This window comes from Carettochelys insculpta, chromosome 13 (genome assembly GCF_033958435.1).
Source record: "Carettochelys insculpta isolate YL-2023 chromosome 13, ASM3395843v1, whole genome shotgun sequence".
Taxonomy (NCBI): Eukaryota; Metazoa; Chordata; order Testudines; family Carettochelyidae; genus Carettochelys; species Carettochelys insculpta.
This window is the reverse complement of record NC_134149.1, coordinates 4137453-4209341: the sequence shown is the minus strand read 5'-3', so window position 1 is coordinate 4209341 and position 71889 is coordinate 4137453. Positions and strand designations below refer to the sequence as shown.

Here is a 71889-nt window from a genome sequence, read left to right as displayed (position 1 = left end):
TGCACTACAGATGCTGCAGAAGGAGGGGTCATAATCTGCCACATATCGGGGACAATCCAATTTTACCTGCCCATTTACCAAGAGAGTGGAGAGCCTCCCTGAGGCTTGTTAGGAGTAGTAGCTCTCAACACAACAAAGCTCTCTGTGGCATAGTCATGCCAGGGAGCAGCTAGTACCAGCTTATTTTCTGGGCCGATATCTGGTGCTACTTTGTCTTAGGACTCAAGTTGCTGCCGCCGAAGCAGGGTTTGCACATGCAAACACCTTCGAGATATATACAGTTGCACGGATGCCCAAGCCTGTTGCCTCTGAGGCTCTGAAGTCCACGCTGCTTCCGTTCTGGTCAACAGGAAAGGGACTACATGGCCTTTGAGAAGGCCCATGCTGCCACCAGCCTCTTTAGTACCTTATTGTTGTTGTCCCTGTACCTGCTTGTTAGCACCTGGTAGAGAGCGTATCCATACCACAAAATCCAACTTGTCTGTGTCCCTCTGTTCTCATGACAACACACAAGAAAACAGAACTAGTCCACTGGTGCATCTAGAGGGTTCTTTCATTGCCGTTTCTGAAGCTGGCCCATGACGGCTTCTACAGAGAGCACAATGTCCTCGTTGTCATTGTACTCCTGGTTTGTATGGCATCTCTTTCCACCTGTGACTGGGCTCCAGAAAGCTGTGCATGCGTTCAGTGTCACCACTAATGGCGACAGCTAATGGCAATGCTCCACCATTACTGACTTGGACTGGCTCCACTTCCATTACTGCTGGCCTGAGCTGTTCAGCTCTCCCAAATCAAACGCCATGTGAAAATAGACTGGAGTTTGTGGCTCACACTGCTCTGTTTGCTGTGAGCAAGGCAGGCTTGTGCAGCTATTCTGCAGCCCTATGGACTGCATGGGACAGTCCGTGGACTGTGCTAATTATGCGTACAGCCGACCCCGTAGGAATTTTTTCCTAAAATCCCCCTCTATAGCAGGCCTGCGGATGGGAGCAGGAGAAAGAGCACAAAGGTAGAAGTTGCCCCAGTGCTTAGCCTTTCAAGGGTGCTTGGACCTACTTTGGCAGCAGTGGCGGCCGACACTCTGGACCCCTTTGAAGTTCCTGGTGGTGATAAGCGTGATGCCTCTTGGCCCCACCCCCTTGGCTCCGCCCCTTCTGGGTTGTGGAGCTGCTGCCCCCTTTCACTTTTCCACGGGGCTTGCGTTGGCTGTCAGCCCCACTGTCTATAGACAAGGTGTATACCCACTTTCTCCTCTGTTTTCATGTCGCTCATAACCCTGTGCCAAAACCAAGTGCATTCTCTCCCCGACCCTACAGTATGACTCCCTGTGGACGTCAATGGGGGGGACGAGGGGATCTTAAGATTGTTAGCTCATCTGGCCTCTCCAGAGAGCCCCTTCCTAGCCCTGGTGTAAAGGTATATTTAGGGACTGATTTGCCTCTTAGCTACTTGGATACCATGTGCCTTGGCACAGAAAGTCAAAAACAAGGAAGCGTCTAGTCTGGAGTCACTGTGGTCAAAACACTTATCTCATTAATAGCTGCTTAGAAACCTGACCTCCAGCACCACCATGTCCTGCTGGTAAATAATGGGGGACTCTGTCAAAGGTTTGGGGCGTTTGGCTTGCAGAAAACGTTGACCGCATTCTGTAAAAACCTTTCCCTACATCATTTAAAAGGAAAAGTATCCACCGCCTTCTAATTTAAAATCAATGTTAATGATAATTGACATTTTTATGGGCCTTATTAGTCAACTAGATCGGAAGTATTGTCTAAATTGATTTTACCAACTGCAGCCTTCATCCTGCAGTAGAGCTCCCTGCAGGTACAAGCCTGCCTGTGTAGCTCTGATTGTAGGACAGGGGCCTATAAAATAGGAGCAGTCACTTCATCTGCCACTGAAATGCAGCTGCCCATTGGCTGCTGTTTCAGAGAGCCCAGCAGCACCAATTAACTGCATCAGATTTGCCAAAGACTTTTGGAGTTTGTAAATTAAAAAGCGTACTGGAGCCTCCAAAGCCGTACATGAAAAAAGACATTTTCACCCCTCAGTTTAAAAACAGCCCAATTAATTTCTTTTTTTAATAAACCATCTTCTCATGCTGCGTGGCTTCATCTGGCCAGTACTTGGGCAGATAATTGTTCTTTGAATTTGGTAGCTGAATCAAAAAACCACAAAAAAAAAAAAACCCAACCAAGCATGCAATGTTTCGGACCAAAACGGAAAGTTTTATTCTTGCTAGAATGAATATAAAACTGGTTTGGGGTGAAATAAAATGGTTTGAATGGGGATTTAAATTGATACTTTGAAGTAAAATGTTTGGAAATAACAAAACAATATTGGGGAGGGGGGATTTCAGAGGGGGAAATGGAGATGAAACCCTCTGCTGAGTTTGACGCGAATTTGCAAATAATTTTGGTGCCTGAAGCAATGCCAAGCCTGTTGGGGGAGGAAGTTGAGTTGAGTGAGAAGCCCCTGGAAATGAGGGGTTGATTAGGCTAAATAGTGTCAAGGCCTGAAGTGTAACAGGGCTTGCACCTTCTCCAAAGGCAAAACCCCTCTTGACTCTAGTGAGGCAGGATCGGGCTTTAATTGTGAGACTCTTATCGCAAAAGGAATTCAAAGTCAACTGTCACTAGGAGGTTTGAACTTAACACATCCCCATGCTTCCCTGTGAGGCACAGCTTGGTCCATTAAAATGTCCCTTTTTGATTTCCCATTGGAAATGCACTTGGGGGTACAATAATATTAACCAGACTCCCTCATGGAATGTCTGAGAGGCCTGGAGGGTGGGGAAAAGGCAACAATTGTTCTGCCATTGGTTCTTTCCGCCTTTTTCCCAAGCATTCCACAAAAGCTTGCAATCCCGGCTCCAAGCGTGAGGCTGACGCCTGGATCATGGGGACATTTTCCCAGCACAGCCCGACTGTTATGTGAAAGGAGTTGATTTTCTCATGAGAGGGACATGAACACTTGGAAGGGGAGTGAGCAAATGTTTTACGTATTTGAAAAGCCCTTGCCTGATTTTTGCTTGATGTTGCATTTTCTTGAAGAAATACACCCAGAAAAGAGCAGGATTGTGATTAGCAAGATAATGAACACCAGCTGCTTTTAATCAATTCCTTCCTTCTCTCCCAAGCCTTCCTAACTTCTAATATTAATGGAAACAGATATGAATCCTGGAAAGGGCTATTCTGGAAAATGATTGGCTATTTACTAGGTGAAAAGTGAAAATGCACAGACATTTCAGAGGGTATAGCATTTGACAGGTGCAATTTTTCTTTTAAATGTGTTGCATGCCTGTTTTATGAACCTAAATGGATATTGGCACATGAGATCAGCATTTTGCACAGGGAAATTTTAAGAATAGGCTGTGAACTCAGACATGAATTTGGAACGCTGAGCGAGTCCATTCAAGAGTGAGCAGTTGTTTATTGCAACAGTGCAACTCCAACGTTGCAAACATGGTTTATGCCATGTAAGAAAATGTAGCTTGTCAGTAGGAAAGGTTTGTCTGTTTGCCCAGACCAGTCTAGGACAGTAACTCCTTGTTCTGTTTCACACAGCGTAGAAAGGAAGATTGCTATGGTATGTCTTAATACTGCCCCTGCATTCTGCTTTCCACTTCAAAGACTTTGGCTTACGCTGGAAACCAAAAATTTTGAATTGTTCTCTTCTGTCAATGCAAGACCACTTCTCAGACCAGACACTAATTTTTACCCATACAGCAATCAGTTTGATTGGAAACTTTTCTCTCAAGTAGGAATCCATCACCTCTCATTGATTTCAACGAACAATTTACCCCTTTCAAAGCAATAAGCATTTATTGACATTCCAAAGATATTTTCCTGCTTTGGGCTCAAAGCATTGTATGCTCCAGTCTAGCTTGATTGCTTGAAAAACAGCTGTATGTAGTTAAAGCTGATTGGGATCTTTTCTTGGGTGTTCAGGACCGAGGTCAGGCTTGCTTTTATTAGTTTTGCACACAGAAGAAATCAAACACCGTCCTTTTCTCTCATTTTAATTGTAAAATATTGTGGTGTAGCTAAGTCAATGAGTCACAAAATTGGCCTTTAAAAATCGGTTTGTCTCCATTGTTGTTGTTCGTATGCTAGTTTTGTTTGTCCTAGGGCAGTGCCCCACAATAACCAGCAAGGTTGGTATTCCATTGTGTCAGGAGCTGTACTTGCAGTGAGCCTCAAAAGAGCTTCTAATTGCAATAGACGAGATAGATGCATAGGAGAAGAGGTCAGCTGGCTTTGGAGTGGTTTTTTTCTTTTTTTTTTTTTTTTTTATTTTCAGTACTAATTTTAAGGTACATTGGATTATGTCAACAACGTATCGGAGAACAGACAAACCTTGTGGCAGAAGTCTTGTTTTAAAAAAGTTGTCAGACTGCCACTAAGGTACAACCGATTTTTTTTTCTTTAAAATGTTGTAAGAAAGAACAATGTGTTAGAAGACAGGTATAAAAATGATTCTGTGAGACTCCTGTACCAAATACACATATAATACAGGAGTGTCAGAGAACGCTCCTAGAGATAGATGATTCATGCTTGAGGGGAAGGCTAGCCTTGTAAATCATGCACCAACCTGAGAGTCATGGGCACTGGCATTTGGTCTGTCACCTACTTCTGCACAATATTGGCCAAGTTATTTAACTTCTCTTTTCCCTTCTCAAGAAATAGGGACTGCTCATTCCCTTCAACACTGGGGGTTCCAGTGGCTTTGTTTACCCTAGAAAATTAGTTTGGTTTAACTACATTGGTCAAGAGAGACAAGTCCATCACCGTGAGCAGTGTGGCTAAGCTGACCTAAACCCTGTGTCGATGGCAAAATTCTTCTACTGACCTGGCCACCACAGCTGGGGGGTGGTTTACCTATGCCAACAGGTATATCTGTTGGCGTAGGTATCTCTGGGAAGGTCTCCCATTGGTGGAGGCAGGGTCTATGTGGTGCAGCTGTGATGCAGTAGCATTTTAAGTGTGGACAAGCCCTGAAAATTAATTCAGTGTGTTGAGCTGTTGCTATAGACATGGTAAGAATTACTGTTACCCTATATAGCCATTCTAGCTGGTTATATGAAAATCTCTATTGCTCATATTGGCTGTCATGCCAGTTTAGTTCATAGATGCATCACAGTACATAAACTTGCTGATTGGAGCACAGCTGTGTCTCCACAGAAAATGTGATCGAATATTGAATCAGTTGCAATGCTAGGCCAATGTACAGTTCCTCTTGTTTGGAGCAGTAGAAAATACTGGGGCATTTGAGGCTGGCTTTCCAAAGGAGCAGACACAGTGTTAAGATATCTTCTTTGTTTAATTTGTAACTCAGGTAAATAAAACACATGTCCTTGGGCAGAGATGGTCAGAAATGGCACCTAAGGCATTCCCTCTTTCAGGCTGCCAGCCAAAAAACCCAATACAGGGTTCTCTGAGAGCAACTCTGCTCCAAAAATGGATTGCAAATGAAAAGAGGTGGGCAGAAAGCAGTCTCCCGCCAAAAAGTCCACCTCACAAAATAACAACGCTATGGCACTTCTTTGGAGACTGCGCTCATCGCAAGCTAAGCTAAAGAACTTGTAAGCTATGTCTAACTGCACTGTCCATAGTGGTATGCTGTTCCATATGGCCCAGAGTAGCTGAGTATTTTTTAAGGTCTAAATTTGTGGGTCAAATCCAAACTCTAGAGGAAACATTTTTTAAAAAATAATTATAATAAGTAAATACAAATATTTTGGGGTTTGTTCAAAAGTGTCTGGCAGTTCAGATTTGACCCCCGGTCCACCTATTTACTATGCCTGCCTGTCCAATCTAATGGTTGCATACAATTCAGGGGGTAGGCAGGAACAAATTCTGGTTTATAAAGTGGAAGAACAGCTCCCTGAGGTTTCTTTTCCATGTGCTGTCTCCCAGAGAACATTCTTTAAAAGCCCAAAGGGCTCCTTTTACGCTCTGTGAAATAAATAGTGTACACACAGTGTGTTGCTTTAGCTGGGTAGATAAAAAGTGTTTCATTTGGCTAAGATGATGTATTGATTTATAAAGGGGATAGAGCATCCCACATCAGTGAAGCACGTTGCCTTGATTTCTGATGTGCTCTCTCTTTTAGCCCTTCAGAGCTGACTTTTTCTTTTGAGCGGGTGAGGTTGGAAAATAGAGTGTATTCAAAACCTTTGAACTGTCGTTCTGGGGAAAGGTGCTGGAGACTGAATTTCTCACGCCAAAGAGCAGGTCTGGCATGAGCACCAAGGGAGCAGGTGAAAGCAGCGTGGGTGACACCACTGGGCCTTTGTCATAGATCAGGGTCACTGTGACTGTTCTGTCTCCCAGCTGGTGGCCCTTTAGCTCAAGCAGTACAGTCTCATGCCTTTAGATCCTGCAGGCCTGGGGTCTCTCCCCACCGATGACCCACATGAGGGGCTGTCCAATAAGCTTCTGACATCAGCCCTGTAGTGTGCCCCAGCCAGGACTCCCAGTAGGCTGAGTGCTTGGGCAGCTGCCCGGGAGAGGTTCAGGAATGGCCCAGCTGATTTGCAGAGCGCCCACGCCTGAGAGCATCTGGGTCTCCTAGTGGGCCACGTCCACACATGCATCAGTGCACATACCAAAATTTATTCCAGCCGTGGATGGAAAAAAAAATTAGCAGGAACGCTGGCCCCAACCCTGCAAGGCACTGGATGTGGGGGTGAGTCTAACACCATGTATTTATTATTCCGCACTTGGCCTCCTTGGCGGCTGAGAAGTCAAACGTGGTATGAATGAAAGCCATCAAACAGGTATTGTATAAAAATTATCCCCCACCCCCGCACTGGCTTGCACTGAAACTGGTGAAGCCCAGGAGATATGGTGCTCCCAGGCCTGTCATCCAGGATCTTGACTAGCCGTCACCAGAGTGTTCAAGCCCATATGGAGCAGTTAGTGGGGCTCCACTCTTCCTGGGGGAAGTCTCAGACCATCTGTTTAACTTCACTGTCTACAAAATGACTTGAATGAAACCCTGCGTGTGTCCCAGAGCTTTCCTTGTACGAAGGTGATCTGGCCTGCAGAGCTCCGTCCTTGTGATATTTTATTTTTTTTCTCCCTAGGATGAGGTGGCAGCAGCAACAGCGTAGGGTCTCAGTGGTGGGCAGGCCCTCATGTGCCTGCAGGGCCTTCAGCAGGAGCTCTGTGCCAGTAAGGAACCACATTAAAAATAACACTACAACCAAAATCAAGCTCTTACTAAGCTGAGGCCCCTCTTCCAGTGTTGGGCACTGAGCTGAGCCTTTTGGACTTGCCAGTTGCAACATGCTACTTTTTGCCTCCCCACAGGGAAAAAAAAAAACCCTTCTTACCTAATCCCCTGTTATGGCGGCTTCAGGGTGAATCAGTACCGGGGGCGGGGGGGGGCGTTCTCTCTGAATCAGAGGTGGAAAAAGCATCCAAAATTTACTTGAATAAAGAGCACAGCTGCTTTGGAGGAAAAGTAATTAAGTACAAGTCACTGGCATTCCTATGGAAAACTACTTGAGTAAAAGTACTTACCCATCACATCTTGATTGTACTTAAGTATCCAGAAGGGAAAGTAGCTGCACTTTTACTCAAGTAACTTTTTGGGTACTTTTTCCACCTGTGCAGTCTGAAGTTGGATGGGAGACACTGTTGTGATGTTGCTGATTGGTTAATACAGCCGTACTCAGGCACTAAACCTGATGCTAACAGACAGCGCTCCGTTGTTTGCCCATTCTCTTTAACACTGGCACAAGCATCTGGTGCCTCCCAGAGGAAAGTACAACCTGGAGTGGGCTGTGGTGTAGCCAGAACTCTTGCTGATGGGGGCGAACCCCAGGATTTCGCAGCGTGATCCATTATTGTGTTTTCCCACTAGGGGGCTTGTTCTGAAATACGTGTAGCACTCAGGGCGAGGCCCTGCATTGTGCATTCTGGGGTGCGGCTGCAAATAGGGCTGCTGCACAACCAGGGAAGCCCCATACAGGGACCACAGAAAGCCCTGGACAGAAGAAGGGGGAGAGAAATGAAAACCGTTTCCCCTGTCATGAGTTTTGAGTGGGATAGTGTCTGTTGTGCTAGTGGGCTCAGCCCTTCGGGTCCCTAGACAGCTGGGGAGCAGGTGCGTGGCAGGACCAGCAGGCTCGATCTCCCCAGGAGCAGGGTGCCGTGTACGGTGGTGTCTATTGGCACCCAGTGGCTGCCCTGCAAGAGGCACCCCCTTCCCTTCCCGAAGCAAAAGGAATGGAGCAGGGCGGAGGGTTGAAAAGACTGTGTTGGAGGTGGGGACGACAGGCCGGGTGGAAGCTCACCTGGGGGTGTCATGTCTGTTCCCTGGCCCGTGGAAGCAGAGCTGGGAAGAAATAGCGAACAGAATTCCCTTTCTCGCTGGTAGCCTTTGGCTGGGTTGGCAGGAAGGATGTTCCTCAGGGCCAAGGTCAGCCATTGAGGTAGGAGCTGGAGCATATTTCAGCCTCTGTTTCTGCATTTCTCGGTCTCCCAGATAGACCCGCTGGAGCTCTTCCACATCTCTGCCCTGGAATGCACCGCCCCTGCCATTTGGACACCAGTGAGGCTTCCTTCCTGTCTTCTACCCTGCTGGCTATTATTACTTTTGGCTTCGGCAGGGTTTGAATGGAATCCAAGCTTGGGAGCTCAGAATGTGGGCAAGACACAGATGCCTCCCTGGATCACCTGGTTGTGGTTAGGGCTCTCCCGTCCCCATCTGGCACAGCGCACTTAGAATGATGTGAAAGCTGAGCCATGCGGGGAGCTTTTCTCTCGGCCCTCAGCTTCCAGCCTGGAATGAAATCCAGATTACCGCGGCCTGGTGCATGTAATACGATCTGAGACGGCATTTGGGCATATGTCAATTTCAACTCCAATGGGCTGAAATGACTCAGGTCAGACTTTCTCTTTGTAGCTCTGGCCCAGGCTGCTTCCCAGCACAGCTTGTACCACAGATGAAGACAAGTTTCAATTCCCTAGGGAGATTTTGCAGCCAAAAAAAGATACTCTATAGTCATATACGTAACTCTGGGTCATGAGAATCGCTGTTTGGAATCATGTCACAATTCATGCTAGGCAAACTAAAATTAGGAGAGTGTCTTGAGAAAGACAGGGTGAGGAAATGGTCATTAACTGCCTGGTATGTGCAATTTGTATTTCTCATTGCACAAGAGCCTCATGAAGCCTGATGTGAAATGGGACAGGGATCAAGGAGCAAATCTAGGGGAAACTGCTAAGACCATGTCTCCATTGCCTGGAAGACCAGCCTGCTCAGGGTTGATCTTCTGGGGTTTGATTTCACATGCCTGGTAGGCACACCCAAAATCGATCTATCAGGGATCGGTAGTCGACTCCTTTACTCCTCAATATCATGAAGAATAAGGGAGGTTGATGGGAGAAACTTCCCTGTCGACCTTCATCAATGAGGATGAGTCAATTTCAGATGAGATGATTCTAGCTAGTGTAGGCCCATAGAGAGCAAACTATTTAAAGCTTCCTTTGGAGCACTGGCAGAAGAAACATTGCCGTGATTTAGCCACAATGTTTAGAGTTAAAATGCCCCTGCTGGCAAGGCCGATGTAGTTAAAGCAGAGTGAGGAACTGCTCTGTCCTGATCACTATTTTAGCTGGTACACCTGACGCATAGGACAGCAGCAAAACAAACGGACAGTTATATTGCCTGCTCACTCTAGGTGACAACAGCAGCTTCACTGCACTGTGCACAGCAAGGCCCAGACCCAGCGCTCACCTAAAAACTTGTCTTCCCAACCTCTGCAATGGTTGTGATAGGCTGAACCTGTTCTTTTTCGTGAGGGTGGGGTGGGGGGGGGTGACGAACTGCTCCAGTCTCAGAGCACCCTCTTCTGGATAATCTAGGGAGTGACCATTAGCTTCCTGGCCAGCTGTTCTGCCCTCTCCTTGTGTGGTAAGAGTTCTGTGCCTGACACTGAATAGAGGGGATGAACAGGGCAGGAAAAGCATCCCAGTGGACCAATGTGGCTCCAATCTCTGACCCTGTGGACTAATCTGAGATCAAGGTCAAAGCATTATCCTCACTGGAACCTCCATCTTCCACGATACCAAATATATTTCCCTCTTGCTGTCATTTCTTAATTTGAAACTGTCTAGCAATGTCTGAGACAGTGGAGCAAAGGTCATTGACGCTGACTGGTTCCTCAATTGTTTTTGAAAATAAGTTCTTAAACAGGGCTGGAAAGACGATTCCAGGCGCCTCATACAAACAAAAGAAATCACTTTTTTGTGCCAAATAGGGTTTTTCTCTGTTTAGTTGAGGGATTGGTTTGGTATCATGCAGACGATAAGGTTATAGCAAGTAGCTTTCCCCTCAGGAAGCAGTGAGCAATAGGCTCACTTTAAACACAACAACCAGAAGACAAAGATTTTTAAAATATGAACAGCTCCATAAGTACCAAGAGAGCTTAGCCTGGGGCCCAGCCCTGCAGTGAAAACCGTGTTTAAACAATACTGAGTAGGAGATACACATTTGAAAATCAGCAGACCTGGACACTTTGCACCCAAGAGTCTTGGAAGAACTGACCAAGATGTTCTTTGCCCCTCTGACACTAATTTTAGATCTTAAAATAGCAGGGAAATGTCAAAAGACTAGAGGAGTGCTAAGGTTGCTCCTGTACAGAAGAAGAACAAACAAGCTGAGCTGTGTAACAACAGCCAGTTTACCTGATAAAAATCCTGAGCAAAGAATGGAAATACTGATATAGGATTCAATTAATAAAGAATTAAAGGATAGGAATATAACTAAAGCTGCTCACCAGGGTTTTATGGAAGTCAAGTCTTGTCAAATGAGCCTGATTTATTTTTGATGTTTGAATGATAAAGCTGACTGCATAGGTGTAAAGTAGACTGCTCTAAGTTATTTGTCTTCGTACCGCATGATGTTCTGATTTAGAAATTAGCACTGTTACCATATCAATAGAGCACATGTTATATGATTTGGGAGCTGCCAGTCAGACATCTTAAAAAAAGATGACATTCACTGGGGAATCATCATCTAAAGGATGTATTTCTAGAGGGGTTCTACAGGGGTTGATAATATGCTCAATGTTACTTCATGTTTTTAATAAGTGAGCTGAAAATCAATAGAAAATTTTCAAATGAGTAAAGATGGACAAAGAAGGTGAGCACAGGGCATTCATGAACCGCTTGGTAAGCTGGGACTATTCACACACACTGTGTTTTAACACAGGCAAATAGCAATGCCAAAGAGGAAGGATTGGTAGTCATACTTACAAAACAGGGGACTGGAAGTCAGTGACTTTGAAAAGGATTTAGGGGTCATACCAGACAAACAACTAAACATGAGGTTTGCAACCCATAGGGGAAGTTTGCACCACATTAGTCACCCAGTTGTATTTCCTGGCTTGCCTTCTATTATTGCCAGCTGTAATGCAAGAAACCTACAGACTGAATCCTGTAAGATATTAGCTGGATCCCAGGTTAGCATAAATGTGGTTAAGTGCACCATAACTCTTGGCACAGATCTGCGATTACAGTTTGATTCTGGGAACTAAGGAGAGCTTGCTCCATGGTAGGTCTTAACGTGTTCTACAGGTTGAACTTCTCTGATCTGGCTCCTCAGGACCTGACTGGTGACAAACCAGAGAATTTTCTGGCCCACAGGAAGTCAATATTGTCTAGGAGCATTCCCAGAACTTCCACTGCTTGCTGGGCTCTTAGAAGACATTTGGGGTAAGTTACAGCTAAATAACAGGACAGAACACTGAGAGCCAGGACTGGTGGCTGGAAACAAACTTTATGGGACCATGGGAAACTTGGCCACACCCATGATAAGTGGTCATCTGGCTAACCACCTTATAGACTAACAGATATTTTGGAGCATAAGCTTTTGTGGAAATAGACCCGCTTCATCAGATGCATGAATGCGGGGGAGGGGTGTGGTTTCACAGGGGTATGTGAAGAATGGGGGTCCCAGGAAAAGGGAGGGCCAGAGCTGACTAGGTCTATTCAGCAAAGTGAAAATGGCCCATTATCAGTAGTAGGTATCAAAAGAGGTAAAAACAAGTCAGGTCAGACCGGGGGATATGAGCCATTGTCAGAGTCTAATGGGGAGATCTTCATACCCAGGGCAGAGAAGCTGCCTTTGTAAGCTGCGAGCCACTCCCAGTCTCTGTTCAATCCTTGGTTAATGGAGTCAAATTTGCAAATAAATTGAGGCTCAGAGATTTCTCCCTCCATTTGATTTTTGAAATTTCTTTGTTTCAGGACTGTGACCCTTAAATCTGCTACTGAGTGTCCAGGGAGATTGAAGTGTTCCCCCACAGGCTTCTGTACATTACTGTTGCTGATGTCTGATTTATGTCCACTTATTCTTTTACGGAGAGACTGTCCAGTTTGGCCAATGTAAGTTGCAGTGGGGCATTGCTGGCACATGGTGGCATATATTATATTGGCAGGTGTGCAGGTAAAGGAGCCCCTGATGGTATGGTTGATGTTAGGTCCTGTGATGATGTCAGTGGTGTAGATATGTGAGCACAGTTGGCAGCAAGGACCGTTGCAGGGGCTGGTTCCAGGCCTAGAGCCACTGGTTTGTGATTTGTAGTGGCTGGTGATGATTTGTTTAAGGTTGGCGGGCTGTGTGTAGGCGATGACAGGCCTGCCTCCCAAGGGCTGAGAGAGTGAAAGATCATTGTTCAGGATGGGTTGCAGATCACTGATGATGCGCTGGAGAGGCCTTAGGTGGGGGCTGTATGTGGTGGTCAGCAGTGTTCTCTTGTTTTCTTTGTGAGGCCTGTCTTGTAGCAGGTGGCTTCTGGGTACCCATCTGGCTCTGTCAATCTGTCTCCTCACCTCCTTAGGTGGGTATTGTAGAACAGAAAGGATCATCCTGTAGTGAGTTCTACCACAAGAAAGGCGGAAGTAATAACCGCAAATCCACTTAAGCAAGGGGTGATGGTATGATCCTGGGCTGAAATGGCAGTTACATGAGTCATTAGCCTAGAGACTAAGTACTGCTCTGTGTGATGTGGGCAAAAAGGTGAACTATGGACACGAAGGACCAAGCATGTATAGGTGATGTTCAGCCTCTCTGACTGGTCTGAGCAGTCACCTGGTGGTCTGTGGCTGTTCTTTCATGAGCCTTTTCCGCCACTGTCTCATTCTTTTCTACCTGACTGTTCAGCCCAGTGGGGACTTGCACCCAGCCAGAGAGCTAGGGCTGGTCTGTTTGTCTCTCACCACCAGGTCCTCAAATGTAGGAGTGAGCGTGAGACTGGAAGAGCTTATGCGAAGAATGATGCCAGTGTGCGCGTAAGAACCTGATCACAGGCAGACCAACTGGCCGTTAAGTTAAACGTGACCAGCCTCAGAAAAGGGTCAGGCAGCAGCCCCCGGTGCAAGGGGAGCAAGTGAGGTGCAGGATTTGGTGCTTGTCCCTCTGTACACAGCACCGGTAAAGCTGATTCTCAAACACTTCTCCAGCTCTGGTGTCCATGTTCGAAAAAAGAAGTTGGAAAAAATGGAGAAGGTGTCGCGGAGCCTCACACGAATGAAACCCCAAGAGCTATTCCGCGTCAGGGAGCCAAGAAGACTGAGTGGTGAGTCGATCGATCCGGACAGGCACCTTCTCGGGGAGAAAATACCAGGTGCTGCAGGGCTCATTGATGTAGCGGAGAACGGCTGAACAAGAACCATGGGCTGGAAGTTGGTGCCTCACAGATTCAGATTAGAATGTGTTTCTAACTGTGAGGGAGATTATCCATTGGGACCAACTCCCAAGGAAAATGGTGGATTCTCCATCTCTTGCTGCCTTTCTAACAGGCTGGAGGTCTTTCTCGAGGGCATGCTTTCGTCAGACCCATGGGTAACTGGGTACAATTTGATGACCTGTCGTAAAGAAGAGGTCAGAAGAAATTATTCAGTGGTCCTTTCTGGATTTGAACTCTGCAAACGTATGCAGAGGCGGCTAGTGTAGGAGTGCTGTGGGGGGCACCAGAGTGTGGCCCCTGCCCCACACCTTCCCCACCCACACCCCTCCCCTCCGTGCCCTGAGCAGCGCAGACTGGGAGACAGGGGAGGTAGGGGCGCTCACTGCTTTCAGGCCATGCTGCTGTGTGGAAGAGGCAGACCCGCCCCCACCCAAAGCAGGGTGCTGATGAAGGTGAATGGAAGATCACTGTGGAGATGCATGTGACCCCCCCCGCCCCGTTCTCCTCCTGAACATCTCCTCTGCACCTAGGGGCCAAGTGGGAGCGGGGGCCGAGGCTTTTCTCCCTCGGGGCCACAAGCTGAATTTATTGAGCTCTGTTCTTATTTTAACAGCACGGATTGCCTCAGCACCGGGGTGACTCACCCTCGTTAACACTAGAAATGGGCCTGCACCTTGGAAAGGAGAGAGCTGTGCCAAATGTTGCCTCCCCTCCACAAGCCCTCCGCTGCGGGGAGTCTGGGGATCTGACCCATTTGTGACCCAAACAATATTATTAAAACTTAATGGAAAGACCCACCCATTCTCCCTGGGAGCGGCTTGAAAACCAAGCCTTGTGTATCTACCTCTGCAGTGTTGCTGGGTCACTGTGGTACCGGCTGCAGCGGTACCTTTTAGAGCAGGGTCTGGACAGCTTGTGTAAGGGAGCTCATGAATGGAACGCTGGGTTTTCTTTCCATGACGGATGCTTTGCTGTTTCGGACCATTCAGATCTCAGTGCAGGGAAGGAGCTGGACTGTGAGGTTCAGGACAGCTGGTGGAGACGGAAGAAAGGGTCTGGAAAGCACGCTAGCTGCTGTGTCGCCTTTGAAGTGTCACAGACAGGTTGTACTCTCAGTCAGTTGTGAAAGGGTTAAGAAGTTTCCCAGTACCCATTGAAACAAGCGCTGTTATGGTCTATTTAGTCAATGATCTCTTACAATATCAATGGCATTTTCAATGGCAGTGTCTCCTTTTCTTCTATTGAGATCACAAGAGCTTTGAAAGTTCAATGCCACAGCAGCCTCAGCCCCAGATTTCTGTTCATTTTTCTTTGTGGCAAAGATTTTTTTTCTTTTTAGAAGTAAATGAACTCACCCGCATGCGAAAGAAGCTTTGGGAGTGTGACCTTTCGACAAAAGCGCACTGATTCGGATTTGTCATTCGTTTGCCTTAACTTTTGCCTCTGGGCCCTAGAAAGGCAGCCAACACAATGCCTAAAGTCCTGTGTGCAGACCGCGGGGGTACCTGGGCATAATTATAGGCGCTAGGGCAGAGGGACAACATTAATTCTGTGTTTCGATGCTATTGTTGACTTGTAATGCTGTGGGACAAAGTAAACCCAGGAGAGGTTTTAGCTGTCTGCCCTCAACACATTCAGAGGCTATAGAAGCTGCCTGGCTGAGCCCCTCAATGCTTCTTTAGAAACCCAGGAGCTAAGACTGTCATGACAGTTTACCCACCCAGCCTTCACTCTGAAGATTGATGACTGTGGAAAAACTAGTGATATTTTATTCCCCTGTCAAAAAAATTACTTGCCCGGGCCAGGCTGGGCTAATGCTGTGCTATTTGAATGCTGCTTTTTATGGAGTCATCCCTTTTCCCCAAAAATAGTCTTTAAAAAAATTAAAGGTTTGTTCTCCTGTTGACCCTTGTGGGGCTGATGAAATGTTGTGTGTGGGGGGGGGAGTGGTGGCAATTGTTCAGAGCCTCCCCAAAATATCTGTAACGTTGGTGTAAATAAAGTGAAATGACAGGGAATGGGGCCCAAATGCCTCCTGACAGGGCTGCCCATACCCCAGGAGTCTGGCCAGTTGAAGATCATCCGTCTAAAATGTTGCCCCTCAGTCTGCGTAATTGCAAGGATGTCCACTGCTCTTTTTCCTCACCAGCCACACACACTCCAGCCATCTGTGGTGTCCAGCCAGGTTGGAAGCCATTATGGTGAACTAGTCACATTATTGTGAAAATATATTTATTGTTTCCACCAACTGGGCACACTCAGACAGCCAAACAGCCACATGTGGCTAGCCTGCTGGACATCACGGCTTAGTGCCTACCAAAATGCACAACAGTCTGCCTGAGGAGAGCAGGGCGTCCATCGGCCAAAAAACTCCACGTCCCTTGTGATGCCTGGAGCAAATGTTTTGTCTGAGTCAAAGAAAACAGGCTTAATCCACTTACCATCAAAAAAGAACGTGTGAGCGCCCTGTAGTTCATGTGATGTACAAGTTGTACCTCCTTCATCTGGCACCCTCGGGACTTGAGTGGTCCCAGCTGAAGGGATGTGCCAGACGAGGGGAGGTCAGGCTGGCTGCATGGAGGGGGGGCTCCCACTCCTGTAGGTCTGCCCCACAGGACTGTCAGCCTCTCCCCCCCATCCATTGGGGGTCCTTGTGGCTATGGGGCTGCTGCTGGAGCTCCGTGTCCCAGCCGGTTCCCCACCGTGGGGTGGTGGTCCTGTGGCTGCTCTCTGGTCTGGCAACACCCTTTGTCCCTGCTGGATGAGGGATGTTGTTGGACAAGAAAGTGCCCGAAGAAGGAGTCTGAACCTGTTTTTGAGTTTGTTTTATGTTGTTATTGCTCAATAAGCCGATCAAATGCTGCCTTCCTCGCAGCGGCCTGGCTGGGCAGATGTTTTCTTTTGGGTTTGACTCTTTCACATACAGCACTGAGCAGATCGGTGTTCGGAGCCATCCTGTTTCCTCTGTCCTTTCCTAACAACAGCCTAGGAGGCTGCTCTGATTTACACCTGGTGGGACAGCTGCAGTTTGCCTCAATTTACTTCTCCCTGTGGCACCATGGACACAAGTGTTTGTTGGAAAGGGGTCAAGTGAAGTCACAGTTCAGGAGGTGTTGAAAATACTTCTCCTGCCAACTGATTAGCAGAAAGTTAGGTGCTTTATTGGATAGTTTCCTTGCCTGGGAATGGAGTGGGGCGAGAGAGGCTGATCAGAAGCCAAAATATACCCTGGAGGCCACTTCTACCTTCATTTGAACTCCATTGCATTCAGTCCCAGATCCTGGCTGAAGCAGGTGCAACTCTATTGCCTCCATGTCACTGCTGACTGAGGATGGGAGCAGAGATTTTAATAAAACTATGAAGGATGTTGGCTGAATCACTGGACCACCGCCAGCTGGGATGACAGCCTCTGTGGGACCTAGGGCAAGATGGGAGGGGCACACAGCTCCATGCCCTGAAAGGGGCGTGGCCTGGGACATTCAGTCCTCAGTGCCACCCTGACCATGGTGCTGGGGTCCCCCCCTGCCTTCACACATAGTAGTGCTGCCACAGCAACTCAAAGGGGCCCTACGCTTCAGCCACCATAACTGCTACCTTGGCGGTGGTGCCAGCTGGTGGTCCAGGCTTCTTTGAAAGTTCAGCTGCACTCTGTCCCCCACCCCTCCATCAGCGGCCCTGATTGCCCCAAAGTCCAGGTGGACAGTACTGAGGCTGCATACTTGGGACATGGCCTTTGGCCCCAATTCTGTTTTTTTAAAGGTGACAAATGATTCATTATTAATTCAAAGGAAGGAGAATGGGTCTTCAAATGGGCCCTGGGTTGCTTCCGAGTGCTGCCTTCACCTGGAATCTGAACTCCTGCGTGGCTCCTATCGATTGTCCCCAGTGAAATGCCTCCCTCCCTGGCTCACGGTGGTCGTCTACAGGCTGCAGCTCTGGAAGGATCACATTTATGCTGTACCCAGGGATCCTTGACCCACAATAATAATTCAGGTACGTCAGCATTTTCTTTGGTATTTATGGAGGTTGTACTCAGAGGTCAACCAGCTGAGGGCCTCTCACCTTCCGTTACTTTAAGCCCCCGGCTAGTTTGATGTTGAGCTCTCTTCCTTCAGGAGTGCCTTTGAAAAAACACTTCAAGCTTTTAAAAACACCCGGACTTTGCAAAAAGTTCCAGTCGTCCGCAGAATGTTTTCTAAAGGAGACAAGTGATGATAAGGGGACCAAAATGGAATCTGAATTCCAAGGTAGGTTCAGTTTTGAATAGCCAGGTTCTTGTAGCATGGCTCCAAGTGCAGATATATATGGAAAATAAGCATTTCCTCTAGACGCTTGAAAAGGTAGTGCCGCTCGGACAGAATGCAAAGCATGCCCAGCAGCTGAGCTCATCTGAAGTGCCATTAAAATTCATATCTAGGAAACCGCAGCATAAGAAATTGCTTCTTTGAGCATATTTCTGAATTTGCTGTGTCACTGTGCAGCTTTCCTTTCAGCAGTCAAGACAAGACAATCAGCTTCAGATTCCAGCCTGTGGCTCTGTAAAACTCGGCCTCACACAGGTTTTGGAAGCAGCTGCATCTTTAATGTTGCAGGAATGAACTCCTGGTGAAGATCATTTGACTAGGGACAAATATTCCCTCTGATCTTTTCCATCCATGTGCAGAATAAATTTTTACATGAACCAAAGCACCAGTGAATGTGCACCACCCATAGAAACAAAACCTAGCAGTGGGCACTCTGCTAATCAAACTTTGGAATTTCTCCTGGGCTACCGCACAAGTACCTAGCTTATGGGGAATGCTTCTAGGAACAGATAACTGCAGCACCTGCTTTGTGAAGGAATTCAGACACTTGGTGGGACACGTAGTTCTGGGTTTACCTTTTCTTTAGAAGATAGTAAAGCCAAAAGGAAAGCCAGGCTGTCACCTCCTGGAGCTCAGATTGTTTTCTAATATCACAGGCTCAGTGTGGATGAGGGAAACAAGCGTTATTAGATGGCAGTCTGCCTTTTGAAAGGGTGGCTTTGCTATGTATGTGTTCAAGGGCTCTGTGCTTTGGGAAGAACCACTGTTGGGAGGACAGAAAACATTGAGGACTTTTCTGAGGGTTAGAGTTGCTTTTTCATGTTGTTGTGATGACATTCAGGTTAATTTTGGGAAAAGGCCTGGTGACAGAGACTTAGTTTTGTTTTCTGCTGCACTATAGAAAAATTCTTCTGGCTGTTTATTAAACACAAGTTTAATTGTAAAAAAAACTCTTCAAACATGGAAAATTCAAAGACTCTGGCAAACTTTCAGTTTAACTCTGTCCTTCCCTCTTTCCGTCTGCATGGAATTTTCCAGCGGATACTGTTAATCTCTGGCCTTTCTCAGATGGTATTAAATTGGGGAGGCTAAGAGGAGTTTGGCTGAAGTGCATCATGGGAAACTTAGCCCCACGGGAGAGCTGGTCTGTGAAGGAGAATAGGGTTATAAAGAAAGCAAACAATATCTCCCCAGGACTCAGGCTATGCAAATTCCATTATGCTGGGTTCCGAGAGTTTTCTTTCTCCAACAACACAAAAAAAGATGTTTTCCACCCAAAGCAGACACTTTGCAAAGCACAAATTCAATTGCCTAAAACTGAGTTTTCCCTTAAACTCGTTGTGATGGTAAAATTTCAATCAGCCCGATTCCTGACCTCTTGTAGGCCTTAAAGAGTCAAAAATTGACATTTCCCTCCACATACACAGATTCGTGCTTTGGATCAAGTATCCTAACAAGATTCCTGTCTGGGGACTTATAGTCTGCCTGTCTCTGCTTTCCCTGCAGTTTGAGTAACAAAACCACCAGCTCTGCTTCCTGCCTTAAACAACTCTGTCACATGCCTTCCCTATGGCAGGTGAAATCCACTTACTTGAGTGGAACTGTAGAAAGGATAGGTCTTGTTCTGAGTTACAGGCACTGTAAAAATGTTTGTTATCTTGGTAAGCGGGCTGACGTTTACAAGCCTTTTTTCCAAGTGAGTGATTGTGAAGAAATGAACATCAGAATTAACTGGGGGTTATACCAGGTCAATAGAATGCCTTATATCTCCACCAAGGTGCCATCATGCCCAGAATACCTCAGTGTCTCATACCTGTGAATGGATTTTATCTTATCCATGCTGTTGGAGGGGGGGAATTTATTATCATCTTTGTTTTACAGATGAGGAAACTGAGGCACAGAAGGGTGATGTGGTTCACACCCCAGGCCACACAGGGATTCTATAGCAGAGTTGGAAACCGAGCCCAAATCTTCTGGGACACCATCCAGCACCTTAAGCCGCGAGACATCCCTGTCTTGCTGGCGTCCAAACAAACACCCACGAGACAGAATTTCACCATCTTCGGGTGATGTATTTTCTTAAAATAATTGTGCCAAAAGTCTTAACAGTCCCTCCCTGCACCGCTCTAAGTGCCATTGAAATAGCCACGTGCTTTGGGCTAACAGGCTGCTGGTGAATTACTTCAGGCTATTGCTCTAAATAGCCACTAAGTGGCAGTCAAGTAAAAATTATCATAAAAGACACTCCTGAAAAAGTGTCTACTAAATAACATGAACACAAAGCTAAGCAGCAAAACAAATTTCCTGTGCCCAGATCTTAACCTCTGAAAACCTGCTGGTTTACCTACTGAAAAGTTTATGGGTTATGGAAAAGGTCATGATAATTCAGATGTCTTTAATAAAGCCATGCAAATCGTTTACTGTCTTCATTTTGGATGCAGATCATACGAGTGATGCAGTTAAATCAGATTCTATCATCCTAAGAACTTAACCTGACCAATATGCCGTAGATGTGAGGCACACTTCTGTAGCAAGAGAAGGGTGGAAATGGGCTCATTTAATGTCATTTTTAAAGTTCCCATTGCAAATATGGAGCACGTGCTGTCCACAAACGAACCTTTGCAGAGAAAGGAGTCTGATAGCATTTCCTTCTTATGATTTAATTAATCTTTGCTTTCCTTTTTGCTTTAAATGGTTCAATGCAACACTGGTTTAAAAAAATACAAAAAACAAAAAAAAACAACCCAAATCTCCTGACCCCACCTGGGAATACAAGAAAAATCTAGGTCAGATACAGAGCTTGATGCTGGCTTTATGTCGCAACTGTGCATATTTTTAACCTTTCATGAAATTCTAAGCTTCAGGTAACTCTCCTGCTGTATTACTGAGCTAAATTAGAGATGACCCCTTCAGGGAGAAATTGTAATTGGAAGCGTCATTTATCCTAAACTTTTAGCCTAAAATGCATGATCCCTGGCATGCTGCCAAGAGCCTCGTATTTAGAATATTTTAAAATATGTGAGCAAGGTGGCGCCACGTTTTAATGGTTAGGAGACTCTGGAGACAACATTTTTAAAGGTAAGGCAAACAGGAGACAATAAAACTGATTTTCAAGGGGCCTTTTCCAAAGTGCAGAGGAACGTGTTTTCATCAACCAGTGGAAGAGCCACCCAAAAAACCAGACAACTTTAGAAGGGATTTTAGCTGACAGTCAAACAAAACCTACATAGGGAACCTTGGAGTTCAGAGGTTACCTGCTGGAGAGGTTCTAGTTGCAAGCTTCGATGCTTTTCTAAGACCCCTGCTCCTCGGGTTATCTTCTGAACCAACACTTAATCACACCTCAAAACTCAGGGCCTGAATGGCCCCACTTCCCACCCAAGTCATCTGTGCTTCCAGTCACTAAGGCTGGAAGCTGTCTCCTGCTTTGAATGGGGCTAGGAGTCAGCCGGGAGGCTGAGTTCTAGACATGGACAATTCACTCAAGGAACCTCAACCACAAAAGGATACTTTCCCACCTTTGTAAAGGGCGTTAAGTTCCTTGGATGAGTTGCCTGGCGCACTCCACCTAATATAGGTGTGACATTCTAATAAATGCCGCATCCATCAACACAATAGACAGGGTCATTCAGTGACTGTCCACTGCCAACCCTGATCTAGGAGCCAGGTCTTGGAATAATTTCAACAGGTACCAAACAAAAACTGCCCCACCATCCACTTCTCTGCCTTCATCTCTCAGTCACGGGTGCAGAGAAGAAAATATGAGACCCACTCATGAGAAAAGAAAAATGGCCACACTGGGTCAGACCAAAGGTCCATCTAGCCCAGTATCTTGTCTTCTGAAAGTGGCCGATGCAGGTGTTCCAGAGGAATGAACTGAACAGAAAATCATCAAGTGTTCCTTCCCCTGTCGCCCATTTCCAGTTTCTGACACCACCTCTTCCACTCCTGGCTAATAGCCATTGATGGGCCTAATCTCCATGAATTTGTCTAGCCTGTTTTTGAACCTATTACAGGCTTGGATTTCACAACATCCTCTGGAAGGGAGTTCCACAGGTTGACTGTGTTGTGTGAAGTACTTCCTTATGTTTGTTTTAAACCTGCTGCCTATTCAGGGCTGCCAACAGGTGGGGTGAAGACCAGGCGTCTCAGAGGGGCCTGGCGCTCCAGCTACTGCTGCTGCTACTTTGGAGCTTGGGGCTCCACTGAATTACTGTGGCATGGCTGCAGGGGGCAGTGCTGCAGTCTGGGGAGCAGTGAGAGCTGACTGCCCGAGGCCCCACCCCTTCCATGTTGGCCCCACCCTTTCCAGGTGCAGAGTCTGCCCCCACCCCCCCGCTTTGGCCAGGGGCCTGTTGAGACTGTCAGCACCGCTGTACCTATAAATTTCATTTGGTGACCCCCCCATATTTCTTGTGTTTATGGGGGCAAGTAAATAACTTTTCCATATATACTTTCTCTACACCAGTCATGATTTTATAGACCTCAATCATATCCCCTCTTAGCTGCCTCTTTTCCAAGCTGCAAAGTCCCAGACTTTTTAACCCCTTCTCATAAGGCAGCTGAGCTACACTCTTAATAATTTTTCTTGCCCTTTTCTGAACTCAGTGCTCCATAGCATCATGTCCCTTGAACTTCCCTAGGAAGAGCAATGCAGCTCAAACTCTATTGCCTTTCCTAAAGAGCTCTCTAATATGCCTCTCCTGTTCCATGGGATTTCAGGACAGGAGATGCCTCTAGCAGCGCAGGTCTTCTCCTAGGATTTTCTCCTTCCAAGGGTTTTCTTGCAAGAGTGGCTTGTCCAGCATGTTGATACCTGGTGTGACACACTGTATGTGTAATTCCTGACAGGTGGAATAGAACCTGGGGCCTCTGGAGCTTAGTGCAGGACCCTCTAGAGTTTGAGCTAAAAGCCAGCTTTTTTGCAGCTAAGGTGGTAGAAGAGACTCGGGCTATGTCTACACTACCCCAAAAGATCAACCTGCATAGGGTCAATCTTCTGAAGTTCGATTTCGTGCATCTAGTCGAGATGCACAAAATCAAGCTCTCAGGAGTTGTGGTTGATCCCTGTACTCCTTGTGAGACATGAGAAGTAAGAGAGGCTGACAGGATAAACTCCTGTCAACCGTCCCCAGTGTAGACAGCAAAGTTAGCTGAGCGCAGGTGCATGGATTTTTAGCATCACAATTGCTGTAGCTAGAATTGCATACCTGTGGTCGACTTATTTTGCCTAATGTAGACATAACCTCATTCTTTCTCTGTGTAGATGCCACGACAGGGCGGGGAGGGGACAGTGAAGCACACCCACTAGGTGTGTGGGTTACATAAATCCCAACCTGCTCTGTCAGGGTGCCCTCTCAGAGACTGTGTACACTAACCTTGCTTCTTGGAGCTGGTAGTGACAGAAAAAAGCAAGGTCTGCGCTTACTGGCTAACCTTACATACAGCAAACTTAGCTTGGTTCCCAGCTCCCCGCTGCTTGCAGGACCTGGGAAACTGACCAGCTTATGGCTGATCAGCTTCCTGGATCCTGCAGTCGGGGACCTGGGAACCAGTCTAAGAGCCTTCTCCCTTCCTTTCCCCAGCTGTGTGGCTGTCAGGTGGCCATGCTGCTGGGGGAAGGAGGGAGAAGACTCCAGCCATGGGGGCTGCGGGGTCTCGCCGCCTACCCCATGATACTCCCCCACACAACTCTCTCACGTAAATGGTAAATACTAGTGTCTTGAGGCATTACTGTACTCATCATTGAGTAAATATTCTTTCCTTTCCTTTCTGCCACCCATTCTTCATGCTGTGTCCTGTTTTCCATATGTAAATTATACACAATTATGACTCTGCAAGGGCCATTTTTCTGTATTAAATAGGATCTATGAACATGCAAAATGTGGACAGGCATTTCAAATTATCCCTAGTCTGCCATTTCTCCGGATGGCTCTGATAAAGGTCACACCCAGCAACCAGGCTTTCAGCTCTAAGACTCTAAGTAATTACTTAAACTTTGATATTTATTTTTTTAGCTCCCTTCTGAATATTGTAGTCTCAGAGAGGTTAAATAATGCGCTACCACAGCTCCATGGAATGCATAAGATGTGTTCAGCTGTTTCAGTGGAGTTATGGGCTATGGTCTCTGTGTGCTGTTAAAGGGACTCTCAGCATGCCAGATGCTGGACAATCCCATCTCCTCCAGGACCCGCCATTGCCAATGTGCATTTTTGTGTCGTCTCATTACCCAGGGGTGTTGCATGGATTGCAGCAGCCCTGGTTCAACTAGTGTTTGCTGCAGGTCACACATGCTCCAGGTTCAGCTCGGCGTGGAGTTATTTATTATTTGGATTACACCAGTGAAGTAGGAGACCTGGCCAAGCCCAGGCACTTTTCTTATAGCCCATACCAAGAGACAGGCTCTGCCCCAAAGAGTCTCTAGTTTTAAATAGACAAGCAACACAAAGGAAGTATTATCCCCATTTCAAAGAAAGGGATTGAGACTCAGAGACAGCTAGTGTTTTGCCCAAGCTCTGCTAAGGAATCAGTGAGAGAGCTGGAGCAGTAAGTCTAGGTCACAGGAGGCCTAATTCAGAACCTTAATGCCAGGCCATCCTTTTGTAGCTGCTCAGAGTACCCAGAGGGAGGTGCTACAGTATGGCCTCCCCCAGTTGGTGCTCAGCTGCTTTCTATGGACATTTGAGATGTGTTGATTTTATTCCCCAAGATCCCGAACTCCTCCTATGTTGCACTCGGGGATTGCTTTGCTTTCACTCAGATGACTTTTCTTCTATGTCCCTGTAATGAATGAGAGCTGGGAGAGGGTTAATCTTTTCCTGAGGTAACTTGAACGCAGGTGAGCCAATTGGGGGGCAGAGTAACTTTTTTGAACTGAGAATAATTGCAGTTTCAGGGTCTCTTGTCTGCTGGGGAAGCAGAGAATGGAAGGAGGGAGAAGGATGTCTCCCAGGCAACTGAAAAGAAGCCTGTAAATATCTTGGCTGTTTCAAAATCAGCCATAGAGATGTAAATGAAAGGGAAACGTATAGCTAGACATGATCAGGTTATGGTTATTTTGAATTTGGTTGGACTGGCTAGCAGCTCTGTTTTCTTGTTGCCGTGTTTTGTTGTTTTGCTGCTCTGTTCTTTTTGCTGCTGTTGCTGTTGCTTTGATTTGATGTTTGCCTCCATACCTGTTAAGTTGAATCCCAGGGAAACATTTTCTCTGCATGCAACTCCATGATATATTTTATCTTGTTTAGGGAATAAATTACTTTTTTAAAGCAATTGATCTGTTACCTGTGTCCTGACAAGGGTCTGTGAATGTCTGTGCCTTGGGCTAGAAAGCTAGCTACTAAATTACTGTTCTTTGTTCTAAGCTCTGTCCAGATGGGGGGTTAAGAGTTTGAGGGTACCCCCATGGGAAGGTATGCCCAGATGTATGCCTGGGGCAAGGGGTTTTTGCTTTACTTTGTGTGATGGTAGCTCTACCCTCCAGAGCCAGGGGATTGGTGACCTTGGGAAGTTTTAAAGTAAAGCCTGTGTATAGGCAAGGTGTTCTAGGATTTTGAGGGCCCCCCACTTTCTGCACTCGGCCTACCAGAGTGGGGACAGCGCCCTGACAGTCCCAGGCTAGCTGCATTCACAGCAGCCATTCCTGGCTTTGAGCAGAACCTCTCTAGTACAAAGGAATCTCTTGGGCTTTTATTGCTTTCTTCACACTCGGGTTTAGACATACGTTTTCTCTGGTAGTTTATCGTAACCTTCCATCTGGATTCAGCTGAATGCAGGGGACTATTCATCTTCAACACATGACATCCTGTAAACCAGAAATGGGTTTCAAAATGACATTTGTTGTATCCATGGGGCCTACAGACAGCAGGGAAAATATTGAGACACATGGTGAAATCCAGGATTGGGCATTAAAGCACCGATTGAAACATTGCAGAACTACAGGACAAATGTTGCCTGGAATAACCCTTTGAAAACAACTAGGTACCTGTACAGCAAATGTTTTTCTAACTTACTGAATGTCTAGGAAGTTACAGAGCAAAAGCTGGGCAGTTTCCTAGCAGTCTTATTTTAACTCTCCACAGCAGTTTTCTGTTGATTACCTCCAGGAAGAAATATAATAGGCACCACCTAAAAAGGTGTAATTATTATAGAGTTGGGTTGTTAAAAGTCTCAAGCAAATTTAGATTTGCGGGACTTCTCCTTGGAAATCAAATTCTTGGCAAAGCACAGATAAGTGTTTATTCCAGTTTCTTCTATTTGCCCATCTGGTAGCTGTCCTGCTGTGACCTGTAAATCCCTAATAGTTGGCTGTGGGTTTGTTTTTAACCCTAATGGAAGGCCGTTTGCTTGTGTAAAGGAATATAAGGCGGAACAGGTATTCCAAATGGCACTACAGCAGAGTACGTGTCTGACTCGTAATTTTTCTATGAAGTACCATGTGGGCTGGGCTGTTCAAAAGCCAGTCCTGGAGCTCTTCCTTGGTCTGTTGCAGACCATAAAATGGCAAAAGGGGAGGGAAGAACTTCAGCCTGTAACTTCTGCAGCCTGGGTGACAGCAGAGAGAAATAAGACTTTGTCGTACAATAAACGAGTACAAACTGCAGGCCATGGGCCACTAGTGGCCTGCAACCGCCTTGCAGGTGGGCCATGGGTTGGAGGCTCGCTCCACTCATCCACAAAATAGGGAGCCTGCTCTGGTGTCCCAGCCCCACAGGCCCCCTCCCATGAGCTTGGAGCACTTGTGCCAGCTTCCTGCTGAGCCTCATAGGCGCCAACCAGCTTGCAGTGGGGAAGAAGTGGCACCACATGCTGCCACTTTTCCTCCATCTGGCTGGGAGAACGGCAGTGCAGGAAACTGCATGCAGACTTCCCTGCTGCTCCATTGGCTGGAACCCCAGCCTGCTCTTGCACCCTCCCTCCCACACTGCACCCCCCACCCCTGCCCACTCCTGTGCCCTACTTCCCAGCCAAACCACAACACTCTCCTGCTCAGACCCCCGCCCCTGCCATCAGTCCACTCCTGCGCCACCCCTCCCCCACACTTCTACCCCTCCTGCACCCCACAACCCACCCAGACCCTGCACCCCCATCCTGCTCCTCAGCAGCCCTCTCCTGCACAATGAACCCCACACTTTTGGCCTCACCCCAGAGTCTAGGAGGGACCCACAAAATCTATTAGTCCCAGGACCCGAGAGGAAGCCCTAAACCTCGGTCCTTCTGCCTGACCCCTCTGTGGGGCTGCAGCACAAGGGGAGTTGAGGTATCTGTGAGTCAGTGGCCCCCGACCCAAAAATGTTTCACCCTCCCAGCCATAAACAAAGACAATATTGAAACCTTTTGTTTTGGATATGAAATAGTATTTTACTTTTTTAAAACAAAATTTAATAAACTAACATGATATATGAACCAGATTTAAATATTCGCCCCCGTATATTACAGCTGCATGTTTACGTATTTATGGTCCAGTAGCCTAATATGAATAATTTAGTATTTAAGGTATTAAGAGAGAAGCAAATGCGTTTTGTCATCATGGGTGATTGGTTGGTGGGCCACGGAAGGGCTTGTACTGAGTGGTATAAACCATGGGCCCAAAAGTTTGAGAACCACTGAACTAGGAGTAATGTTGGCCCTGATTCTGTGAAATAGTGAAGCACGTGTCTAATGGGAAATATGTGAGTTAGGCACTTGCTTTGTGTATCTTACTGAAATGCAGCTAAAAAGAAAAATTAACCTGGGAAACTAAAATCTGCAATCGCCTGATCTTAAAGCTGTACTTTCAACTGCCTGCTTAGCCATTAGACTTGGACACGGGCCTCCTGTGGGCTGGTCCTGACTCTGTTATCTGTGAAATCGGAACAGAGAGACTTGCAGTGATGAAGATTGAGTAACTATTGCTGGATCCTAGATGGGGTAGTCTAGAGTTATTGTGCTGACAACGGTGGAACCCTTTGAACTGCCGAAGGATGGCAATTGCACCTGGGTAGATTTGTTCTGTGCACAGCTAAATTCTTCGGTGTTAGCGCCATGCTATCAGATTGACTTAGGTGGCGTTTTACCAGAGTCACTGAGAATAAAATACAGTCTAGTGTTTGTACTCAGTGCTAAGTGTGTGTGTGTGTGTGTGTGTGTAGAGAAAATAATGAACAAGCAGCGAAAGGAACAGTGAATTACACGAATAAAAATCCATCATTGGAGTCTGGAAAGCTGTATAAAATGGGCAAGAAAAATCCAATCAATCATATTAAAATAATATAATTCTCTGCTCTAACTCTGGTGGAGTGCTCCTAGCAATACAATCACTTACACACATACAAGCACACAAAATTTACTGCTGCAAGAGGACAGGGCAGGGTTATGGATGGCGGAGAAATGCATGTGCATCTGATTGCAGTGAAAACACAAGGTCAAGTCACTCATGCCTAACTAATATAAACATAAATACCCTAATGCATGCCCGTGCATCAGCTGAGTGCTGGCTCCCACCGGCATAAATGCATGTGAGTGGTTGGTGATACAACTAGAATCCCAAGGCCAATATCTGTCCATCTTAATGGCCTGCCACCCAGGAGTCCCTATAGCTTTGAACAAGCTGCCTTTGCACCATGAACTCCTCCTTCAGTCCGTTAAGAGCTGTCAAAAGAACATCCTTAGGTATGTCTGTGCCCCTGTGGTTGCAGCACAGTGTGTCTTTCAGGAGCATGAGCCAGAAAATACAGTGTGACTCCTCCTTCATACCTTCCCTCTGGCAGCCTGAGCCAGACAGGAGCTTCCTTTCTGATGGAGGTTCCACTCTCTGCTCTGTCCAGCTGTCTTGGGGGAAAGCAGCACATGCTCTGCTGGTGGCATAGGAGGAGCACTTTCATGCAGAGGTCAAAGAGTCAGAGGCTCAGACAAAGTGAGGCAGGAACTAGAAAAGACAGAGATCCTGGAGGGTTGTGAAGTGTGGGCACAAGGAGAAATGGACGTCCCGTCATGTTATGTCCTATATTTTGTTGGCAATGTACCACATTCCAAAGTAGAGAAGTGCTTAATAATCCACAGTGTTAGCACTTGAACGCTTCTGACCGGAGTCACCTCCTAATGCTTTTAATGGGCACTACGCTGTTTTATTGCTTTCACATCTCCTATGTTGCCTTTATTTCCAGTTTGGCTGGTTTGGAGTCACAGATTTCTCTTCCCATTAAAAATGGTGGCAATACAAAAGCCTTCAGCCACAGCTCCCTGATGGACTTCACACTGAACGTAGGGAGGATTTTTTTTTGATGTTGCTTGATTGCAAATGAAGGAGAAGAACCATTAATTCTGCATCATAAATATTCCTTGCCAAAAATGTTAGGGTCATTTGAAAAGAGAGAAATTAGATATTCAAACGTCAGGGAAGGTTGAAAGCTCATCCTGAACTTTATCCTCTTGTTCATTAATAATTGCCAAACAATAAAATACGTTACTCAAACCAGAATTTCTTATGCAGCCTTAAATTCAGTGCAGCGCATTGGTAGGCTTGTCTTATCCTTTGTCTTGCTTGCAGTCTACAAAACAATCCCATTTTGAATACAATCAGTTCATAAATTTTTAAGTATTAGGGACAAAATAATTACGGATGTACACAGGAACAATTACAAGGGCTTCAATGAAGAGGCACTCACTTTCAAACAGCGGTGAATTTGCAATGTGCTGATTGAAATCCCATCTATAATGTGCATCCAAAGTGGGATTGCATATTTTCTGACTACATGGAGTCCCACAATAGGACATGACATGGAAATGCCCTGGGCCTTCTGCCCCTTACTCTCAGTCCCTGCTTTCATTCTTCTTGTCTCTTCCCTGCAAGACCCTGCTTTCTCCTTGCTCATCTGTGCTCCTCCCCTTCACAACCCGTGTGGATACAAGTAAAATCTGGGTCATGGATTACAAATCTGACGATGAGTGGAGCCTATGGGATGCACAGGCACATTTTTGTATCCACGCAGTGCTTTGGCCAAAGTGCTAGTTACTCCCTTAAACTCTGTCACTGGATGTTCAGTAGCTTCACAGTCTGGGAATGTTTTCACCTGTCCTATATGGCTCTTTCTTGGCATGCACTGTGATCTGCTGACTTTCTTGTGTGGGCCTGTCTGTGGCTTCCAAAACTTTGCATGAATCCCACCCTTTTCCTGGAGGACTTTCACCAATAAGTGGTTGAAGGAGTTCTCAGACTAGGTCCTGTTTCTAGCCTCCGGAACTGGTAGCGAAATGGTGCATGGGTTTGTCATTAAGAAGATGGTAATTATTTGCATTTGAAGCCCCCAAAACACAGTAAGTTCCACAGGTTTTGTTGTGTGAATCTGCTCCTGACAAGGCCTAGAGTGGCACATTGATTTTTCCTGCCATTTACATGGAAAGCAATTCAAGGTAATGATAACCTTGGAATAAATATATACTCTTAATGGAGAACGTATGTATTAGGCCGAAACAGGCAGCTCTTCAATATCTTGTCAAGCAGAGATGCCTTCTTTGTCATTTACTTTTTCTCCAGCAAATATTTACTGTGGTTTGCAGGGCAAGACAATTCTCACCCTCTCCTATGTTTCATTTCCCCTCCATCAATCCCTGGCTATTGATGAAGTTCAGGATCACCGTATTCTGCACTTTTTTGTTTTGTTTTTAAAAGAGCCCCAGTCAATTCTTTGAGGCCACTGAGCAACTGATAATGAAAAATTACCTTTTTATTCACCATGCCTTTGAGCACTGAAATTGATGTTCTTCATCTAAGTATGTGGCGCTTGAGAAGTTGTCTCTCGCTTTGTCGCCCACTTGGTAAGATGTGCATGCTGACAAAGGGTGAGCAACAGGCGTGGCAGAACTTGACTATCAATTAAATCTTACAGAATATCAATTAAACATCTAACCGGGATGGTGTAGCTGGTGCAGTCCTGTCCTTAGGGCAGGGAACTGAACTTGATGGTCTCTTGAGGTCCGTTCCAGTTCTACTATTCTATGATTCAGTGGATCAGGTCTGTTAAGATTACTCTTCCACTCCTGACAGTGAAACCATCTAGTTTCCATGGGCTTACTTCTGAAAGAGGCTAAATCATTAGTGTATAAATAATCAGAATGAAAAGGTGGAACTCTCTACTATCTGCCAGACATCCTTTGCTTCTGTTTGAGATGTATGCTTCAGTGATACACTAAGTAAACACCATCTGCCCATGTCCCAGGCCACGATTTTGAAGTTTTTGCGGATATTACTCAATAAATGTGACGTAAGTGTCTTTCAGTTGTTTCCCGAGAATAGGGCTAGAAATCTAGACTCTTCCTTTCTCTTTTGGAAAAAGCCAAATGAGGGGAAAATGCATTTGCAGAAGTAAGACTCCAAAACAAATGCAAAACAGAACACATGCATCTGACAGAGCTGGTCTTTGCCCACGAAGGCTCATGCTCCAAAACATCTGTTAATCTGCAAAGTGCCCCCGAACTGCTTGTTGTTAAAACAAAAGAACAGCAAAGAAGAAATCCAATGTGTATTGCTGTTTCAGAGAGGCCTAGAATTCTGTTATAAATTTGTCCCAATCAGAGAAAAAGAGGTGATGCCTCCAGATTTCTGTTTCTCTCTCTTTTTTTTTTTTAAACTGAATAGTGTGAGAAAAACAAGTTTGAGAGCGACAAGACAAAGGACAAATGCTCTTCTGGATGTTCCGGAGTTTAAGATGAACTCTGATTTATTTACTTGTTCCCATAACAGAAGAACTAGGGATCTCCAAATGAAATTAGTGGGCAGCAGGTTTAAAACTAACAAAAGGAAGTTTTTCTTCACACAGTGCATGGTAGACCTGTGGAACTCCTTGCCAGAGGATGATGTGAAGACCAGGTCTTCAACAAAGTTCAGAAGGAACTGAATAAATCCATGGAGGTTAGGTCCATCAATGGCTATTGGCCAGGATGGGCAGGAATGGTGGTTCCTAGGCTCTGTTTGTCAGAGGCTGGAAATGGACGACAGGAGAGGTACCGCTTGATGATTTCCTGTTCATTTCACACTCTCTGGGGCATCTGGCGTTGGACAGTGTTGACAGACTGGATACTGAGGTGGATGGACCTTTGGCCTGGCCCAGCACGGCCGTTCTTATGAACAGTTATACCAGATCATTAGGTGGATTAAAAGAACAAGGCCAAAAAGTGCGTCACAATATTAATATAGGAAAGCCAGCCAGTAGGCTGTACCCTTCTCAAGTCTTCCTGTCTCTCTGACCCAGGTAGTTTCCTTTCTTTTAAAGGACATTTTCTCCAAATGACAGTGTTCAACTAAGGCAGAATTTCTGTGTCCGAAGGACAGTCTGTGATCCAGTCCATTGACTCCTGATTTCATTTAAACTGCAATTCATTATTTTCTTCCTGTGCTCATTCAAGAACCCATTGTTCATTACTCTCCCATCACTGTATGATTGGAACAATTTGTATCTGTCGCTCCTACATTGGCCAGATAATGAAATAATCATTTGTGCATCTACACAGCATTTTACATTTATTTTTTCACAGCGTAATTCACTTTTAGGGTCATTTTCTCATTCTGGAACAAATTGTGATCTTGTTTAAGCTTTTATTAGTTGGTAACAGTTTGCAATGGCCAATGTCAGGATATATCTGAGTGTTGCCATTCACAGACAGAGGAGACAATGAAATCATTGCTGTTCCTTCAGTAAACAACAGCAGAAAAGATTCTCAAGCACAAGGGTCTGATCCAAAGTCCATAGAAGACAATGGACAAATTTGCTTTGATTTTAATGTGCTTGGCATCAGGCCTTCAAAGCGAGAAGCAATGAGAAGGGATAAGGCTACTCAATAAAAATCAAAGAGGAAGATAAATCACAGAGCCTGAAGAATACAACCAGATGAGCTTCTGTTCTCAAGTAGCCCAGCAAGGTTATGACTTCTAGAGAAGTCAAGAGTCTAGGTGGATAAACTAGTTATTATGATATCAGAGAGATAGAAAGGTGATTGCTGATTGGTTAATTCATCTTGCTTCTGCAAATCTATTTCTGCTCAATTAATTAAAATGACACACATGTTCTGCTCTCCAAATATCACACACATTATTATGGAAAAGGTTGAATTAGTCATTACGTTGGAAAAGGTCAGGGCTTGAATTTAATGCCAAAAGGAGATAGCGCCTTCCGTTGATGCTTCATAATTGCTATCCAATCCCAGTTAACTGGATCTCATCTCAATCTGCTACCAGAGTTTACAAAGGACTTGTCACAGAAAGCATTTGGGGACACTCTTGCGATAGGATCCCCAGGGTGCAATCTTGGCTACAGGACCAGTGCTGAGACCTCCCAAACCACCAGCCTTGGTTGCGTCTGGGGGCTGTCCCACCCACAGGATGGATCAGGGTGGGCACCCCAGACCCTACTCTTTGAGGGCTCCAGTGGTGGTTGCCTCAACTGTTGGGGGGCCCAGGGCAGCAGGGGTCAAATTGCACCATCCCCTCTCGGATTACCATTATCCACTGGGGACAGTCGTGGGCAAGGTTATCCCAAGTGTCAACACCGATTCTGCACTTTTTCATTTGTGCCTTCAACACATCGTTATAGCGCTTCGAGAGGCCCCCAATGCTCCTCCAATCTAACTTCAACTCAGAAGACAATCTGTCTTGGGAGTCTCTGATCAGATATCCAGACCATGTGACCAATCCAACAAAGTTGTTGATGAATGATAATGACTTCAGTGCTGGTCATGTTTGACTCTTCCAGATTGCTAGTGTTCATGCCCCAAGGTTCAGTTCTGGGTCCTGTTCTGTTCAACATATTTATCAACGACCTGGATGAGGGGTTGGATTGCACTCTCAGCAAGTTTGCAGATGACGCTAAGCTAGGGGGAGAGGTAGATACGCTGAAGGGTAGGGACAGGATCCAGACTGACTTAGACAAATTGGAAGACTGGGCTGCAAGAAATCTGATGAGGTTCAATAAGGACAAGTGCAGAGTCCTGCACTTGGGCTGGAAGAATCCTAAGCATTGTTACAGGCTGGGGCCTGACTGGCTCAGTAGTAGTTTTGCAGAAAAGGACCTGGGAGTTGTAGTGGATGAGAAGCTGGACATGAGTCAACAGTGAGCCATTGTAGCCAAGAAAAAGCTAATGGCATATTAGGTTGCATCAAGAGGAGCATTGCTAATAGATCCAGAGAAGTGATTATTCCTCTTTATTCGGCTTTGGTGAGGCCGCATCTGGAGTACTGTGTCCAGTTCTGGGCCCCCAGTTATAGGAAGGATGTGGATACACTGGAGAGGGTCCAGTGGAGGGCGATGAAAATAATTAGGGGGCTGGAGCATATGACATGAAGAAAGGTTGAGGGAATTGGGACTGTTTAGTCTGTAGAAGAGAAGACTGAGGGGGGACTTGATAACAGCCTTCAACTTACTGAAGATAGGTTGCAAAGAGGCTGGAGAGAGTCTGTTCACAGTGGTCACGGATGGCAGAACATGGAACAATGGTCTCAAGTTGCGGTTGGAAAGGTCCAGGTTGAACATTTAGGAAAAACTCTTTCACTAGGAGGGTGGTGAAGCATTGGAATGGTCTACCCAGGGAAGTAGTGGAATCTCCATCCCTGGAGGTGTTTAAGTCTCGCCTCAACAAAGCCCTGGCTGGGCTGATCTGATGGGTTTGGTCCTGCTTAAAGAGGGGGCTGGACTCGATGGCTTTTTTAGGTCTCTTCCAGCCCTATTGCTCTATGATTCTATGCGCCTATCCTTCCAAGAGGTATTTAGGATTCTCCTAAGGCAGTGAGGGTGATATTGCTCAAGTGTCTTCATGTGATGCTTGTCTGTTGTCCAGGTTTCACATACATAAGAAGCATTGGAACAACCATTGCATAGCACACAAGGAGCTTTGTCTTGGCATAGATGTCCCGGTTCTCGAAGACCATTTGTCTCCGGCGGGTGAAAGCAGAGCGTAAGTACACATACAATGACAGCACACACAATCGACGAAGATATTAATGTTCAACAGGTCAAGACTTTCAGAACAATACCTCCCAAGGCATGCTTTGGACCACACAGATCCTCATCCTGTCAGAGTGGATGGAAGGGTTCCAAGATGCTACACTGAACTTCAGAGTGCCACACTCTCCCATACCTTTTCCAGTAAAAGAGGGTTGAAAAAAATGATACATCTTTTGGAACAATTACATTGTACTCTGTCTAAATATTGAATAGAACTTGCAGCATTAGTCATAATTATTATTTCACGACCTATACCACGATAACCCCTCCTAGCAGTGCTGGGTATCCAAACATGCGGTGAGATAGTTCCTTCTCTGAAGAGACAACAAACTACACAGACTAGGCAAACGGTGGATGGGCACCAATAGCCAGCAGGCTTCGGTTGTACGTGAGGGGGTGCAAAGGATCTCAGCTTACAGGAGTAGTTGGGGCTGCCCTGCCTCTCTTACCTGCAGGCCTAAGCCCTGAGCTGTGGTATTCAGGACTGTGCCTGTACAGGAGGGGAGGGGACTAAGGGAGCAGTACTTTGCCCTTAGCTATTATCACAGCCTGTCTGCAGACTCAGCACTGCACTGGTTCATGTCTGGGGTGGAATCCTGGCTGCAAGTCCACCGCATGTTACCAGGCTCTGTTGTGTCATTTGGAGAGGAATTGTGCTGTCCGCTGCAGGACTCCGGGAGTGATTGGCTGGCCTGTGCAAGGCAGGGCCTCAGACTCAACCCTCATGGGCACCTCTGGGTTTAAAGGCCTGTGCCCCACAAGGGTGCGGTGTAGTGTTCCCTACAATCTGAGTGCTTGGGTGACCACCCAGGAGAGATTCAAATGCTGCCCAGCTGATTAGCAGAGCGCCCTCAGCCACCCACAGCCAGCAGCAAATGGGTCTCTCGATGGTGCCCAGCCACATGTACCTCAGTGCACACCACACCCTTTATTCCACCCAGGGATGGAAAATTTGGAGGGAGCGCTGGTGGGAGAGTTTTCTCAGCGAGAAGGAAAGCAGGCACTGATGCCACGAGAGGGATGCCAGCTGGAATAGCCATGATAGTAGTTGCCCCCCATCCCGCCTTAGTATTAAACCCTTCATCCCAGCACACAGTCTAAGTTCCTGGGACAAGACAGACTGTCCTGCTTATCCCATCACATGTCCTCTCCAAATCTGGCATGTGGTCAGGCCTGGGCTTGGGCTGGACCTCCAGGACTGTCACTGTAGCAGATAGAAATTGTATTGTACCTGCCCACCCGCTGTTCAGCCCCCTCACTCCCCCAGACTTTTAATGATTAAAGAGTAGCTCAGGCTGGCCAAAAAGGCAGACAAATGCTCCAGACTAGTGTCATGCGATGGACGGTTGGCCATTCAGCTTTGTTCTTCAACTGGAACCGAGAGAGAGAGTGAGAGAGAACATCCAGCGCATGGCCCGCAGAATTGCTAAAAGCTGTAGCTGGGTGTCTGAAATCACACCAGGAAATCTGATGGAGTATGTGAGACATTTTACACTGATTATAATGGCCTCGAAAGCCTTTTTTGTAAATACGTTCACTCTTCTTAGTTACGCTACATTAAATGGTGTTTGGTTAGCGTGTGTGTGTGTGTGTGTGTGTTTGTGTGTGTGTGGACTCTATCGACCATATTAATAAAAGAAGAAAGAAAAAAAAATAGCTCCAAGACAGTGGGTAACAGCGGGTGTATAGAGAGAGAGCAAAATAGCAGCAGAAGCAAACTCTGGCTGGACAGTAAAAAATCACCTGCTTCTTAGGGAGATACAATTGGGTAACGATCCATGGAAACATGAACATTTCAGATGGCAGATCTGCTATTCAAATTTATGGCCAGCTGTCAGAGTGCTTGCATCCCGCACTTCCCCCCAGAAAGAATTGCTCTTTGCCGAACAGTAATGAGCGGGTTATGGGTGACTCTAGAAAAAGTATGGAACTCTCTGAGAAATTGTAGTGCATCATATTAGCTTCTCTCTGAAGTTAGCAATTTCCCATCATGCTGTATTACCCATCACTGTCACTAATATACCATGAAATTCAGTTGTATAATGCAGTGAGCAACTCAGCCTCCCGTTTCAAAGGTTTGTTACCCATAATCCTGCGTGAGTCATTAGCGATGTCACTGAATAGAGGAAAACTCATTCACTTCTTGCAATGTTTCCCCCTCTGGCAAATAACTGACACATTACACAGAGGCACAATGCTTAATTCTCCAGAGACTCCTGATTACTGTGCTGTGAAAAGCGTGCCTCTTTAATGGGCAATGCAGTCACCCCAGAGCCTTGCCAGGCCCATCTGTTGTCTTGCATGGCACCTATCCCCCAAGCTAGCATTCCCCAGCCAGGGCCGAACATCTGGATGTTCTGCCAAAGTATCTATTTTCTAGTCTTTTCCTTGTTTCCCCTCTGAAATGTTGGTAGGAAACTATTTTGAAAGTAAGTTTGCACACAAAAAAAAAAAAACCCCAAAAAATCAAGAGTACAACTATACCATCCAACTAAACCATGTTACAAGCTCTGGGGTAACACTTTGAAAAGCAGCGCTGTCCTGTTTATGAGAGTGACTTAGTGACAACAGCCTTAATGTGGTTAAGATACCAAATTGCCATCCAAATGGCTCTGAAAGAGCTTTGATCTAGGCTATCGGAATCTGTCTCATTGAAAGCCAGTGGGCCCTGAGCTCCTAAAATCACTTTTGAAAATAGGACTGAGATGTTTTGGAAAAGTTCACCTTATTTATTTATTTATTTTTTAGGAACAATTTTTGGAATGGGATAAGTCAATGATCACACTAGAATAGAGGGGGCCAGAAAGCAAGTGTGTAAAGCCAGGGAGAAAGAAATCTTTGGGGCAGTGATGGGCAATCTGAAGGCTGTGTGCAGCCCACCGGGGCTTGAGCTGTGGCCCTTGGACCCCTGTCCCCCATACACCTCTCATGCCATGGGGCACCGGAGCCTCGCGATGCCTCCCAAAGCTTTTGGAGCACTGCAAACCCCCTGGTTTGCACGCCGTCCCATTCCTGGCCCTCCCTCCCGGAGCTGGGCCACTGTGAGCCAGTGGTTTGCAGCTGTTCCAGCCCTGGAAGGGAGGGGAATGAGCAGATTTGCAGCAATCTGTGTGTGCCAGCAGGGCGGGAGGGAGGGGCAGGAAGTGCAGAGTTCAGTGCCCCAGTGCACAGGAGGCCCATGGGGCTGGAAGGCAGACGGGGGCCCACAGGGTTGCAGGTGCAGCCCCCGTGGGCTGCTGTTTGCTGTGGCCAACTGAGGTGAAGGAGGGCCTCTGGTGATCTCACCCTATTCTTGGTTGCCCATCACTGCTCTAGGGGCACACAGTTTACAATGGGACTGGTGGGTTTAGCTCATGGCGGGACATCCGAAAATCCTGCATGCTGCCTGAATGAGTTTTTCTGCACAACTCTCCTTAAGCCCAGACTGATATCACTGCAGGGTAGTGCTTTCCTGCTGCTCCTGATCCCACCTCCAAACGCGCCTCCTTCTCTCTTCTTCTCCCCTTGTCACAGCAGTATTGCTCACCGCAGGTCCCACGGGCACTCACCCAGAAACACGGCTCTCCGCTAAGGTTTCCATGTTTTCTGTGTCAAAACATTAGCGAAGCCTTCCTGACAGAACTGGGTGAATAACCCGTGTTCCTAGGCCAGGGGCATCCATTCCAAACAGCCAGGCATGAGCTGCTGTCTCCACAGCTGGGCACAGCCTTAACCCCAGGGCTAGGAGCATTTTTAGGTTCTGAATATTACACTCATTTCCAGTGTTTCCTGTGAGCTGAGCACTGGGGCTGCCGCCCAAGAGAGATTCAAGTCCTGCCCAGCTGATTAACAGAGCACGCATAGTGGGCAGCGTGTGTTTCTATTGGTGGTTCATATCTACACGTACCTTGGCGTGCATAACAAAATTTATTCCAACCATGGATGGTTAAAAATAGAGGGACCCCTGCTTTCAGCCTGTGTGTGCTGTTGTGCTCGCATTGCCACCCTATTCTTTATTACTGTGTGACGTGAATCACTACTTTTGCCTAAAACTCAGCAAACGGTATATTTAACAAAAGGAGAGGGCAAAACTATTTTTGTTGTATAAAACAGCCATTGGCTCACTTATGGACAACCCCTTTGTGACAGCACCTGAGAATGGAGAGCCCCTGGGTCCTCAAGCCTTCGGCAGCAGCTTGTCAGCCCGTGGGTTGATAGAGTTGAGCTTTCACAGTTGCGTCTCACCACCCTAGTGCATGTAAGGAACGAAACTTCCTTTTGTTGTTTTACTTTAGAACTGAGCGGCTGAGCAGCAAGGATCATAGGAGTGGCCATGGGGTATCATAACAGCATCAGCCCTGACGATGCATCAGTAGCTTCCAGAGAACTTCACTTTTGGCTCCATTTTGTCTTAATTACACTTTAATGGTTTCCTTCACGTTTACCCTTTGTAAGTATTTAAATACACTGGCTGGGAATGCCACTACCTTAGTGGGTCCTGACGATGATATGAATAGGTTACCTATTTCCTCAGCTGGTCATTTCAGTTATGTCTGAATAGTGACTTTTCAAGCTCTAATGGTGGTACGCCTTTCATCTGAGCTGGTTTTGCCCTGTTCTCATCAAGTCTGAGAGCAGGACAAGACTTTTTTCGCTTCTGGCTCGTGAAGGGTCTCCACCAGGTTGACATTGCAAAGTATTCTAGAGTGGCTATAAAGACAAACATTTAGAAAGCAAGTGACGCTCCAGAAAGGAAACAGAGCTGGGCTGTTGACTGGGCTGGGATGTGTGACATAGCCCAGAACTAAAGTTTTATCTCATTAACTCTATCTCACCTGGGCTATGTACAGACATTGTCAGCCTCCTGTTCCCGGCTTCCAGACGTGACAAGGCTGGAGTCATTAAAGCTCAAGGGATCCGGGCTTATTGTGCAGTGCTAGCAATTGTGTGTCAACGGCAAGATGGTTCTGATGGCTCCCATGATGTCAATTCAAGTATTTCAACCACCAGTCTCAATTTAATTCACCATGTATCTGCAGCCTCCACATTTGCTAATGTCAAAATAGTGATATATCTATTCTTGTCCCCAAAAGTATTGTGGCGAAGGCTGGGGCTGTGGAGGGAATGGTGCAGAAATCAGCTGCAGAGCATTCCCTCTGAAAACCTGGTTGTCCTGATATATCAGAATCTCAGTCTGTTTTAGTGCAAACATGATGTATTAACCTGCTTATTAACCAATGCAGTTGGTGACGGTTTGGTATTCAGTGTTTTGTCTGATCTGTATATTCTGGCCAAGTGACAATTTATGTGCCGAGGGGCATATCAATATTTGGGTCCATATAAATACCAGCCAGATCTTCTCAAACTACAAATCAGAAAAGATCTGATCTGTCACCAACTCAAAAGCTGATTGCTAAAGACATTCCAAGCCGGGATTGATAAAGCATTGATGACGCTATCATCAACTTGCAGTAAATCAATTTCTCTGTGCCAGCAGGCTGTCTGATAGTGATGCGGCTGCTGTTTAGAAGTGTTCTGCAATAGCAGGGTAGAATTTTACTACTAATATAGCAGAGTTCCTAGCCATTGGACAATCTAATCACTGGACACTGCTTAGATTGCAACCCTCTCTGAAAATGTAAGCCAACCCCAAACTTTCTTGTATTTAAAAATTCACCAGTAAAAGGGTCTCGTTGCTGCAGTTTCTAAACTGAGCTGTGTGAGAGAACAGAAATAACAATATATCATGAGAGAGGCTATTTGTGTTTCTGATCTAAATACTAGGCAGTGTTATCTATCTAGGTAAACTCATAGAGGATGTGGCTAAAGCTCTAAATGGTTAGTCCTATCCAGAGCAAGCAGCTGTGGGTTTTACTGTCAGGCGATCATAAGCTGAAATCTCAACAGTGCCTAAGCATAAGGGATGTTGTTATTCCCACATTCAGATGCGTGAGCCTTGGATGAGCGTTCCAGCCACTTTGCAGCACAGCACAGCTCACCAAGGCCGGAGGAGAGGTTGGTCATTCGTGCAATGGGACCCATGAGAAGTGGAAACTTGCTGTAGAGACAAAGTTGCTGGACGTCCAGCAGCTCAATCTCAGGACGGAGGAGTGTCCTTGAGACTACAAAAAGGGCCCCCTCTCCTCATGTAGCCTTCCAGCGAGGATGCCTGGAGCAGAGATAGGGGAGGGCTTTTGGCCATCTGCTGCTCTCTAGTGAGCCCTTCTTTGCAAAGCCAGGCATAGTAACAAAGTTGATAGACTGATGAGATCCACTTCCCATGTTTTGTTGCCATGTGCTAGAAGAGGTGGAGTAGGCAAATCTAGAGAGACAATAGATGCCTGAGAACCCACATAACGATGAACCAGGAAGGTTGGATGGACAAAGAGTCCATGAAAGGGGAAACCAAGGAACAAACTCAGTTGTACTTTAGGGAACGGCAAACTCCATCGACACCAGGGCTGAGTTTGGGCCCATCACTCAAAACCCCCTGGGGATAAGTAAGTGTTGGTTTTCAAATAAGCAGTTTTATTTGAGTGTTGAACATGTGCAGTCTGCAGCAGGTCTGAGATTCGGGCTTCAGACTCTCTAGTGGTGTTTCTTTTTCATAGCGTCGCCACTCACCTCCAGAAAGCGGGGTCTTGGGGAGACCTGCAAACATTCCAAGCCTGCTAGGACAGCACATGGTTTAGTTTGGTCTGAATTTGTAGACTAAGACGAGAAAGTGATTTCCAACCCTGGCCAGGAGCCGATTGCACCAGCAGAGAACAATAACAGAGAGCAGAGCAAATCCAAGAGCCTTCTGTTAGAACTGAGCAAAACCTAGCTAATACAGGGATAGGTTAGTCAGCACCATTAAAAGGTGCAGTTCAGCTCTTAAAAGTGACTGGAGAGATGGCTCCTTCTTATCCAACAGGTGTCCCTGGGTGCTTATTTAATGTGACGTTCATTCCATACCAGGCTCTGACCCTACCACGGAGCCTATGCAGGACAGGTGATTCTGCCCTCACAGACTCAGGCTCCACAGCAGAACCAAAGCACTGAGGAGGAAGAGAACTGGCTCCCTATCCTTATGTCTGCATCATAACCATTGCTTGCTGATTCCTAATTATACAGCCAATGAGTTACATCTGGGTAACTTTATTGCAGCTAACAGCGCAGGATTTGCCCAGATGGCTCTGAAGGCACAATTTGTCTTATCAAACTTTTTCTACACGTGGCAATGCAGGGAGAGGTAAGAACCCAGACTGGCCTCTGAATTTTTCCAAAATCCCTCATTCTGGGCTACTGCACCTCATCCTGGGCAAGCATTTGGCTGTGTTACAACACAGGTGTGATTGCCCAGTTTGTTGTGCTGAAGGGCGTTATTGTTCTGGACTGCTCCCCCAGTTTTGAAGTCAGCTGCAAATGTTGTTATCCACAATTTCATATTTACTTCCAGATATGTAATGAAAATATGGGACAGCCTGGGGCGGAGAACCTGCCAGTGGAAACACCTATGTTCAGTCATGGGTCCAATGTTCTACCATGATTCCTCATTTTGACATCTATCAGCCCCAGAATATTAGATTTCTCCTTATTGCCTCTGACATCAGCAATCGCAGAAAAGGCCTCTGCACCTGAATGGAGAGAAAATTGGCTAAAGGGACATCCAAGTAATACCTCTCTTGTGGTAAGAAGTTTCCTTATTTCCGTCTTTCTGTGCTTTCACAGATCACCATCTGTTATTTACCTCCAAACCTGTTGGAAATTTGACATCCAATTTCATTTCTATGTTATTGTCCCCTGGATTTTTGGCAAGGGCTCCTGGCCAAATGAGGCCTTGAGCACTCTTTGATGAATAGTAGCAAATTGATGCCTTTCTGATTGTCTACATTTAGCAAAAATAGACAGGGCCAAATCCATCCCTGATGGAGTCCAGTGATGTTGATGGACAACACCTGGGTGAATTTAGCCTATGATTAAAATATCCAAATTTGTATCCCTTGAGAAAGGGATGACTGCAAGAGGCTTTCATACCCTGTTAAAAATAGGAATGATCAGGGAATACCAATGTCATTTGAGGGTAGCAGAAGTGCTCTCTGGGGCTCCCATCCCCCGCCCAACCATCATAGCTTTGATCACCACAACTTACTGGGTACAAACAATAGCGTTACTCAGACTTACTAAACTGTTACCAAGCTTGTTTGCGCATTGTCTTTCTCCATGTAATTGCTTATTTGAAAAGCACTTAGAGGGCTCTGACAATGTGGAAAACCAAATGGTGCTTGAGCATGGCTGTCTGTCAGAAAGATGCTTTACAACCTGACATGAGAAAGAAGTCCTTCCCTTCCCTCGGCCGTTTCTCATCTGTACGCATTCCAGCTGGCATTACCCAAGTGTGCAGATCATTTATATTTGTTTTTGCTGCAGGACGTGTGACTGCTGCCTCTGTATTCTTGGGTTAACATCTAAAATGCTTTTTTCTTTTCCATTTGAAAAGTAATTTGTGGCTCAGGCCCCACATTATCAGTCTGTAGCTATTGCTTTAATATCTTCTTCCCCTAATTGTGACTGTGTTAAACGTCTCTGGGAGATATCACACCTTCTGAATATTAGACCCTTTACACGTTGCTTGTTAATACTACCTGCAATACATCATTGCTTCCAATTTACTGAAGTGGAATTGCACTTCACAGATTTTCATAGGTACAGTGGGCTTTTTGGTAGGAGATTTATTTACGCCCTGATTAACTTCATTCTGTTCCTTTTGTAAAGTGGCTTGAAGTTGAACAGTTAATGTTAAACATTCAGAATGATGGAGTGTTTCGTTCAGCTGATCACTAATTATAATAATCAGGGGGCACACTGATGACATTGGATTTTTCACAACTCAGGTTCCACTTGTGTCAGTATATTTTGCTCTCCTGTGAAATGATTATTCCCACAGAGAAAGGGGCTTTTACTGAGATGTTCTGCTGGAAGGTAAGCATTTGGCCCCTTTTGAGTGAAATTTTGTGACAGGTAAAGAGCTCCAGGGGAATGGTGGGAGTGTTAATTAGAGCTAATTATAACATAATTGATCTGGCTGATTTAAACTGCCTCCCAGAAATTCCTATCTCCTCACAGGTTGCTGGAATTAGCAGGCACAAGGAAAATGAGGCCTCAACCTGCTGCATGGTTGAAATCAGTTAAATGTTGGTCTACGCGCCTGTTGTATGAGTGTCGTAGTTCCTGAAGGTAAAAGCAAACAAAGATCTCAGTCCATATTTCACAGCTAAGGGTTTTCAGCGTGAACCAGAGGAGACCGATTGAGAGCGCCCGGTTCTTGGGAATAACTCTTCCTTCTTTTTGGTCTCTCCCTGGGTGCTCCTTCAGACTTGGCCACCCTGTCACATCTGTGCTGCTTCTCCACCTGACGCTTTCCCAGCAGTCATCTAAACAAGTGATGTTCCAGCATGCTGATGGGGGTGGAGTTCCATTACTGGCTCAGCAGGACTCTGAGCTGAAGTGGAGTTTTCCCTTTCATGGTGATGTTTCCATGGCTTTTTAAAAAACCCTGCTGTCTCCTCCATGCAGGCTTTCCCATCCTCTTCCAGCTAACTAACAACCCCAGATCTCTGCATTTTGTGATGTCCAGTAACTATCTCCTGACTTCTTCCAGGCTGGACAGGAACCCAGTTCTACTGGTAGGACCCCAAACAATGTTTCAAGATGGTTTCTGCCCTCAAGATGCTGGTTGTAGTCAAGGGCACCCAGAGGTGCTTCCCTGCCACCTGCTGTATCAACACAGGGAAGTCCACAGCACCAGGTCCCACTCCAATGGGCAGCTGACTCATCTAGCTGTATCACACCAGCTTGGTTCTTCAGCCCAGCCGGGCCCAAGCTTAATTTTTTTCAAGCCCAGTACAAACTTGTAACATGGGCTGTGTCAAAAGACCACTTTGGCTTAACCAGTAGATCATGTGTGATCTCAAAGTAAAAAAGGAATCATATAAAAAAAATGGAAACAAGGACAAATTATGAGGGATGAATATAGGCAAACAACACAGGAATGCCGGGGCAAGATTAGAAAGGCAAAGTCACAAAACGAGCTCAAATTAGCTACAGGCATAAAGGGAAACAAGTAGGCTTTTTATAACTACATTAAAAGCAAGAGGAAGACCAAGGATAGGGTAGGCCCATTGCTCAGTGAGGAGGGAAAAACAGTAACAGGAAGCTTGGAAATGGCAGAGATTTTTAATGATTTCTTTGTTTCGGTCTTCACTGAGAAGTCTGAAGAAGGAATGCCTGACAGTGAATGCTAGTGGGAAAGGGGTAGGTTTAGAAGATAAAATAAAAAAAAGAACAAGTTAAAAATCACTTAGGAAAGTTAGATGTCTTCAAGTCACCACGGCCTGATGAAATGCATCCTAGAATACTCAAGGAGCTGATGGAGAAGGTATCTGTGCCATTAGCTATCATCTTTAGAAAATCATGGGAGACAGGAGAGATTCCAGAAGACTGGAAAAAGGCAGATATAGTGCCCATCTATAAAAGGAGGAATAAGAACAATGCAGGAAACTACAAACTGGTCAGTTTAACTTCTGTGCCAGGAAAGATAATGGAACAAGTAGTTAAGGAAATCATCTGCAAACACTTGGAAGGTGGTGAGCTGATAGAGACGAGCCAGCATGGATTTGCAAAGAACAAATCATGTCAAACCAATCTGATAGCTTTCTTTGATGGGATAACGAGCCTTGTGGATAAGGGAGAAGTGGTGGATGTGGTATACCTAGATTTTAGTATACAGTCTCGCATGATATTCTTATCAATAAACTAGGCAAATACAACTTAGATGGGGCTACTATAAGGTGGGTGCAAAAGTGGCTGGATAACCATACTCAGAGAGTAGTTATTAATGGTTCTCCATCCTGCTGGAAAGGTATAACAAGTGGAGTTCCACAGGGGTCTGCACTGGGACTGGTTCTGTTCAATATCTTCCTCAACAATTTAGATGTTGGCATAGACAGTGCACTTATTAAGTTTGCAGATGACACCGATCTAGGAGGGTTGCAACTGCTTTGGAGAATAGGGTCAAAATTCAAAATGATCTGGACAAATTGGAGAAATGGTCTGAAGTAAAGATCCTCCGCTACTAAAGTATTTGCTGCTGCTGTGACTAGAAAAACACAATAGCATGGAGAGCCAGGGTCAATGACCGAGCCCAGCAAGATCGATTTTTGCTGCGTCTTCACACACGCGGCAAAATCAAACTCTGAAAGATCGACTGCGGTGCGTCAAATGCCAGTTAAGTACAGACGTACTCCGAGGAGTACAGGGATCGACTGCCGACCCCTGATAATTCAATTTTGTGTGTTCCTATCAGGTTGATCTTTCACGTAGTATAGAAATACCCTGTATAGAGCCTTCTAGCTCTGGGGGGTCACACTCAGCTGGAATAAGACAGCTACACAGACCTATAGAGTACTATGTGCCAATAGCCTGTCTACGCTATGGATGCTATTTCCATTTGGTTTTGTGTGTTTAACTTTACACCAAGATTAAATCCTCCATTGGCTTCACTCATGACACGAGCCCTGTTCTACATCCACTGCATGCAGCCCTGTATCCAGAACAAGGAAGAGCATTGGGGATCCCTTTGTACTTGTTTCTCCTGTGCTTGTCTTCATTAGCTGCTGTGACTAGGAAAATGATCAAATCCTTTTCCTATGCATCAGAACAATATGACCACTCTGGTGTCAGCTGGGCTGCATTCATATTCCAAGCACCCCATTGCCTATGCCACAGGTGCAATTTCTTGTTTAGCTTTCTGATCTGTTTTGATTAATAAAACTTAGCAATTTATAACAAGTCAGAAATGGAGTCACAGCTCTGAAGGGAGGTAATGAAGGGCTGTAATTCTTTGCCAAACCTAGGGTGGCAGGTTTCAAGACTCTGTAGTTTGCAGAGAATGTTGAAGGATTGCAAATTGGATGCTTTTGATGTCACGCACCCAGTTAAACATAATAAGGGTGGGTCAGGAAGCCAGTTGTCTTAGCTTGAATATGATTAGATATTCCTCAGTATGAACTGCGTATCTGAAGCCATGCCATGGTCTGAATTGCAAAATAAAACTGGAAAGCCAGACGACTTCCTTCTTTCAATTCTGGAGCCTGAGACATCTTGTTAGGAGATGAGGGTATGGACAGGACAATACTCTTATTGCTTAATTAATTTTTAGCCAGGTGTCCATACTATATTTTCTGTGGTATTGTTGGATTGGGGGTGCTTAGCCAGTCTAGCACGTTAAGACTGTATGCCCTAACTGTTCTTTATCCACATTTTCCACACCAGTCATGGTTGTCTAGACCTCTGTCATACCCCTCCCTTCCGCATCTCTTTTCCAAGATGAAAAATCCCAGTCGTATTCATTGCCCCTCATCAGTTTTGTTGCCATTTTCTGACCTTTTCCAGTGCCTAGATAATCTTTTCTGAGATGAGGCGACCACACCTGCATGCAGTATTCAAGATGTGGGCGTACGATGGATTCATATAGAGACGATAAGACATTATTCTTCGGCTTCTCTATCCCTGTCTTAATGATTCCTACCACTCTGTTGGCTTTTCTGACTGCTGCTGCACACTGAGTGGCTCTTTTCAGTGGATGCTATGTCTTACTCACCTATGGAGATCATACAGCAGTAAGAGAATCGTTCCAAAGGTTTCCTTTTGTATGGGGTGGGCATAGAGTGATTTGAACTTTCTGCTGGAATGGCCGAGAAGGCCTCAGAATATGCACACATTGTCGTAGACAGACAGGGAATTGAACTGTCTGCTCCATATCCCTCGTGAGCATCCTAACCAGTGGGCTAAAAGAGATAATGAGGGAACCATTTGCTTCATGAAGTTCCAGGCCTAAATCCTGCTTTAATTTCATGTTTACCAATCCTATCCCTCTTGGAATAACAGTTACCCCATTAGTTGACTATGCCATTGGCTGTAGGAGGCACGTGTTTGCCTAACCAGCTGGGTGCTCACATACGCAAATACAATATAGAGGAAAGATTATTTTTAGAATAGAGACTATAGTGTAATGAAAATTTAGCTCACTTACAGTGAGTGTGCACATAAAATAAACAAAAACAGGGTAGTACCCAGTTCTTGGGCACTCAGAAACATCTGCAACATCCATTTTTTACCTTTTTTACTTCAAAAACTTGACAGCTCCAACTAGAAAAATGGGAGCCAGCCTCAGAGCAAACGACCGTCACAAGGAACCAGCCATGCCTGCGCTTGCAATTGATGGATGAAAATTTGTCGTTCATGGATGCTTGACCCCCTCCCCATGACAAGAGTTGTGCTGCCGTTAAGCGCAAAGTGCCTCCTGCTTGGTTGGCAGTCACCCTTGCCTGCTGACAAAGCGAAAGTCACTAGTGTGTGGTGATGGGGTTGCGGGGGTTAGAAATATTGCTGACAAGCGGCATTCACATGTCTCAACACAGCCTTGTCTCTACAGGCTGCACAGGGGATGCACACACAGGTGAGTAGTGCAGGGATTCTGGGGGGCACTGACCACATGCCAATGCCCCACCCCTCCCCACTCATGCTCCACCCTCTCCCAGCCTCTGCTCCACTCATGCCCCTCCCCCTGACCCGCCCCTGCCTAGTACCTCTTCCCGTGGACAGGCCACACTGCTTCTGGTGAGCGTGGGGCAGTTCCTTTCCTCCTCTTCAGCAGCGTGGCCTGATAGCGCAAGCTAGGAAGCTCACTTTGCTCCCAGGCCACACCACTCTGGGCGAGAGACGGGACTGCACCCACACACACACCAGAAGAGGTGCAACACTGATGATGAGTGTAAGTGGGGGGCAAAGCTGTGGGGGGGAGGGTGATAAATGTGACCTGCATGCACCCTTACCCATCACCTCTGTGTAGGCAGACCCTCAGTGTTCAATAACCAAACAGAACATTTTCTTAATTAGTTACATCTTTGGACAACATCTATTTCCATAATAGCATTTTGTCGACTGAGCAGTTTAGGTGAGAGCACCGCTCAGTGAAGCCACCCGAAGCTCTCATTGCTGCTAAGGTTAGGCAGCTACTTGCATTTCTTCTTTTATTCCTTTCTTTCTTTCATTTCATACCATCTGTCACAACCCAGCCTGCCTTGAGCCATTGCTTTGCATGAAGAGATATCAGAGTAGCCAAGCACTAGCAAAAGAGCTGACTGGAGGTGAACATTTCTGGAAGCTTTATATCACTCTTAAAACAAAAGAAAGTTATGCTTGATACAAATATTCCATTTATAAATGCTTCATGAATATTTAATAGCTGTTATAATAACGCTGTAGCCATGAGCAATATGTGTTATAGATGGGTAGATGCTTGGGCAGAGATGGCTTTGTGGAAGAGGGTGGGTTTTTTCTAATTTTGGTTTTTTACTAATTCAGAAGGAAAACCAAACATTTTGAAATCTCCTGGAAGGGGCTTGGAGCAGTTCACTTTAGGGGCTGCCCTAGAGCTGCAGACCCTGGAAGCTCTGGGATCCAGGTTCTTGGCTTTCATGGGCAGGTGAGTTGGCAGGAACTGAGGAGGCAGATTTTGGAAGCTGTCTGGCAGGCAGGTCTCCCTGAGAACTTAGTCTCTGTTCTCCTGGAAGTGCATTGCAATCAATGGGCCCCCATGGAATGTTTCCAGTTTCACAAAGTGGCGAAGTCTGACAAAAATATGGTTCATCAGCATTTTTCCAGCACTCTCCAGACAGAAGCAGCGGGTTGGACTTGGGATAAGATTTGTTAATTTATTAGCTCTTTATCAATGGAACCTCATATATGGTGTGGCCGAAAAGCAAGTTAAGGGAACAAATGAATAATGGATAACTTGTGGGGGCGAGGGGGTGGCAGGGGATGGTGGTTTGGGCAACCTAAGGAAAAGGATCTTTAAAAGAAAAGTGAAAAATGTGAGACTTTGAGTGCAATTGCCCCACCCTGGTGGACGTGAGCAGAATAAGGCCTGAGGTTAATAACAGTGCTGCTAGGTCATTTGCCCTTTATGAAACTGGAGCTGACATTGTGACTCCATCACTAACCATACAAGACCCCTTCCATTTCAAAACCTGTTCTTACCCCTCGCTAAGGGAAAGTGTCCACCATCGCTGCAGTTAGTTCTCTTGTAATAGCAAGTGTCCTTGGGCTCTCTCGCACTAGAGTTACTCTAGCAACCCACCATGTGTTCTTTTCTTCTTTAGGGGAAGTGAACTGGAAACACAGAAGAGTGCTGACGTGGAGCTGGAGAAGGCCGGGTGTTGCCTTCAGCCCAGAGTATGGCTTCTACCGAAGAGGTATTGTCCTCTGGAGTTGCAGACTCCAATCGGAGTGGAAATACCCTGCGAGGTGTCTGGCTTGGAGGGCTGCTGGCTGACAATGCCCTCCTTGCCAGAGACCCTCGCCACACCATTTGCAGAGCAAGTGAGATTGAGCCACTGAGAGCTAAACCCTCCCATGCTTGGAGATGCCAGCTGGGCAATGGGATTATTTCCATGCACAGTTGGAAAAGATCAATATTCACTCTATGAGCTGAATTATAATAAACTGGATGTCATGTCTCATTAACAGACCTTTCCCTGCGCCAGTTTCCTAGCCTGTCCAGGGAGGAAACAGAGCAGCTACAGAATTGTGTCAATTTGTCATTTCCTTCACAGGTGCTAGCCTGCCTGAGGGATGGATGCTTTGCAGCTGCTTTGGCCACCCCACCCTAGGGTAGGTGCTGGCCGGGAATAACCTTTGTCCAGCTGGAGAGAGAGTGGAGGTGATTGACGCGCTGATCTCCCAGCTGCCTCTGCCATGCAGTCCTTTGGAGGAGTCTCTGTCCAGCAGGTGAGAAGTCCTGCAGCATCTCAGGCCGGGAGGCAGGGACAAAAGGCTGAGCGGTGAAGCCTGGGATATTCAGCCACACCCCAGGGAGCAATGGATGCAGTTTTCAATGACTTTCAGAGCACAGATCTCCCTGAAAGTCACTGGGATGTCTGACTGTAGATGATGCCAGGGCTTTGGAAAATCCCACCCTTGGCACCCAACTCCCACAGGCGACAGGTAGACTAGGCCAGGGGAGGCAAACCCTGGGTCATGGTGGCCCTGCCTACACTGTGTCTCTTCCCTTGCCTGCTGCACCACTTCCCCAGCGCGCTCACAGCTTTCTGTAGCTCCTGCCTGGTGAGTCGCTCTTGGTCTCCTCTGTTCCACTCCCCGGCTCCGAAGTCCCTGCCACTTGCCGTGTCCCTCCTCACCACCGCAACCCCATGAGTGAGGGCGTGGAGGAGAAAAGGGACAGGGGAATGGTGGGCAAGTGGGGCCTTGTGGAGAGAGGGGGCTTGCAGAGAAGCTGAGCAGGGAGCAGGGGAACCTGGAATGGGGTGGAGTGTGGCTGGGGCTGCAGTGAGAGAAGGCCGCCCAGGGAAGCTTCATCTGCCACCCACATCAGTAGGGGCTGGACGACCAACTCTGAAGCGCTAACAGGTGAAAGGCCCTGGGGTAGCTCCTCAGCAGGTTTGAGTTGTCCTGTCTCCGTTGGTGCCAACAGAGCAGCCCTCTGGAGCAGACGGGCGGGTTGTAGGTTCAACACATTGGCAGATTGAAGTAAACCGGAGGTGCCACCCGAAGGCTGTCTCCTTCCAGCTACTGTATAAACAGGCAGCGTGCCTTGTCCACAATGGGGCTTTAACCTGGGGGTTGGCTAATGTGCTAAAACACCCTCCCCCACCCTGTGCCCGAAATTCCTCCAGCAGCAGAAGAAATCCGAGTTTGGATTACAACTCTTGGTGGGAGGGATAGCTCAGAAGTTTGAGCATTGGCTGGCTAAACCCAGTGTTGTGAGTTCAGCCCTTGAGGGGGCCATTTAGGGATCTGGGGCAAATGGAGGGGACAGGGAAAAGGATGGTGCTTGGTCCTACCAAGAGGGCAGGGGCCTGGACCCAATGACCTCCTGAGGTCCCTTCCAGCTCTATGAGACATGTATCTCCATATATAATTATTAACACCCGGCAGAAGTGAACAGCTAAGCTGCAGACATTTTACGTGGTATCTTGCTGGAATGCTGAGGCAGCTGCAACAGCAGGGCACTGGGGGCGATGTATTCAGCACGCCTTTGGTACACTCCTCTTATTGTGTTGCTTTCTTTTGCAGAGGCCTCTAAATCAACAAAACACTGACCATCATTAATACAAAGTTAATAACGTAAAAAAAGCTCGACCCATCAGACAACGGTTCCCAAGAGAGACACAAATAACAAACCTTTATCAGACCCACAGGATTGCAGTGATCCTCATGGGCTGTCTGATAACAGAGCAGTGGTCTGCACCTTCACCGCTGTGTCCTGCAGCCCTTCCCCTCCCTAACTACCCGGGGGAGTGCGGATATTGGCCTGCCAGGGGGTGCTGGAGAAGATCAGATCTGGTTACTGTTTGCAGGGCCAGCCTTAGGATTTCTGATGCCCTGGGCGGTGCTATTAAACTGCCCCAATGCCCAACTTGCTTTTAGCAGCACAAACACAAGCGTACAATATTGGCAGATTTGCCACATTAAATAGCTCTGATCTGATAATAATGTTCTGTGGCTTGATGCGAAGAGCAGATCAGTGGCAGCAGAGTGGTGCTTATAGGTCTGGCTCACACCGGGTCTGGCAGCAGTTGAGCGGACAGGTGGAAAAGGGCAGAACCCGCAAACTCACCCCTTGGGTGCTGAGTGGCCAAAGCAGCAGCAGCAAACCCTCAGGTCAGGTCACACTGCTGGGCACCGCTGCCAGCGCCACAGTGAAGGGTGGCCACCGCCCCCTGTCCCATCCAGTAATGGGGGAGACAGGGGCAGCAGGGAGGCCGTGAGGGATGCCAGAGAAATCGGAAGACACTCAGAAGGGAGGGGAGGGGAAGCAATGCAGAGGGAACAGAAGCTGGGAGGAAGAAGGGGGCAGCAGTGCAGGTGGGCAGGGAGCGAGGCACTGTACTGGGGGGTGAGACGATGGAGGGTATTGATCTGCTCAGCACTGCCGCAGCCAGGCAGAGCCAGGCCCCTGAGTCCCAGCTGGCCCACCAGCACCTCACTTCCATGACCCACAAGGAGCTGAGCAAAGCTGCCCCTCCCTATGGGGTCTGGGGCCTGGAGCTGGGGGGAAGCCTGGTGCTTCCTACTGCCCTGGGTGAGGAGGGGAATGGGGACCCCCCCCAACCCCAGCTCAGCCTGTGTGTGTTTGGAGCCGGCCTCTGGCTGACTGGGGATGCAGCCGGTCAGCTCCGAGCGGACCACCTATCCCCGTCACCTCCCTGGTAGGCGGCTCTGTGGCAAGGTGCTGAGCTCAGCACCAGGAGCCCATGGCCCCTGCATTAGGGGAACCACCCAACACTGAGCCCAGGAGAGGCACTCCCCTCCCCTCCCCTCCCCTTCCCGGTCTCACAGAGCCCTGTTCCCACCAGGCACCGGTGCACTCAGCCCCACCCCACTGCTCTCTTGCCCATGCTCCCTCCAGTGGCTGTGTGGGGCCCCCAAGGCTGTGGGGCCCTCCACAGCCGTGCACTTTGCATATGGGTAGGGATGGCCCTGACTGTCAGGCCAGGTGAAGCATGTGCACTCCGCAGCCAGATCATTCGCAGAAAATCCCTCTCCAGCAGCCCCCTGGGTGGCTCAGATGTTGCCAAGGAAGATTCTCTCCTAACAGTCTGAGAGGGGTAGCTGTGTTAGTCCACAGTGCCACAAAAAACAAGCCGTCCTGGAGCACCTTAGAGACTGACACGTTTATTTATTAGTTAATGCACTTTCGTGGGTAGGACCCACTTCCTTCCTTGGAGTAGAGCTTATAGGACTCGGCGCCTGATGCAAAGCCCAAAGAAAGCAAAACGAAAACTCCCATTGACTGTGGTGGCCTTTGGCACCAGACCCCTGTTGTCTGGGCTGAAAATTGCACACAGCTGAAAACTTCCCCCTAGCACTGTCAGCGTGGGCTGAAGCACTGCCCATGGCTAGCTGTATCCTCGACATGTGCTGGGCAGCGGCCGGTGCTCTTTGAACATAGACAGCCAGTCTGCTGCAGAACTATGACCTCCTTGTGCTGTCACCCCCAGGAATAGAAAACTATGCTTCCCTTGCAAAGTCCAGAGGCCCGATGGCTCCTTTTTTTGCTTTTTGGACACCGGCCATTGGTTACTTATCATCAATTCTGATCTGACAGTGATCCTTACAGCTGAGGGGCTGATTCTAATCCGCTGCTGCAGCCAGGTTTAAATCTTTCTCTGCCATCGGTGAGTCTGAGCACTGAGTGTGCAGAGACATTATTAGATTATTAAATCAATGACACTCAGGTTATCAGTCACACTTATCTGCATTCCCTGACACTGTAATGATCTTCTATTTTTACTTCCATCCTGCTAACGTCCCAGAGGTACTGAAATTATGACCAGAAAATTAATTTCTTTACGTTTGAACAAGAAATAGAAGTAGGGGGAATAATCCTGTATTGACATTATACGTCCTAACAGAGCTGTTCAGAAAAGCTATGGGTATAAAAAATAATAGGGTTGAGAATTACATTCTACATACCCAGTTATCCCTGTGGTGTAGGGCAAAATAACAGGCCTGTGAATATGTCTTGTGTTCAGACCTGGGGCCAGATTATTCCAGCTGGTAACTCATTCTGAGCGCTTAGGGTCCCTTAGCCAGCACTAATAGATTGTACTAGAACCACCAATATTTTCTCACAGACACCTGCTCTCAGGGATGTTGACAAGGGAGCATGCTGGGAGTGAGATCAAATCTAGTAATCAGGAACAGGACAGAAGCGCACAGTAAGAGCATGATGACATTGTATTTTCAAGAGCTTTGGGTGCAAACAAACAAACACATCAGCCCACAGGTGGAATGCACCAGGTCAAAATGGATTTCTTAAAGACTGCAGTAAGTTGTCTCTAAGGACCTGATGAGTGAAGGTTTAAGAACAGCTGTACTCCCCTGGCCATGCATGTAGAATAACCATCTTTAGGTTCAGAGGTAGATGAAACTACGAAGGAGAACTAATAAAAGATAGTTAAGGGCCAGAGTAGGGGTCTGGAGCACATGACCTACAAGGAGCAGATGAGGGATTTGGGATTATGTCGTTTGCAGGAGAGAAGAGTGATGGCTGATTTGATAGCAGCCTTCAACTTCCTGAAGTGAGGCTCTGAACAGGATAGAGAGAGGCTGCTCTTAGTAGTGATGGATGGCAGAACAAGGAGCAATGGTCTCAAGTTCAGTGTGGGAGGTCTAGGTTGGGTATTAGGAAAAACTGTCACTGGGAGGGGGGGGTGAAGAACTGGAATACATTACCTAAGGAGGTGGTGGAATTTCCATCCCCAGAGGTTTTTGAGTCCCGGTTTGACAAAGCGCTGGCTGGGACGAGGTTAGGGTTGGTCCTGCTTAGAGCAGGGGGCTGGGCAGGGGGCTGACCTCCTGAGGTCTCTTCCAGCCCTAGGATTGTATGAGTGTATGAACATGGCTCCATTGAAATCAAGGCGGAAGAGCAGAGAATTCATCTGAGCATTGCTCTTGACCAAAGGTACCTCAGAAACAGTACCAGGCTCTGGGGCTCAAAGCAATTCCTCTAAGGAATCTTGGGAGTTTGACCTCTTCCCTCACAATCCCTCTAAACTTCCCAGCAGCTTTATGAAATCTCCCAGTAGCCCCTGCTTCTGAGACTTTATCACTATGTAAGCCTACAAGGCCTGAACTCAGACATTTCTGTGGGAGGTGCTTTTCTTGTAAACGTGGCATACAATTTCTTTTGATGTAAATGAGTTCAAAATAGTTGTGCAATGAGTGTGCATAAGGGTGATTAATGAAAAATGTGAGTGGAAACAGACTGGTAAAATGATTTTGCTATAACATACTAAAAATTTACACAGTAATAAAGGTTTTATAGAAAAAAATGAACTTCTGTGATCTTGCTGTAATAAGTGAAAAATAAATTTCCCTCCCTCCAACCATCTTTTCCTGCTGCTAGCAGCCAAGGGCATGCTGTGAAATGTAGTCCCTTCCCTGCTCCAGGGCCAGGTCTGTAGGCAGGGAAGCTGGACAAGGAACTACAGCTCCCACAGTGCCTCAGGCTCCCCCATCATGCCCTGCAGGCTCCCCTTGCACAGTGCAGCAGGGAGGAAGGGAGGCAATCCAGACATAGAAGGGTGCATTTGCAACTTTTGCCCACCTCTCGTCTTCCCCCTGACCCCTTCTCCTGCCTCTCCTGCATATAAGCCTGTACACAAAGTGTAGTACAGCTACAATAGTGGGGAGAGAGAAGGTTAAATCCCAGCAGCTTGGCTGGAATAGGTTCGGGTTGGTTTTCCAAGAGAGAGATTTTAGGAAGTTATGTGGGAAGAGTTCTGTAGCATTGCGTTGTGCACGAGGGCCAAGTAGATGAGCACACATCCCTTGTTGTCTTGGGCTCTGTGAATCCTCTAGTGCAGACATGGCTTCTGGGGGCTGAGCAAGTGAAGAAGCATATGATAAATGCTTTCCCATAGGGACAGAAAGTCTCTGCTTTTTTCCCCCTCTAATTATTTGTAAGCTGTCTGAGTTTATCACTTGCTGGCCTGAGCCATATATTACCTAGTGCGAGAGCATAATTTGTTTTTAATGTATGTTTTAACAGTGTGATTTGTTTCATGTTTGAAATTAATTTCAAAGAAGGAACAAGAGCTGGTGCTCAGTGGGCCAGAAATTCAGCAGGAAGGCTTTACCGAGCCTTTTGAGTGGAAAATGTTTGCTGAAAGTCAAGTATGACAGCAGTGGAGAAAGAGGGGGCATGTGTACCATTGGTACTGGAGAGATACATTGGCAGGAATATCCCAGCAACTAAAATTTGCAGTGGGAATTAAAACCGTTGTGGAAATCCTTTACTTCAAGTTTTTGGACTCCTGTAAACAAGAAGCAAACGCTCAGCTGTACAGCATGTGTTCTTTGGTTAACCATGAAAAGTGGATAGCTAAGTGGCCATCACTAGCTGGCAAGGCTCACAATTAAATTGAATCTATTTTGAGAGCACTTCAGTCCAGATTTAAAGCTGTTTTCACCTGGTAGGAAATGTCTTCTGAATTCTAAAGCTCTCTACAATAAGGAAAATTAGAAAGGTCTGAAACTGGGTCCCTTTCCAGTGGACAATGAAAATGATCAACGTTCTGGTTAGCTTATATTTCTCTGCAGCACTGGAATTTCTATTGCCGTGGGTTTAAATGACGGGATTTTGTCCCTCTGTGCTTGGGTATGTTGAAAAGTTAGTATTTACACAAGATATTCCAGACTGATAATGCATAGCTAACAAAAGATGAAATTTTATTTATGCCATTTCCTATATACATTTCAGACAATTTCTTGATACAAGTTCTGTTTATAAAACATAGCACTAAGGGCTTTTTTCTTCTGGGGAAACACACCAGAACAGAGTTCCAGCACCGTTTCCCCCCACAGTCCCACGGCTGGGGCTGCCTCTGTGCCTCGCTGACTTTCAGCCTCAGGGCTGCAGATTCCCACTGCCAGGGATCCTGCAGCTGAGGCTGCCAGCAGGACCTGAGATCCAGCACCTTTTTTTCACGAAAAAAAAGCACTGATAGCGCTTATACATCCCCTGAATGGAAACAAGAAAGGTTGGGCACAGGAATGTGTATCCAATTGTTGTCAGTGCTCTTTCTGAATGATAATACGCTAGGGGCTTGTCTGCATACTTGGCTCAATCTAATTCTTGACCTCCCCCCCACCCCTTCACTCTCTGATTTGCTCACCTTGATTATCTTTTTCTGATTTGTCCTCCTTGCTTACTGTTTTTGGTTCTCTGTGCCTTAAATATCGGGTCTGTTCTGGTCTGGCTATGGTCTGAAGAAGTGGGTCTGTCCCACAAAAGCTCACCTAATAAACCATTTTGCTAGTCTTTAAAGTGCTACTTGACTGCTTTTTGTTCTAACCTATTTAATGATCGTAGCCAAATTCTTAGGTGAAATTCTGCCCCTTTGAAGTCAATGGAGATCCTGCTGTTGTTTTCAGTGTAGCTAGAATTCCTCCAGTTATGTTTCCCCATCTGACAAATACTTCACCCTGTTCCAAGGGATATCTGATAAATAGAGATGAGTCTCCGGGTCAAAATGTAGCTGTGTAGGCAAGAGTTAAAAGATACCTGGCTTTGCAAACTGTTCGACCAGTCTTTTGCCTATAAATTGTTTTTTGCAGCCTGTAAGCAACTCAGGAGGGATCTGCCTTATATTCAGTGAGTGCTGACCTGAGTTCTGCGTGCTCAGTGATAGGGATGGGAACCGTGATGCTGCAGTTTTTATGAAAGATAGGGTCAAGAAAGCTGGGCTTACCCTGAACTCCTCATTGAGATGTAGCTAGGCAGACGCATCTGTATTTCAAAGTGAGTGTGTGTGTTCTAGCATTGATGTCGGACTGTGGTCTTCTTAGGGCGACCATATCCCCATTCCAAATACGGGACAGGGAGATAAGGGGAAAGGGAGGGCTCCTCCTGGCTCCACCGAGCCCCGGGGAGCCAGGAAGGAGGCAGCAGCCACTGGTGATCCCCAGGAGCCCCTGGAAGCAGCAGCCCCTGCTGCTCCCCAGGAGCCCTGGGGAAACCTCATCTGCCAGCACTCCAGCGGCAGGGACATGGCAGCTGCCCATGCTCCCCCTGCCTCCCAAGGCTCGGGGAAGTGACTCCTGCCCGCAGCTGCACAGCCTGTGCAGCTGCTGGTGGAAAAGGTCAATGGAGTGGGGAGGGCCCAAATACAGGACAATTCGTCCCTTTTAAACAATAAGTCAGGATGCCTTTTTGGCGTCCCACATAAGGGACCGTCCCACCTAATCCGGGATGGATGGTCACCTTAGGTCTTCTCTGCCATTACTCTGGAGTAGTTCTTCCCGATTAACTATTCCGACTTAACTTCATTGAATATATAGTCCTCAGATAAAGGACATATCAGATATTAAACTGATAAGAACAGATACGGTTTTATTGTAGCTAATGTTTTAAGCAAGTAACAGCAAAGGTACATTTAATGCAATAGAGCATTTGAGATGTGGGGCTCGAGGGTAGGTTGACGTGAACAGGGTTGCATCAATACAGTTTAAAACGAGGAAGCCCAAAGGCCTAACCTGCCTCGTCCCAGATACAGATAGGGGGTGTTTTAGGCTAGAGTCTATTGATTCCTGGGGTGGTGGGGGCATCTCCCATGAAGTACAGCGTGGTCCAAGAATCAGAAGAGTCCATAAGGTAGTGGGTACAATGTTCCCCAACTTGGGGTCTGTCCGTTCATTCTGTGCTTGTCCTAGATGAAAGGAACGTGGTACTTCAGCGATAGTTCATCAGGTGGGTGGAAGCCAGTGCTTCCCCTTAGGCTGGTCCTTTGTCGTCTTCTCCTCTCATCCCTCGTCATGTCCTTGTTGTCCATGTCCTGCTTTGACTGGATCATGGTCGATGTGAAAAGTTTTCGTTTGGAAGTGTCAGCGAAGGCGCCACCCGAGGGGCAAGGAGAAGTTCAAGTCCTTGTGTGGTAGGGTGCCCAGCAATGGAGTCCTCTTCCGTCCGGCGAGTTCTGATGTAAAACGTAGTCTGTCAGGTAAAGGAGGCCAATGTTTCCCCTGACTTTGTCTCACGTCACAGTCCATAGGCACAGTCCATCACCTAGGGGGAGCCAACGCCTCCTGATACGTCCCTCGTCGCGAGCTGCAAGCACAGTCTGCCAGGAGAGGGAGTCGATGTGTCTCCTGGTCAAGGACACAGTCTGTCAGGAAGAGAGAGAGGCCAATGCCTTCCCTGACTTGGATCCTTATTGCGAGCAGAGGCGTCAAAACACAGTCCACCTGGAGGGAGAGTTCGGCTTCTCCTCTGGTCTAGCTGCCCGCCGAAGCCTCTCTGCGGTGCTCCTGGCAGTGCGTCGGAGGTAGTGGTGTTAACTGAAAGTAGCCTCCAGGGTCGCCTGGAGCGCTGCCGTTGAACCCGGGGGCTCTGTGCAGCAGGGGGTCCACTCCTCGTCCTCCTCCACGCTGCTCCTCTCCAGTCCACCCTGCTCCTTGCCTGCGGCCCCTCTCAGCGCCTGTGGGGGAAAAAACAAGCGGGAAAGGACAAGAGAAGGGGAGGGGAACATTAAGAACTCCCTACTCATGGACTGTTGCCCTCCGGGACAGGTGGTCTCCTGTGTTTTTTGGGGGAGTTGAGGCTTAAAAGCCGCAGGGAGGGCGGTGGCGGGTGCTGTCCTCATCCCAGCCCTTGCCAGTGATTCCAGTCCCTCCTTGGGTCTACCCAGATGTGGTCTCCATCAGCATCTGGGGAGAGAAGAAGGAGAAGCCTCTCAGGGCAGGGGGAGACAGTGAGGGCTCTGACTTCCCACCTCTCAAGAGGGGGGCCGCCAGAAGCTCTTCGGGGGGCCAGGCTGATTCTTAGTCGGGATGAATGGCTGCTGCAATCCCAGCGTTTGTCTGGCGGCAGCATGTCTGGTTGCTCATCCATGATCGCTTGTTGTGGCTCCTTGTGGGACCTGGAGAAAGGCAGGCGTCATACAGGGGGTAAGGAGAGGTGGCCCTGGCTGAGCATTTTCTGCGTTGCAGTCAAGCTGTGCCTTCGTTTTTTTAACGTCGATGGGAATAAGGGAGGAATGCACTGCATGGAGAGGGGGAGAGAGAGAGAGAGAGAGAGAGAGAGAGAGAGAAGGGGGAAAAAAGAGAGAGGGGAAGGTGGGGAAGGGGAGAAGAGGTCACTTCACCCTGTGTAGTATAGTCCGTTAGATGAGTTCAGGGTAGTTGGGCAGTTATCACTTGATCTTAGCCAAAAGGCCGAGTGTGTGGTCACTCTTGTTCCAGAATAAGGCTGCCTCCATTTGAAATGTCATCTGCCTTTTTTGGGGATGTATTTTCACACATAAGCAAGCCCTAGACTGCACAGAGAAGTAGCCAAAGGACTGAACTGTCTGTGGATAAATTGTAAAGCTTCCGGGCAGCCGACCTATTAAAAAGCCACAACTGAGAGGGTACTTGCACCCCCCACTTGTTACTCAGACATAGTGCAGGACATTCTTGAGTGTGCTGTCATCAGAGAAGATCACCCTCAGCTGCCTCGCAGACAGTGGGCCATAACTGCCTGAAGCCATTACACTCTATTATATGAAGCTGCTACAGTCTATTGGGTAAATAATCTACAGATTAAAGCTCCCTGTGTACACAGTGACTTGATAGATCTGTCATGTCGCTCATGGCAGGATGAAAGGGGGCTCTAATCATGCGGACTGTGACTCAGGGTAGCTGGCGTAGCTGGGGTTCAAAGCCGTTGCCTTTGCAAAACCTGCTTTGGGGGCTGGTCATGGGGCTGAGAACACTGGGATTCAGAGATAAGTGTCTGATTCTTCTCTGACTTTGCCTGTGGAAGATTTGCTGCAGAGTCGGACTTGACCCAGCCCCAGGTGTCTGCAGGCGTGTCAGCCACGCACTGCTGGAAAAGCAGATCGTTTTAGGAGACCTGTCGCCTGGACACAGGGGAAGGAGCAGGGCGGGGGCCTTCTCCGTCCCTCTGATTTGGGTAAGGGGTGGTGGGAAGGCTTCTGTGCCTCTTTATAGATGTGGGGAGCCCTTCCCTTTGAGACTTTGAGAGGTGGGCTCCCCTGCAGACTGGCAGGTCATGGTTCAGTCTGGGGTCGGTGAGTGAGAAAAGAGGCAGTGTGCTGGAAAGCTAAGCCAGGCACAGCTCTGGAACAGATGTCTCTGAGCCATCCGGAGCACCTTGGGTTCTGTGCCTGATCCGAGAGCCCTTTGTCGCTTCTCTGCCTCCAGCCCCGCACTCTCTTGCCTTAGATTAGAAGCCTGTTGGGGCAGGGACAGTCTAACTGCTCTTGTGCGGTGCTGGCGTAATGACGGCCTGCAGGTGTCACCGTCATACCAACGAAAAAGAAGATACTTCCACACCCTGAGGGTCGTCTTCAGCGGCTACCTAAGGCCTTAACCATGGCCACTGCACAGGCAACAAGAATCAGCCTCAAGAAGTGTCTTGTTACGGAGGCCAATGGCGCATCTGTGGACCAGCAACTAGACGGAGGGCCCTTTCTGTGAGGTGGGTTGACAATGAAGGCCCCCTGCCACTCAGATACCCAGGCAGGGATGTGTTTACCATGACATGCCAGTGTCACGAGCACTTAGTTACTTCTCTTGCTTTCACCTGTATCACGTGATGCCTTCCATGAGGGGATGCATTGCACCCTCAGCAAGTTCACAGATGGCACTAAGCTGGGGGCTGGGGCAGGTACATTGGAGGCTATCAGGTTTGCAGGAACATAGACAAATTGGAGGACTGGGCCAAAAGAATTCTCAAGGCATTCAGCAAGGGCAAATGTAGAGTCCTGCACTTAGGACAGAATAATCCCATACAATACGACTGGCTGGGGGCTGACTGGCTAAGTGTTAGTTTGGCAGAAAAGAACCTGGGCATTACAGTGCACAAGAAGCTGGATATGACTCAACAGTGTGCCTTCTTGCAAAGAAGGCTACTGGCATATTGGGCTGCATTAGTAGCAGCATTGCCAGCAGATCTAGGGAAGTGATTATTCCACTCTGCTCGGCATTGGTGAGTCCACATCTGGAGTATTGTGTCCAGTTCCCCACTGCAGCAAGGATGTGGACAAATTGGAGAGAGTCCAGCGATAGTGAAAATGCTTAGGGGGTTGGGACACATGGCATTCGAGGAAAGGCAGAGGGAACTGGGCTTAGTCTGCAGAAGAGAAGTGAGAGTAGGGGTTTGATAACAGCCTTCAACTAGGGGTTTCCACAGAGGAAGAAGCCAGGCTGTTCTCAGTGGTGGCAGATGGCAGAACAAGCAGCAACAGTCTCAACTTGCAGTGGGGGAGGTGGAGGTTGGATATTGGGAAAAACTATTTCACTAGGAGGGAGGTAAAGCTCAGGAATGGGTTATCTAGGGAGATGGTGGAATCTCCATCCCTAGAGGTTTTTAAGTCCTGGCTTGACAAAGTCCTGGCTGGGATGACTTAGTTGGGGTTGCTCCTACTTGGACTCAATGACCTCCTGAGGTGTCTTCCAACCCTAATCTCCTACGATTCTAAGTTTGTGTTGATGTCACTTCTGGTACTGAACATTGTCAAGTGTCTTACGCTCCCCGTTACTCTTGGATGTCAGGCACCATGTCACTGGCTTCCAAATTGGTCCGTCTCTTGGTTTCAGGGAGTCAAGACAAATGGGTATTCCAGACAGAGGCGAGGAGGAGTGGAGAGAATGCTGCTGGCTAAGGACACGAGAGAGAAAAGAAGTGCAATCAATCTCCTTTCCCATTTAGCCAACACATCCAGTCCCCGCTCAGAAGTGGTCAGACCCCCTTTCTGATGTGTCCTTGGGTGGGAGACCTGTGCGTGCATTCAGCATCAGGGGCTTGCATGGTTTTTTAGTTTCTCTCACAAAGAGGATCTTCCAGAAGAATTCTTTCCCCATTACATTTAAATACTCTCAGTTTCTGGTTGATCTGATGTGTTTAATGTGAGTTATGTAAATTTTCCCCATGAACGATAGGATTTTGACAGTCTGATTTACCTTCTAGCCATACTCAAACCAGCTCATTTTCTCTTCCCTGGAAATTTTGAGTGTTTGGGTGGCATTTGATGATTATTGTCTGCCATATTTAAGCTCCAGGGTTGAACATAAAGATATTTTAAATGTAATAGGTTTAAGATGTCATTATTTCCATGCTGATGAATTTATACTTGTAACCAGAGAAATATACAGCATTTAATGAACTTATTTAGACACCATGGTGCAAACTTTAAGCCCAGTCTTGAATATGAAATTAAATTGTGCTGGATAAAAACTAACACTCTGGAGCAAAAACAAAACTGGGAAAAAGAATGACTTTCCCAAGACCCAATAAATACAGACACAAGGCACCTAGGGGACATATTTACTAAGAGGTTTTGCATTGTTTTCAATGGAGCTTGCAATAGCGTAGAAGTATTAAAGCTGATTTACTAGAAGAGATTTGTGCCGTAATCCATCACCTGGCTTCCAGCCTGGCGATGCCCTTCTCAGCTGCTTCCAACCCCAAAACAATACTTCAGGGCACAGCTGAATATGTGCTTGAGAAGGCTGCAGCTTTCCTGAAGAGATTATAAGCAACCAAGCAATAAAATAACAGATCCAAAAGATTAACAACATGAAAGTCAAGGATATTTCTAAGCAGGTCAAGATAGTGCAGTCTTGGGTTGAAGGAGTCAGTTGCTGTGTGCCCAGACCAAGGAAATGTTCCTGCTTCACCCCTCCACGTGTTATGCAGAGGGCCAGGGGGTTGATTTGCTGAGGCACAGACCTCCATATCACAGACTGCCACAGTCGGACATCACGGACCCCTGAAAAGGATGGAGGAATTTGCATCTGGACTGCTCCAGTTGTTAGAGGTTGAATGGCAATCATCCAGCTCCCTCGGGACCTGAATGGTGCCAAACCAGAGAATTTGACAACCCACAGGAGGTCAATATTGTCTAGCACATCACCAACACTTCCACTGCTTGTTGGGCTCTTGGAAGACATTTTGGGGTAAATTACAGCTAAAGAACAGCACGGAACACTGACAGCCAGGACTGGGGGCTGGAAACAAACGTTATGGGACTGTGGGAAAGCTGGCCACTCCCATGATAAGTGATTGCCCAGCCAACTAAAATCATGCTGGATCACAGATGTTGCTGGACCAGAGAGTGCTGGACTAGAGAGGTTCAATCAGTAACCAGGTTAGTAGTGGCTTCAAGAGACCCCGAAAAATTCTGAACTTTGGCCTTTAGTAAAAGAGGTGTTTACATCATTACAATTATTTTTATTTGAAATGTATTTAAGTTTATACTTGATTTATATTTTTATGCTAATGATTTGAACGCGTATGAAATATTTCTGTGGTTGGATTCAGACCTATAGTAACACTGGCATAAATCTGGAATAGTGCTATTGCATGAGTAACTGGAGGAACAATACAGCCCTCCTGCTTTCCAAATCACTTCAGAATAATCCTCCATCTTCCCACCCTACTTCAATCACTTTATTTCATGTCCTTCATTTAAAAAGGCGTCTGCTGTTAGTTAAACTTCAGCATGAGAGTCCTTGCCCTGTATCAGCACAAAACTATAATATTGTGGCCAATTACAATTATTTCCATCTCTAGCATAGGCGTCAATATATACAAGTACTTTCTTGAGCAAGGTCTCCAACTTTGCACAAGTTGGGTGATGCAGTAACAAGAGAATGTTCAGGTATTTGTGCTCTTACACTAATCTCCTAATCCAAGTGGCAGTTATTGGGCAAGAATTGCAGGGAGATAGTCTTAAAAGCAGGTGTGTTAAAATGCACCCATGTCCTTCAGAGATGGTTGGAAACCCCCAGCCCCCTTGTTCTTCTGCAGTTATTTTTGACTTTCTGAACCAATTATTTTCAAGAACGTTGAAACCCAACAGGAAATTTTGGTGCAGGGAGCAGCCACACCACAGGCATCCATTAGCAATGAAAATTAGATAAATAATTAGCCTGGTAACTTTGTCCTTGGCTCATACCTGCCTGTGGCAGGCACCACAGGAAACTTTGGAAAAGACTGCGTATCTCTGCTTCTCAGTGCCAGCTGGTTCAGTTTGTAGTGGGTGTCAGGCATAGGGGCACTGAGATCCATAAGGAAACATCAGTATTTAAAAACCTTGGTGGAATATTTAGTTGTATTGATTATACTGTCACGTTCCCTGCTCCCCTCCAACCAGGGCACTGGAAGGCAGAGGAACACCTCGGCATTATCCAATTTCCTAACTCTCTTCTCTACTTGCTGGCTTTGAAAATGGTTGGTCCATCGAGCAATGAAACGCTGAAGGCAACTCGTACCACTGTAAAGCTCTAAAACGGACACAGGCACACAATTGTCAAGTAGGGGTCGGTGCTGCTGAGGAGAGCATCGTTCTCATTTTCTCCTCTTTAGGCCAAGACGGCAGGACCGGAATTATCCTGAAAAATCAGATTTAGTAGAGAAGAGAGGGGCACACAAAGGCACAAGGAGGCTGGTGCACCCTAATGCGCTACACTGGTAAGAAAGGGGCCGGCCCTGGGGGTGCTCCACTGCAGGGGGAGGTGCATGCTCCCTGCTGGGCTCCAGGTGGGGCTCCCAGCCTGTGCTGCTGGCCCCTCACTGCACTGGTGGATGCAGAGCAGGGATGTGTCATTGCTGCAGCATGTGGCCATGGGAGGTGGAGAAGGGAGCCACCAAGGGTCTTTGCACACCACTGCCATAGCCTGCATGTAGCTCTCCACCCCCACAAGCAAAGCCACAGAGCTCCCTTGGGATGAGCACAGGAACAGAGTGGGTCAGGGACCAGGTAACCAACCTCCTCCCAGAGCCCAGGACTGCCCCAACCCCAAGGCCCCCCCCGCACTCTCCCCTCCCAAGCTCCTTGTTCTGACTCCCGCAACTCCCCACATACATCCCAACACCCAGCCCTGTGCTCCTCACAACACCCCACACCTCTGCCCCAAAGACTGACCTACCCCAACCCCTGCCATTAGCCGACACAGCCCTCAAGGAGGGTTGCCCTACAGCAGTACCTGTGAGAAATGAAAGTTACCTTTCATTGCCCTGGTAAAATATTAAAACAATACCTCACAGGTCGATGCTGCCAAAATCAGAGCCGGTAGCAGGTCTGCGTTATGGACTCGGTTGCGGCTGCCATGAAATTAGAACAAGCTCTCTCCAGTTTTAGCAAACCACAGCTGCCCAGTTCTCCAGGCGTACGCCCTCCAAGGTTCTGCCCCAGCGCTCAGAATGAGACAGGGATGAAGAAGCCACACTGGGAATGCAAGCCCTCTCCAGCAGATTTTCGTAAGTCCTCCTGCTGTAACAAACAGTATTAATAATTCATGCCTAATGGGACTCAGACTCACGGAGAAGAGCTGGCAATGTGCCCCTTAGCAACGACCATATATCTTGCGTCAGGCTCTCGGCTGCCCCACTTAGCGTAGAAACCATCCCTGGCCATACAAAGCTGGAGATGGCAAATCAGCCACTACAGCCAAGGGGTGAGACATGTGCAGGGCTTTCTTCCCCTCTCGCCTCAAGGTGTCCCACTGTGTTCTCCCACAGTAGGAGGGAAAGGACCACCAGCTTCCTTCAGTGCCTCCCCATCACCATGGCTCTGTCTGAAGTGCTGGTGTTCATTTGGAGGGGGACCTGGCAGTGGGAACCATGCGAAGAGGAGGAGAAGTAATGCTCTTAGCTACCCCTCACACCCACCTCATTTGAAGCACCAGTCCTACTGCTTTCAGGGTACAAATGCAGCCACAGACCTTTCTCTAGAGTCATGTGTTATACTGAGCCATCATTCCCAATCCAGAAGCTACATCGCACTGTGGCACGAGGTCCTATATCTGAGCACCTTGGTTGGGGGAGGACTTAAAATCACCTAGCTGCAGCCATAGGCCCTGACTCCATGACTACTCCAGGGTCAGAGCACCCCTGGGGAAAAACTAGCGGGGGAAGAGTGCCTCTTGGGCATCATGTTTCCCCTCCAGCCCTGTGCCTCTCGCTTGCTGGTGGCCCCACTGGCCAACTCCTTCCCTTTCCTCCCAGGGCTCCTGGAGCTCAGCAAAGAGCTGGTTCCCAGCATTTGGAAAGATCCATGTGGGAGGGGAGGGGATCAGCAGGGCTGGGGTGCTTGGGAGAGGAGGCTGGGGAGAGAGAGGGTAGGAGTGGGTGCTTGGGGGAAGGGGTAGAATGGGATAAGGCCAGGCAGAGTGGGAGAGAGGAGGGGTTGGGGATGGGATACAGTAGGGATGGTGCCTGGAAAGGAGCAGGCCATTCTCCAGCAGCCAGAGGGGAAACTAGTGCCTATGACTGCAGTGCTCTGCCCCGTGGGGCAGCTGTTCTGGTTCGATAGCTCTCCAGGGAAAACTGCTTCTAACCCTGAGATCACAGCAGCTGGGTCCTAGCATAAGCCAAGGCAGTGATTTAAATCCCAAATATAGTACTGCAACCCAGTCCAGCTGTAGGTCAGCCAGGTGAAATATCCAACCTGCCTTCCAGCCTCCGCGCGCGCGCACACACACACACACACACACATGCCCTAAGTGTGGACATGCTTTGTCTGGGCCAGCTTCTCTCTCCGGTGTTCACAGCCTAAACCTGCAGCATGGACTGATCAGACTGCGTTTGTTTTTCAGAGTCTCCGTCAGTGTTCCCAGTAAGCTGAGCGCTGGAGAGTCAAATGCTGCCAAGCTGAGTAGCAGAGTGCCTACCGTGCCAACAGCCAGCCGCCTGTGTTTCTACTGGTGGTGCACCTCTGCAAATACTTCAGTGTATGTACCAAAATTTATTCCACACGTGGAGGGAAAAAATATTGGCAGGTACCCTGGCCTCCACCTTTCATAGCACTGGGGGCCTTTCCTGTTCCGAAATGGCAGCTGACAGTATAGGGTACCCAAACCTCCCTGCTACAGTTCATACCGTCCTGTCTCCGTTTTCATTCTTAGCACTAGGGTATGAATGTAAACCTGGGCATGTGGGGAAAGGGATATTCTGATTAGACTTCCTCTCTGAGCCTGTGGTACTGTCGTGTTGGTCTTGTGCTTATAGGAATGTCACTGCCATGTCTCATTGGAAAATAGGGGTGGCAGAAAGAGGATTAGATCGTTTTCTCAATTTCCCCCGAGCTAATGAGAGGCTCTGCAAGATTGCAAAGTGAGCCAAGATAATGCTGAAAATCCTTTCTATGCCATATTATTTATCTCCCTCCTACTGGGGAAACCTTTCACTTCTGTGTTGCTGAAATTGTGTTTATTGCTTTTCTGGTGCTGGGATAGCACTTCATTTAGCTGTTTGCAGCAGGACGAGGCATTTCATGTTGCGAGCAGTGAATACACTGAAGCTGACATTGGCGAGGATTTCACAGCCTGTCCCACAGCAAGGTTGGGTGCCTACAAGTTTCACTGGCAAGGAACAGACTATAGGAGATACAGTCACTTTGTATCTATCATGTTAGTGGCACAATATAATCATTTTTTAAGAAGGTGAAAGTGCCAGCTGCTTCATCCTTGTCCATCATAAGGGCCAATTAATTCTTTCAGTTACATAAACAACTACTGCAATCACAGTTCACAAAGCTCAATTTGACCTATTTCTATTTCTTTTCGTGCCCTTTTTGTGGTGTTTCCAAAGTAAGATTAGAGACCATTGCAGTAGTAAACGAAGGACCCAAGCACCTAAAATCACGAGAGGATATTGTGTGACTTTTCAGCTGCTCCATCTGTGCCATCCCAAAATATTGGCTCTGATTTGCCAAAGCTGCCTAGGGGATTTAGACACACCATTCCACTCATTTCAGTGAAACAGCATCTAAATTCCCAAGATAACTTTCCAAATCTCAACCATCGTCTCTTCCTTCTCTTTTTAATAAAGCTATGGTTGCTAACCAGCTGAGACAGAAATCTAGTCCGAGAGGTCTGAAAACCTCATTTCAATCTGCCATCGATCTTTCCATAATTGGTGTAAAACAATGTCTTTTCAGCATTTTCAGACTGACTCTTTTAAAAGTCAGCTAGGTGGAAAACGAAAGCATTCCATCTGCAGAAATTCAGCCTGTTTGTAATTTCCAGATCTTCACTGTATCTGGAGGGAAAAGCTAATTCTCCATACTAGCCAAACCTGAGCACATGCTCCCTTCTCCTGTTAACAGGGATGAACTGGGCCCAAAACAAGCAAATGAGAGGAACACCACAATATTTCTCACAATGCAACATTTCCTAGGGAAAGGAAAGTACCACGAGGAGGGACCAGTTTACTTTGATACATGGGTGCTAGTGACATGCAAATTCCTTTCTTCCTATCCGAATATTTGGAAGGTTGTGATTCTGCTATTTTCGTTTTATCTCCTGCCCGGTGCTTAACCCCTCCTTGAGCTTGTCTATTCCTGCTGAACTACTTGGGGTGTATTATGGGCAGAGATGGAGGAACAGACAAGGATATTAGTGCCAGGATTGGGAAAGCAACAGCTGGATTCAAGACTCTTCGGCTCATATGGAGTTCACAAATGATAACTGCAAAGCCAAAACTGCAGATCTTCAACACAAACGTGAAGCGTTTGCTCTTGTATGGATGCGAGATCTGGAGTACTAAAGAGTCTTCAAATCACAAGCTACAGACATTGAGGTACATCCTTCACATCAAATGGCAAGACTTGGCCACAAATGAGGAGCTTTGGAACAGAGCAGGACAAGAACCACTTGACGTTTAAATCAAGAGAAGAAAATGGGGATGGCTAGGCCACACTCTCAGAAAACCATCATCCAGCACAGTCCACCGAGCTCTCAAATGGAACCTCTAAGGAAAACGTAGAAGAGGAAGACCTCTGACAAGGTGAAGATCTACTGAGATTGAAGGCCAACAACTGGGGTACTCCTGGGGTCAGCTACAGGTTTTGTCCCAAGACAGGGTGAAGTGGAGGAGACTAGCAGATGACCTGTGCTCCACTCACAGTACAAGGGTTTAAGTACATAAGTACTTGATGTGTGTCTTAAGAAAAAAACCTGCTTGTTGAGTAGCCGTAGTAATTTCTGTTTTGTCTGAGCATACAGGATCCATAACAAATGACTTGCATGGAGTAATTACACACTATCTCAGCTTATCTCTCTCTGATTATTCAGAGGTAGGAAGAATAACTCTCCTAAACAAAATAAAAATATTTAAAGACCCAAGTAGTGGATTATGGCCACTTTTTTATTCCCTGCTTTCTTCTTTGCAGCCTGAGTTTACAGCTGTAGCATATTGCAGATGCAAAATATTTATAAATAAAACCTTCTCAGTTGTATGCATATACTTTATGTTTGTTTAAAGGACAATTTTGTGCCATCTCTTTGTATTTTTATGGTCAAAAATAAATTTTACATAATAATTCAACGCCACTCTGCTGCCTGTAATGACTCTCTGAAGTTTTCTGATGAATGTTTAGACTTGTTTCCTCTGATTTACATGACCTGACATCTCATATAATGAGCTTCCTGGCAGAAACACCATTCGTGATATTCAATGCAATGCTAATCTATCATTTGATGACCTTACGAGTGTTAGGGTCATGGATTCAATCAGTAAAATGTTTCAGGGTATAATTAATTACATCCCCTTCCCCCACTGCTCTGCAACTGTTCCCTTAAAACTTTTTGAAAGCAGTATTTTTTCATAACATTTCTTCAATAAATACAGCGTTTGTTTATATAATCAATCAAGCTAAATTTGGGAGTTTTTAGTATTCATGAGTTTCTTTGCTTGAAACTTCCAAATGTTCATTTTCTAGAATAATTTAATAGTGTAATTAGTTGAGCAACTAACTGCTATACTTCTTAAAGCACGGTCAAGTTGTGATTTAGTAATATGAGGTTAGCTGTATTTTCCCCATCTCCGGTAAAAATGCAACAAACTTTGGTAGGTGATCAATGGCCCCTTAGCCGGTTGACCACTGCTGGCTACGTTTTGGTTCTAAAGCAATGTCTAAAATCAGGAGCTGTGCCAACCTTCCACAAGGCTGAAACACAGCACATCACCTCCTCAGCGTGGGCTACTGTGAGCGCATCTTGCCTGACCTGCACTTTCTGCACTGGCTTCCCACTGACTCTACAGTGATTGTCTAGGTTGCAGGCCTTATACTCCAGGCACAAAGATGCAGTGTAGCTCTGCCATCAGACGAGAGCTCATCGGCACAGAGACAGAACTTTCAGGGTACATCTACACAGCAAGCAGGGTCCTGGGAAAGCAAGTCTCAGAGTCCATGCAGATAGGTGCTGCCTAGGGGGTGGAAAAGTGTGCAAGAGATTATCCAACAGAGTTTGGATCTCTTCAATAGCAAGAGCTGTTAGCTCTCTGTAGCGGTAACTGTAGCTGTTAGAAAAAGAATATTCCTCTTCTGCATCTAGCCTTAGGAGGTTAGCA

General features: G+C 46.9%; 1 long non-coding RNA gene and 1 pseudogene across 1 annotated transcript; one reads left to right on the top strand and one right to left on the bottom strand.

Annotated features, from left to right (window-relative positions):
* The first annotated feature begins 49437 nt into the window (after positions 1-49437).
* On the top strand, positions 49438-50757 carry LOC142020124 (uncharacterized). Its single transcript, XR_012647281.1, has 3 exons — positions 49438-49488; positions 50165-50257; positions 50618-50757. It is a non-coding gene; the product is annotated as an uncharacterized LOC142020124 (long non-coding RNA).
* Positions 50758-58821: 8064 nt separating this feature from the next.
* LOC142020441 (U2 spliceosomal RNA) lies at positions 58822-58964 on the bottom strand (annotated as a pseudogene).
* Between the last annotated feature and the right edge of the window lie 12925 nt (positions 58965-71889).